Raw genomic sequence first — 72089 nt, 5'->3', positions numbered from 1 at the left:
CTGGTGTCTGTGTGAATCTTTGGTTTTCAAGCACAAACAACAGCAGAGCAATGACACGACAGCATGTTCATGACTTCATCAAAAAGATAAAGTACTCCTGAGAAAAGCTGTCTTGATGGCTCTGGGAATGTACATCTTCTCTTGTACTGATGGAGTTGGAAGGTGCTAGCAAGGTGGCTGAGGGCTGAAAGGGTGCACCTAGCAGGTGCCCTGAAGACCAAGGTGCACTATGGCTTCCTCCCAGAAACACAATGGGGTTTTCTTCCAGGCAAAACTAGTCTGTGTGGGGTGATGGTGTGACTCCAAGACTTGTCCTGATAGATGGTCGAGACATGGTCAGGCCACCTTCCCAAGATCCATACTTTGGTACATCTGCAATACCATTTAGTCACTCACCTTTAGAGCCAGACAGAAAATATATGTTTACAATCTATATCTGTGGGTGTGTTTTCCATCCATTTTCATCCATCAAGTTTTTTTTTTGTTGTTTTGTTTTGTTTTGGTTTTGGTTTTATTTTTGATTAGGCTAGCGAGCAACATTATTTAGTTCTGATAACACCATCAACCTGCAAGGTATCAGACAAACAGTTGGCCAGGCCTGGCTCCTGACTCAGAATGTTACTGTGTTTAGGAGATAAAGCTAGACATGAGATATTGGAGTCATTTACTCACCTTTGTGCACAGAGCAGTAAATAGTGAATGCAGAATGAAAGGCTATAGTGAGAAAGATGGAGGAAGAAACAGGAAGGAAAACAAGAACTTGCTTGGATCTTGCTGAGTATTTTCTTTTAGAGAGTCCAGTTATATAGAAATAACAAACTGAAATGGTTGAAATAAACATCTTTTCAAAATGCACAGGACTGCGCAGTAGAATCTGACTTTTTTGAGAGCAGTACCATGCTGTGATAAAGCTCTCTGTTGTGTGTTTAGCAGAAACACGAGACTCTAAACTCCCCTTTAACAAGTTTCTGATGCCCTTATGACCTTCAGAAACTTATGCTCCAAAGCATAAGGATGTGCTACTGTCAGTTATGAGTCTTTCTCATATATACCAGGGCTGAAGGGAATTATCTGTTGCTCAGATGTTTGTGTTTGTTATTTTGTGCTACAAGATTCCAAGTCAACCTGTAGTAATAACAAAGTTTTATCACAAGTGTGATTAACTGCTTTTAAAACTCAAAGCAATTATTGAGTGACTTTGCTTCAATGAACCATTGGACATTTCTGGACTGTGACTCTCAGCATCTATCTCCTATGAAGGCAGAAGATTCTGATTTAATATTCCACCAAAGAGAAAAGGAAACTGAAAAATAAACATACGTATGACTAGGTCTGAGGCTGGGTGGTCCACAACCTTTTTGGTCTAAGCACTTCTGTTTTATTGAAGAGAGCAAGCTAGGCAATGTTAGTGATTACCCTAAAACAAAAGGGCCCCAGTTGTTGAATCTGAGGACCTACAAGTTAGCCACTATCCAGGAGACAGCAGAAAGAAAAAAACAATTTCTAAAACAGGAGAGGAGAGGGGTCTGTGAGAAGAAGCAGCATATAGCTGAGCCTCACAGGTCATTTTGCTGGTCTTTGCATTTCTGTTTTTATTGTGGCTTTGAAATGCCACATCATATTACAGCATCTTTGAAGAAAGTAGCGATTTAGCAATCACACCTATGGATTGATTCTGATGGTAGGGGCTGAGACTCATACTACTCTTAATTCTCAGGACACAAAATGTCAGGTCTCCCATAGGGATTTATCTTCTGTCCCTTTATACTCTGCCTCTACCTACATCTCTATGTTTGTGTGTCTTCTAGTAGAAAAAAGCCTGTGGTGAGACAGTTACAAGATATTACAAGTCATTACATCCAGTTACAAGACTGGATCTTTAATTTCATTGGACAGTGAAAGAATAGCAACCGGTAAAGGCAAGACCTTTTGCCCCTAAGACTGGTAATGTGAACAGTAGGTGAAAATATTTGGGATGGGGTTTTCATAAAATACTCTCCTACTGGTTGATAAGTGGTGATCAAACAAAACACCCCTTTACATCTTTGTAAAATAATAATAATAAAAAATTAAAAAATCAAACAAAGAAACAAAAACCAACAACAACAAAAAACAGACTCCATGGAAAAAAAAAAAAAAACAAAACAAAAAACACTCAAGCTGTACTCAAGCAGAAATTTCTATCTGTCTTCCCTCCTCCATCTCTTCTTTCAACAAACTGGAATGATTCTCATAGTCTGTATTCTATACTGGACTAACTATCCCTTTTTCACATGTTTAAAAAAATTTTAACAGGCGCTTTTTACTTAAGAAAAGCAGAATAATTCTTCTCCTAAAAGTATAATTATGGAATTTTTTTTTCTCAAACATCCATCTCCCCCATTAGAATGATTAAAATCATTGTAATGTAGTGCCAATTGGGGGATTGTTGCCTTCTCTCAAAGAGCTATTGTAAACTCTTAATCTCCTTTGTTTATATTATTCCCATGTAGAAAGCTGCTTTCTGTCTCTAGACCTGCTAAACCTTTAGAGATATATCAGCTCTTTCATCTTTTTCCAGTGCTTGTTTTAGAAAAAGATTAGATCTGACCATGCTGTGCAAGTGATAAGGTTATCAGGCTTCTAGCCTTTCTCCATGCCATTGCTTACTTTCACCTTGTTAAGTCAAGTTGTTTTTAGTGTTTATTTCTGTTTTCTTTTCTTCCTCTGCAGCAGTAGTCAAAACAAAGATTTCTTGAAATCTTTACAAATGATCTCTAATAGAAAAGTACCCTTTGCCAGCTTTTGTTGGCTTTTGACAGCCAGCCTTTAGTAGTGACATGGTGGATGACTTTAACAACATCACTTCCATGCTCCCCTCCTGTCTGCTATTGCTGCCTCATTCTCTTGCTGCCATACCTCGGGCATTAAATACTCCATGGTCAGAGAGGTGAAGCAAACAGGAATCACAAAAAAAAAAAAAAGCTGGTGCCAGAAAAACACAGCACCATATCCTAACACCAGCTTCGTGACTGTGCTGGATCTTCCAGGAGAAATCCTATTTTGCCAGCTGTTGAGTATCATCTAAAGGCAGTGATTCCACTGATGTCTCATTATTCACTCATCAGCCAGGACTTGATTTAAATATGTTATAGTACTATAATAATATAAGTATTCTACAGCTTTTTTATCATCCCTGTTCATTAACCAGGATTTCTTGCCTTGTCCTGAAATTGCAAGTTTTATCTGTGGTGGGTTTATAATTTATCTAGTTAAAATATCAATATTAAATTATTTACCATCATGAAATGGTAACACTGATCATTTCTTTCATTTTTTTTTCCACAGCTATATGGTTTGGAACTGACAGTGCAACATTTTGGCTAAGTCTGTGTGTGTGAGGGAATTCATCCCACAAATAATTTGAGATTGAGAGGGAAAAACTGGCATAGGACTAGTGGGACCAATTGAACACTAAAACAGATTAATTAATGTATGATATTCAACAACCTTTGAGGGCTGTGCTGCTACAATAGCTCTCTAAAGAGTGTACAGTAGACCACTACTAGTGTATAAAATGCCTGAGGTCCCTGAAAAACTGGGTCACAGAAAGTAGGCACAGTGTACTATGTGCTTGTCCGTTATCTGGTGGGGAAATTCATCAGCAGACACAGCAGTTTGATGGTGTTTTTATGTCAATGACAGTAGAAAATAATGGGTGGAGTACAAGGTGATTTATTTATTTTTTTATTAATGTCTTTTGAAGAAGACCACCTAAATCCAGCATACCAGAAGCCATCCTTTTCTCTTTAGCCATTTCCAATTAACCCTCTTGGAGTGGAAAAATAAAAGATGACTCCAGAAGCTCTCTAAAAGGACATGCTGTTCAAAGGTGGTGCTTAAAATTTTACCAAATATTTGAATGTGATTCCATCTGAAAATTAAAAATAGACATTACCAATTTTCTTATTTGAAATCTTGTTAATATCTTCAGTGATCTCAGTACAAACAGAATTTATAAATAGATTCTCAGAACGGCATTATTAATCTTCCTTTTTCTAACCTATTTTAACTTTTACATTTGATTTATTAAACATCAACTTCTCTTTTAGTTTAAAAAGTCACATGTTAATGCATGTCCCCCCATGAAATTATCCGGGAGGAAATTTATAGGTGACAGAAGTAACTTAAGATAATCTCTTGCTGACTTTTAGGTATTTTATGTATAATGTGCTCTATTACTGGTCTCATTAAATTTATTTTTTGTGGCACAAAATAACTAATCAATTGACTCTTTTCCTGTTAAGATCAGCACATTTTTTTCCATTGAAATAGATTCTAATTGGATTGAAACTTAGTGATAAAAGCCAAATGTAAAGTTTTGTATATGTTGCCAGAGAAAATGTGATTTAGTCAGTAAATCTTCAGGTTGCATACAGATGACATCTCTGTAGTGTAGAAACCATTTAATATGTATTGAAATATATAATCCTCTACAGATGCTTTAATTTCATAAGCTAAAAATGGTTTCTAAAGCATTTTAAGGCTACAAATAAAGACTAGCTTGATGAGACAACCTGCAAGAGCAATAATAACTAAAACAAATGCTAGTGCAAGTCTGCAGTTGCAAAGTGTTTAGAAAACTATCCTGCTTCAATCAATCAAAATTTTTAAAAACATCTTTTCCTATGGAATTTCTCCCAAACCGTATTTATATATCCAGTTGTTTTACAGAATTATGTCTTGCCTCTAGGTGCTCTCCTTTCTGATCAAAGTTTAAAAGACCTCTAACACTTTTCTGTTTGCTCGACACTGGGAGTAGCTGGCGTTCACCCTGGTGTTCTAAGGTTGTACTGCCAAGGGAAAAAATATGACATGCATCCCTGTAAAATCTGTGCTGCTTTCTTTGGCATTCTCATCTCTCAGGGCCTGCATCCATGTGGTAGTTCTGCTTTGTTTTTTCTAATTACTAACAGCTGAGAGAGTCTGTGTCCAGGAGAAAGAACTTAAACCGGCCCTAACAGGTGCTCCAAGGCCAAAGCTCTTATGCAAGAACATGTGTAAAATGAGATGTTCTCTGCACCTGCCCCACAAGTGATCACATGAAACAAACACTGGACAAGAAAATACAAGACCATTTTGTCTAAATGCCTACATTTTCCAAGTCAGTGTGCTGAAAGAGGTGTAATAAAGAGTACTTACCTTTCTTTAATAACTTCATTCTGTGTTTTTTTTTTCTTTTTTTTTTTTTTCCCGCAAAGCTCCTTTGATCAAATGAGTTGAAATCTATTATCTGTCATGGGCATTTCCACCACATTGTAAACTTTTGCAGTACCCTGAAAGATATGCATACCTTTCCTGAAATGCATTCTTTAATTGGCTCTTCAGATATTGCTGGGATCATGGAAGTGGGCAGCTTCACCTAATGTTCCTGAAAACTACTTATGAACCTTTTTCATTTGGAAAATTTTACATTAATATCACCAGTTATGCAATGAAAAATGTTTGGAAACAACTGAAATGTTTATAACAGATGATAAGAACTAGAGAATACTTTATACACTTCTGTTACAGACAATAATACCTCTATGAATTTGAGATGGTTTCTTTAACAGTTTGCTACACACCGGGCCTTGACTACACTCAGGCATAATTTTCACCTTATTTATTGTAAGCTATGCACAAAGTTGAGCATGTAGGTTATAGTACCTGAAGTTAAGTACCCTCTGCAGAGTCTGAGTACCCATGCAGTGTTTCAGGCTGTGCATGTGCAATATTTTAAAGACTGGGCATATGGATCCAACCTTTCACATGATGGTGTGGATGGAGAGACCTTGTTATGACTCTTTCACCAAGACAAATTGACTTTTTTTGTCTTCTCAGCAAGCAATATCTAACTGTGTCCTGTATCCTAGCATTTACCCTGCTCTTTCCTGTGAGTGCTGGCGTGGTGCCTGCTCTGTGCCCTAGGTTTGTGGCATCCTTACTCCCTGGACCTGTCCCGGAGTACCAGCCCCATTGGACAGGGAAGCACAGAGTAGGTTGGAGCAGGCTGGGGTCTGTTTTGTCCCTTTTTATTACATCAGTGGGCAAATTGTGAGGGAGCATGGTGGAGAACAAATCAGTACAGAAGGGGGGCAATGGGTGATGGGAATAGGCAGGCTTTTCCATTTTGACATGCTTGTATGTTTGTGCATATAGTCATGTTTGTTCATGTTGATGCCTGTTCACAGCTGTGTGCTTTAGGGCTGTTCTGACTTGCTGAGACTTAAAATAGAGGCATAGTGTAAATTAGACTAAATTACAACAGTAAATAGTAAATTCACTAAAAAGAATGTGATTTTTTTGACCATTCTGGAACTTTTTGGCAATGTTTTCCCCATTCATATTAGCTCAGCTCTTAACCTACTTACCCAACACAAGAGGTTCAGGAGACTTGCCTTATAACCTTTAATACAGCTTTTCAAACCTGAATTCAGCTTTGGTGCTAGAGAATGCAGACTGTTGTCTCTGACCAGGCTCACTGCTCATTCACAAAATGTGAGAAGAAAGAGTGGTGTTGGTGGCATTCAGATCAGGGATAGTGAGACAGAAGGGAAGTGAGTTTTATTTTCTGGGAAGGGACGGGGAGAGGGGTTGAAATGATGAGGAACTGATGGAAAGAATACAACAAAAGAAGAAAGGGAAGGGAAGGGAAGGGAAGGGAAGGGAAGGGAAGGGAAGGGAAGGGAAGGGAAGGGAAGGGAAGGGAAGGGAAGGGAAGGGAAGGGAAGGGAAGGGAAGGGAAGGGAAGGGAAGGGAAGGGAAGGGAAGGGAAGGGAAGGGAAGGGAAGGGGAGGGGAGGGGAGGGGAGGGGAGGGGAGGGGAGGGGAGGGGAGGGGAGGGGAGGGGAGGGGAGGGGAGGGAGGGAAGGGAAGGGAAGGGAAGGGAAGGGAAGGGAAGGGAAGGGAAGGGAAGGGAAGGGAAGGGAAGGGAAGGGAAGGGAAGGGAAGGGAAGGGAAGGGAAGGGAAGGGAAGGGAAGGGAAGGGAAGGGAAGGGAAGGGAAGGGAAGGGAAGGGAAGGGAAGGGAAGGGAAGGGAAGGGAAGGGAAGGGAAGGGAAGGGAAGGGAAGGGAAGGGAAGGGAAGGGAAGGGAAGGGAAGGGAAGGGAAGGGAAGGGAAGGGAAGGGAAGGGAAGGGAAGGGAAGGGAAGGGAAGGGAAGGGAAGGGAAGGGAAGGGAAGGGAAGGGAAGGGAAGGGAAGGGAAGGGAAGGGAAGGGAAGGGAAGGGAAGGGAAGGGAAGGGAAGGGAAGGGAAGGGAAGGGAAGGGAAGGGAAGGGAAGGGAGATTTATTTTTAAAATTTACAGGATATTAATTTTAAGGAAGGAAGTATTATGTCAAGTATGAAATGGGTTTTAGCAAATAGCTCCGTATCTAATATATCAAGAGGTGCTAGAAAGCCTCATTTTACATCTCATATGGAAGATGTGACATAAGGAAATGTAGCATACAGATATACGGCAAATGGAGATGTAGCATATGGAGATATGGCAATTGTTTGCTTCAGGATTTGTTAGCGGTGCAGTGAGGCTGTACACTGCTCCAGTCTTTAGGACTCTCCACAATAGCTAGGATGAAGGTTTTTTCCAGCGTGTTCCTGTCTGTCCCCTAAATGATGGGACAGGCTCAGTCTTGCTAGCCCCCCTGACTCAAGCTGCAGGTGTTCAGTATTTGGCCTTGGGTGAGACTGAATAATCTACATGACTTTTTTATGATTTTGTTTTTTAAAGCTTTCAGTCATATGGCTGACTAGGAGCCTGTTCTTGTGTTGTGCATAATGATGCCCAGTCCTTGACTGAACAGTTTGCTGCCAACACAAATATTAGCCTTGCTGTCTTTGCTATTGCTATCAAATTAATAAAAGTATTCCTAATAATACATATAAATCACTGCCAGGTTTCTCTTAGCAAAAGTAATAAGTTTGTTAGCATGACAAATTAATTTGTTAGCAAGAACAGTGACTCTGCACACCAGGACAGGATACCATTGGTTTCTCTGCTGGAGGAATTTAGAGTTAACCTGAAGCAGTAGTAGGTAGACACACCATAAACTCCACCAATGTACTTTGTGATCACAGGTTTTGCTGGTCCCCCTGGGTGTTGGTAAGACTTTGAGAACAAATTGTACTGGAAAGTGAGCACTTGTATAGATGTTTTAAACAAAGATTGTCTGTCCTTCTTGGCATGTCAGGGAACTGTGGGATGATAATATATTCCTTATTTTGCTGGTAATATCTTAAGTTAGTGGTGAGGCTTAAGTGGTAGAGTCTGCCTGTACTTTGAAAGTGATGTGTGTTAGCCTTTGGAGAAGGCTGGCTGTCTATCACAGCTGGCAGATCAGAGTGGAGAGTGTGGATAGACTCAATTTTGCTCCCTCCTTATACCCTTTGTCATTCCTTTGCACCTTAAATAGCAAGAATTATTTACTCTGTTTTATTCATTACTTCTGTAGCAAGAATTCAAGTAGACATTTTAGAAAGAAGTCAAAACCATTCATGCACAAATAATTCACAGCAGGCTATGTCACATAAGTGATTGCTGAAATGAAAAATGTCTAGAAAAACAAAATGAGGAAATGAAGTAAATAAAAAGGAAAACAAATAGATATAAAACCTGATTGACAGAAACTAAATACTTTTACTTCCTATCATGCCCTAACAGCTACTAGTCTTTAGCTGTAGCAAGCAAACAAGATAAAATAACTTCCAAAGGGAGGGAATTTTACTGAAAGACTATGCAAGGGGAATACTCAAAGCAGGGTGCTATACAAACCTGTAACTTCAGCTGTGGCTGTACCACTATAGGAAAACATCTCATTGTTTGCTCCCATTTACTGTTAAGGGGACATATCTTAGCTCATTCTCATTTGCCGTTTTGCTCATCTGGGATTGGGAACCATTAGACACAAGTGTAGCTTATTAAAGACAATCCTGCAAAGAAAAGGTATCCTGAAGCTAGTTAACAGCCAGTAGCACAGGGAATTGCGAAGTGCTAGAAGGGCATGGGCCATGTCTGTGTTAGCAAGTACTTCACAGCTATAGCAGCAGATCAGTAGATCACAGCAAGATCTGTGAAGCTGAGGGCCATCCTCTACATTTGCACTGTACATAGCTCATGTTATAGATTGGATCTGATTGAGTCCATTCTCTTTGAGCTATTGTTCCCCCTATACAGATGTTTTGGAGCTGCCTAAAAGACCAATTACTGTTTTGAAGCTTTACATCTGAGTTTACAACATGTTTGCTCAAGACATGGAACAGATCTTCTAGATCAGGCCTTACCTATGTCAGCAAATACAGCGGTCCTGTAGGAGCCTATCCACAGATCAATCAGCTGGATTAATCCTATATTATCACTATCAGTGTGTGGTAGTTACTCTGTCTTAGCTCTGAGCTGGTCCTATAAACTAAATGCCTGTTAGTAGATAAAGGTATGTGATGTGTTCCTGGAGCACATCTTCCCAATTCTTTTCATCTGAAAGAAATACGATTCATGTGCTCTACAGACCCTCTGCAAATGGAACCAAAGGATGGTAACAGGTAGTATTTAGCAGATTGGCTTCAAAACAGCACTTCATGTCCAGCTACAATGTCAGCACAGAGCGTTACCCCCTTAGTTTTTCTCTGGAAGGAATGACGCACAACAAAACTGCACTGTAAGCCAAACCAGCGTGTGGTAAAAGGAGGCAATCAGGGGGGTTCTTACAGAATTGCACTGCAGATCTGAAATTACAGCTAATATAGACAAAGACAATGAGCGAAGGCTCAAAGCAAAGAAGAAGAAACCCAGAAGAACAAAATATATTGGCTTGTAGGAAGAACTGCAAGTGTTCTGGCAGAGACAAATACAAAAATGTTTCTACTGGGGAAAAAAAACAAAAAGAGAGAGAACATTTGGAAGAGAAAGTACAATAACTGAAGAAAACTGGCAACAAAAAATCAATCTTAAATTAACTGTAACCTTGCATTAAATCTTTTGTTTTGTTGATTCTCACTTCAAATTTATGCAATCACCTGAGACATTTCTTAGTTTCTAAATAAGCATAGTCTTATATTATTATAAAACTGAATAAAAGCTTACTTTGCTGTTTACTTAACAATATATATATTGTCACTTGAACTTTTTGTGTTCTGTATTTTCAGAGTGTACTGAAAAATATGTCATAACTATTAAATGCTGAAAATTTAAGCATGGTACTTTATGCTCTGCTTTATACTGTATTAAGAAAACAAGTGACTATAAATTTGCAGATAGGTTAAAGAAAAAGTTAAGTATCACAGTATCACAGTATCACAGATTTCTAGGTTGGAAGAGACCTCAAGATCATCGAGTCCAACCTCCGACCTAACACTAAGTACTCCACTAAACCATATCCCTAAGCTCTACATCTAAACGTCTTTTAAAGACCTCCAGGGATGGTGACTCCACCACCTCCCTGGGCAGCCCATTCCAATGCTTAATAACCCTTTCGGTAAAGAAGTACTTCCTAACATCCAACCTAAAACTCCCCTGTCGCAACTTTAGCCCATTCCCCCTCGTCCTGTCACCAGGCACGTCGGAGAACAGACCAACCCCCACCTCTTTACAGCCTCCTTTAAGGTAACTGTAGAGAGCGATAAGGTTGCCCCTGAGCCTCCTCTTCTCCAGGCTAAACAAGCCCAGCTCCCTCAGCCGCTCCTCGTAAGACTTGTTCTCCAGACCCCTCACCAGCTTGGTCGCCCTTCTCTGGACTCGCTCGAGCACGTCCATGTCCTTCCTGTAGTGAGGGGCCCAAAACTGAACACAGTACTCAAAGTGCAGCCTCACCAGAGCCGAGTACAGGGGCACAATCACTTCCCTAGACCTGCTGACCACGCTGCTTCTTATACAGGCCAGGATGCTGTTGGCCTTCTTGGCCACCTGGGCACACTGCTGGCTCATATTCAGCCGACTATCAACCAATACTCCCAGGTCCTTCTCGGCCAGGCAGCTTTCCAGCCACTCATCTCCCAGCCTGTAGCTCTGCTTGGGGTTGTTGCGCCCCAGGTGCAGGACCCGGCACTTGGCCTTATTGAACTTCATATAGTTGACCTCAGCCCATCTCTCCAGCCTATCCAGATCCTCCTGCAGAGCCTTCCTGCCCTCGAGCAGATCGACACACGCACTTAGCTTGGTGTCATCTGCAAACTTACTGAGGGTGCACTGGACGCCCTCATCCAGATCATCGATAAAGATATTAAAGAGGACCGGCCCCAGTACCGAGCCCTGGGGGACACCACTAGTGACCGGCCTCCAACCAGATTTGACTCCATTCACCACAACTCTCTGGGCCCGGCTATCCAGCCAGTTTCTAACCCAGCGAAGCGTACGCCAGTCCAAGCCCCGAGCAGCCAGTTTCTTGAGGAGAATGTTGTGGGGAACGGTGTCAAAAGCCTTACTGAGGTCAAGGTAAGCCACATCCACAGCCTTTCCCTCATCCACCAAGCGCGTCACTTTGTCATAGAAGGAGATCAGTAGCTAGTAAGGAGTAAAGTAATGCTTTTAGGATATTTATGTAGTAGTTTATTTGTGTGTAGCTTAAAATAAAATTAAATATGAAAGGCAAACATTACTGGGGTCAAGGTCTATGGCATTCTTTACATTTTTGAACAAAAAAGCATAGTGAGCAGTAGAAAGTACTGCTCTCACATAGGGTTTCCTACCACATTTTGTCTAATAAAAGACAAGCTAGTTAGCACTTTCCTTGAAAGTGGCATTAGTAGATCCTTTTCAAGTCACTCTCCTATTTTCCTCATTTTGAGCAGGAACATAATGTGCTTTTTAGACCTCTTTTGAGATCCTTCACACTTGGCTGAAATTAGAAAATCATGGTTAGGGGTAAGGCTCCTATACACATGAACTCACAATAATATCAACTGCATGGATTTCTTCTTACAGAAGAATCAGTTTAAAGTATTATTCTAAACTACTTCCATTTACAAGAACTTGGAAAGGCTCACATACCTTACAGGCATCCTACTTTACTGTGCCAGGCATTCTGTTTTTCTTTTGTTTTTCTGTTTGTAGTTTGTGTCAGAATAAAAATTCCTTTTGAATGTAAGAGCCTCTCTCTGAATTCTCTGCAGAATTTTATCTTTGTGTCATACCAGCTCTCTAACAGGTTGTAGAAACAGGCTGATGATAAATGTGTACTGAATTACATCCTGTACTATGGGCATTATTCTAAGCACTTTGTATTTTGGAAATCTGGTTTATCAGAGTAACACAGTCATAATGTCATCAGTGAGAAAACTTCTTTCTCCTTCTCTAACAGTAGGAGGTAATGCAGGAGCCTGGTAAGGGGGATTTGACCTGCTGCCTGCCTGATCTCTCCTGCAGGAGGGGACCCTCCCACATCTGGCAAGGGAGAACAGGAAAACCCAGAGACAGGAGACACGGTTTGCATTTTGACCATCCTTACACTAGAGAAATGATATCTGAAAACCCTCTTAACAGCTACAGACACTGCATCTTCAGAAGAGATAAATGTCAGCCTAGGAGGATCCACCCAAAAAGCATTCTGCTGTGGTTCACACTGTGGTTGCCACAGATAACAAAAGGCTCCTACTGTGCAAGGTGCCTTGTGTTGTCCTTAGATGGAGGGTGAGAAGCTGCTAAATCTTGTTAACAGAACCACATGTGGCATATTATGTTTTCGTGAACATCAGTGGCAACCAGCTACAGCTTCTGCCTTTCACTTAGAAGAATATGGTCTTGATGTAAAAGGTGATTTTCCTCCTGCCAGGTTCAGCCAACTGGTTCTTTACACAACACACAGGCTGCAGTGTTACGTCCCATGAGCCTAGCTTGCATTCCTTTGACTTTTGTTTTGTGGAACACAGAAATTGGTTACAGTAGCAGTTGCTGGGCTGCTAGAATTATCTGAAGTTTTCTGACAGTTGCTACATTTTCTTTGATGAGCCCTTTTTGCAGTGGCTTTAAGATTTGTAAAGACTTTTTGTTTAACTGATAGTTCAGTTTAAACAATGCAAGAATTACTTTTCAAAATTAAATTTCATATACCTACCTTGACAACAATAAACACATCTCAGCTAAAATGTCTTCAGCAAGAGCTCAAGCCTACCTCTCTGAATCCTCATGAAAGCTCATGCTTGCTTCCACCTAGTTTAAACTGTACCTCTTGCACAGGGAGGTTATAAAAATAGACATGCTTATCCAATTTCTTCATCTGAGTCAAGTGATAAAGGAAGTGTAATATAGGTTTTTACCAGATTGTTTCCAAATCTTATGGAAATATGTGTTCAGTTGCAGGTCACCTATGATGATCCTGTTGCAAAATATTTATTGGAGTCATGCTATTAAAAACCAAGAGTTCCACCAAGCCTGAAACCATTGCCACTGATCTCTCACCAGATAAAGGGGTATCTTCTAAGCTCTGGCTTCTCTTTTGTGAGTCTTTTTATATATTTATTTTGTCTGTCTAGACCATATGAAATATGGGAGTTTGAAGAGAAAATATGTGGAAAAAAGCAGATTTTTTTCTTTCTTTAAAGAGAGAGACCTACTGGCAAGCACATTAAATTATCCCTTTCACATAAGATGTGTTTTCTGTGGAGGCCTGCCATGTTTGTTTCATATGAAGAGAATCACACTTCTGTTGTTGTTGTTCAATCAAATTCAGGAAATGTTTGATCATACCTCCTAAACTTTCCTCCCACAGCAGTGATTAATCACTCCGTTTGAAATGCATATGTTTTTACTGCTAGAAGGAAAGTATTGATAACTGATTAAGTACTAGTTCTTGAAATGCTGTGTATGTGACAGCAATGACATACAAATAATTCCTTTGGTTTTAGTGGGATTTGTCTGTATATCATGCTAAAGTACCCAAATACTTGGAGGCTGATGTGACTTTGTGATTTTGGGGATATTTCAGTCATTAGTATGGAGGAGTTCTATATATCATATATAAAAAGTAATATATGTATATATTAAATACATATATTATTTTGAGTAAACAGAGTAAATTATTGTTTAAAATTTGAATCATGAATCATATGAATTCATTAACATAGTGATTATGATAGTGAGGGTACAGAAGCCAAGGTAATAAGCCTGGCAATAAGTAATAAGCCTGGTTTTATCCTGTAGATACAAATCCATCTCTTCTTCAGGACAACCCCCCCCAGCTTCCCTTCACAGGGAAAGAGCTTCAGTCTTTGACTATCTTGGTGGTCCTCCGTGACCTTGCTCTTTTTTTTTTTTTCTTTTTTTGTGCCTTTCTTTTGAATTCTGGTGAATCCAATAATTATTCCCTCAATCTCCTAGCTGTGGTCTTGTTGAAACAGCCTAGCTGCTAGTCTTCAACACATCCAGGACACAGAGTGTGTGCAGGACCCTCAGGTTCTTCTCAGCAGAGCTAAGCTATTCAGACATTCTATCTGCAGACTTTACTTGGCTGCACTGGCTGCACTGTCAATCCATCCCAGGTGCAGAAATTCACACTTCCTGTTGTTGAATTTCATGATGTTCCCCTTGGCCCATTCCTGGAGTGCTTCTGAGTAGCATCCCTTTCATTAGGCCTATCAGTTGCATTTTCTGGTTTGGTGTTGTCCTAGACTTGGTAAGTGTGTGCTCCATCTTCTCCTTCAGGTCACTGATAGATATATTAAATAAGGCGGATCCCAACAAAAAGTCCTGGAGGAACTCCACTGATAACTGGCCTCCAATCAGGGTTCACTGGCCTCCAGCTGTCATCCTTTGAGACTGAAAAGTCAGCCAGGTTATCACCTATGTAAAAGTCACCCATTCAGTCTGCATCATCCCAACTTGGATACATGGGTGCCATTAGAAACAATTTCAAATACAATAGAGGAGTTGAACTCAAATTCACTACTGGCATCATATGAAGATGGACTGACAACCTGATTAAGATTATGTTAAATTAAAAACAGCTGTAGACTGAATTTCTCAGGGCATTCTGAAAACTTAATTACAGTTCAGTATACTGTATAGTGTTTTATTTTGTTTTGTTTTATTCCCTCACAAAAATTCTGACAGGAACCAGAAATCAGCTGCTATTTGGAGGTCCAGTAGAAAAACCTCATATGATTAATTTCCCACTTGTCATTAAGTAGTTTATATCCTACACTCTGGATTTGTGCAAAATATGATTATGTATAATAATAAATAACAATGATATTTAATGAAGAAATACTCCCAACTTTTCCCAAATGCTGAGATCTGTGTACCTCCAACAAAATTTAGTGGATTTTCCAAGCTTCAAATACTGGTATTACTCAGAACAGCATTTGCCCCGTTTCTTCCTCAGTATCTATTTCTTGAGACCTGGCTTTTATCATTTGGGTGATTTTTTTCTCTGTTATTCTTCTTAATTAGTAGAAAACTCTTAGACTCTGTATCCTGTAGAGTATGAGTTAGAAGTGTCCCATACTCTGTAATAAATGGTTAATACAGGACGGATAATGTCTCGTGATCAATATGGAAGGGAATGTTTCACTTTCCAGCTTCTCTCATTAGCGTTTTGGAATTTTAAGTTGCCAAATTAAAATGATGACAGGAATTCACAATTTCTTTATGAGAGTTCAGGTATGAAAATTAATTTCTCTAGTACTCTCTCTTAACATCCTCGCTGGAATTAAAGTCTTCAGAGACCAATTATTGATCTCATTGTATATTGTTAGTCTTCTGTCCTTAGCATCATGTAGACCAGAATTTTTCTGTGGCATTTCATCTATTGGATAGTTAAAGAGCGTACAACATGACATTCCTCCATATAATTTACAAATGTTTATGTATATTGCTTGAAATACTATGCAAATAAAAAATAACTCCACAGAATTGTCATGATTTATAAAACATATATTGGGATCTGGAAGCCTATTTTGCAGGTCAGCTATGCAGAGCAATACATACCAGGACTAAAATTGAGTTTGACTTGTGTTAGTGCTAATTAGCTACAGGCTAACAGCTATGCAAGAAAATCCAGAAGCTCTCATGTACTCAGAGTAATGAAACAGCTCAGAGTCCAAATATTGCTATTAAGGAGCTGAACTTAATGCTTCCCTTTTCAGCCCCACTACTCCACATTAGGAGGCAGTGTAACAGAAGATAGATATTACTATTTTAGCTTCTTGTTCTCTTAGGCCAAGCTTCCAGAGAGAGATATCAGTAAAAGTGAGACACAGCTAAGCTATCAAATCACATACATTGCTTCCTGAAGGATTCTGGCTTTTTTCTTGGTGGTCTCCTGTTCTAGCTCAAACCAGGCTGCAGATGAACCCTTTAGTAGATTTGATTATGTCCTGTTACTGCTCACATAACCAATATAAACACTTCTAGTATTTTGAATGAGATTTAAAGAAATGTGATTATAGAGATTAGTTCATAGAGACCAGGAATAAGTGACTCAGAAAGGATGGGTGAAAGGTAAACAGATGTTTACTGGATAACGGTTCATTGAGTGCATGCAGTTCTGTACAGCACAGGGATATGTTTCCTTCAAACATGTTCTTTGGCACCCTGATGTTAATGTCCCCTATGGCCAGATCTAAAGACTTCATCTGATTGGCGATGAAAAAAGATGGGCCACACAGGAACCTGTGAATTATCCTTATTTAGGTTCCTTTAGAATGATTGGGCTCAAAAATGTGCTGCAAGTCTTTACAGTGTGACCTCACGCACAGCCTAGATTTGTCCAGATCAAACACTCGTGTTGAATTTCAGTCTGAAGAGTACTTTGATTTGATGCTCTGAAAACTTAAATGTTTATTTTTTCCTCCCTCTTGTCAAATCACATGGAGTAAGTTCTTGAATTTCTCCGTGGTTGTGAGAGAATAAAAGTATTCTAAGGGCCAGATATGTTAGGAACTGGCAGAGCTCCATTGACTTGCTAAGGTTATGCTGTCCCAGCATTCATAAAGGTCAGATGGTTACAGACTAGTGAGAGCAACATGACATTTAGGTCTTTGGCCATATTCCAAATTCATGTGGTCAGCATTGCGTGTTTTGTTTTTTTTTTTTTTTTTCTTCCAGAAATTGGAGTTTATTCACTTATATCTAGATGCCCTTTGTAAATATTCAAGATAATCTTTTAAAATGTGGCCTACTTAGATAGCAAGCCGGAACACTTGGCTTGCCAAAATGTGTCTGTGCTTTAGACTTATAACACAATAGCTTTGTATGAAGTCTTTCTTCCTTAGTAATTTTGCCCATGTAGCTTTTAAAGTGAGAATACTTGAGAATACCAGCCTCAAAAGTATGTGAGCAAAACGGAACGTGTGCCACTGAAATCGGTAGTTGTCATGACAGTGGATAACAGGGGATGCTTGTGAGCCATCATGCAGGTTAACTAACTCTGGATACAAAGGAAATAAGAAAAGTATTCACTGAAAGATTGTTACAGCTTCTCAATGACATTTCTGAGGATGCAGGTGAAGTTTTTCTCTAACTTCACCTGAAATTACAGACTGAGAGAGCTGGGATGTTGGGACCTATCCTATAGAACAGCAACACCTCTCTTAGAGGCCTCATTTTCTTGAAGATGACCATAATTATTTACATGAAATTTGGTTTGTCAAAAGAAAGTGTGAAAGAGGCTCATTATTCCAGGATTTCCTGGATAAAACAGCTTTTGGATTCAACTGCTGATAGGAAAAAAAACTAATGATGAGTATTTGTACAATGTAAGAGCACTTTCTCCTCCTTTCATTTGGGAACTCTTCTCCTTTCACTTTGGAACTTCCTTCACTTGGGAACAACTCTCTCTCTCTCTCTCTCTGTCTCTCTGTCTCTCTCTCTCTGTTTCTCTCTCTCTCTCTGTCCCCGAGTTCAGCTGAACAGCAGCCAAACTCCATCACTCACTTATCTCATTAGTCTTTTATAAAGGGCAAGACAAACAAGTGAGCAATGCTGAAGGTTTTCATTTCAGGGGAAAAAAAAAAATAATAATTCCCTGTGTTCTGAGATGCAGTTGGAAAGACTGAACTTTACGTCAATCTAAGCAACACAAGAAAATAGAATATTTAGTATTTCAGAACATAATGAGAATAGGAACAGGAGAAGAAACTGGTTTGGTTTACCTCTTCAGAGACATTTTAGTAGTGTAGCAGAAAATAATGGCTGGAATTTTTAAAGCTTATGAATAAATTTGAAGCATATTTTTCTGGAAAAGAGTATCTCTGACTCCTTCCATAAGGAAAACCTGAGGAACTTTCTCTATAACTCCTACATCCAAGCCCATAACATCTGACTCTTCGTTCCTAGGCTCTGTAAGACATAAATAGGCAGTGACATTTAAAAACAAACAAACAAACAAACAAACAAACAAAACACCTAAATATAAATCTACCTCCATCTTTCAACATTTAATACAAATGCAACTCTTGGTATTTCAGGAGTTTTCTTTTATGAACCCTGTTAAAAACACTCTAGCAAAACTGATACGACTTTTTTCTGTGTACCTTTTCTCAACAATCTTTCCTTACTTATATAGAAATACCACATAAATAACCCAAACACCATCCAATATCATTCTCATTGAAATAATAATAAATCCACCTTCCTTTTAGAATCTTTTTGGCAAAATTATACTGCTGCATCTTTGGTTGATTTCAAATATTTTAGCTGTGGTAGAGATTTTGTTGCAAAGTTTTGCACAAAACTTTACACCTCAGTTTTGTACACGGTCTCAACAAAGCTGCTAAAAGTCTACCACTTGTAGTTAGATGAAAGCATGTAGATCCTTTAAGCACAAAAGAATAACACAGTGAAGGATGTAGAAGGATGATGGTCACTATCTCCTGCTCTGTTAAAGGAAGTCTTTATGTCTAGTAGTTGCACACTGAATATAAATTCACTTATGTGTTTTGAAGAATACATAATTTATTCTAAAAGTTCCCAGTCCTTAGATGATGTGTGCCTGCTTCAAATGGAGATGGGCAAGTGATGAATTATAGCAGTCTCAAATGCCTGAAAGCAAAACCTGATGCTGTTTTTGATCTTTTAGTTCAGTAAAACAGTCACTAATGGGAAGCAGGCCTTAGTATACATTGCTTTATTATAGAAAACTACAACAGGAGTCCTGAGTCCTAAAATATATCAAATGTTAAAGCAAGAGCATAAACGGTAAATCAAGTTGCATTAAACTTTCATAATTTATGTACTATGCTATCAGTCCTCTGTTTAGTCTTTTCTTCATGTATGTATATTGTAGTTTGGCTAGAGAAGCAGGAAGAGAAATCTCAGCAGAGATTTGCCATATGAATCTGTGTTTGACGTAATTAGAAGTGGTGCCACTTCCATTTCTGATGCAATAGAAAGTTTTTGGAATCCACAATGTTCCCTATTTGGAGTTCAAGCCAAAACTGACTTATGTGATCTTTATTCTGGAAAGATACACAAAGGATAAGTTTATATAACATACTGTGTTAGTAACAGAGCAATGTGGTTGCTATATTTGCATTATAACTTTGCCTTCTTGTTTCTTCATGTAACAGGCACCATAAAATCAACATTTAAAAGGATAGTCTGAAGACAAAACACTTCAAGTGCAAAGTGGTTTTGCTGGTCTACCATTTCATTTAAAAAAATAGGAGAACTGACTTTTGTCAGTTGATTCACGTATTGCTGTATCTGTGTGCTGGTTCCCAGCCTGCTGGCAGCTTGACTGAGTGATTGCCAAGTTCACATCTGCTGCAGATGTTGTCACCTCTACTTTCTGATGCCTCTTGCTCTTGCTGTCTTGAGGAACTGTGACAGGGTATTGTCACACTGGCACAAGGCTTGTCAGTAACAGAGGCAAAAATAAATGTTGTTATACAAAGACAAAAATTCAGAATCGTGCTTCTCATGGAATAGGAAGCAGTGGGGAAGGGGAAAACAGGAAGAAAATGAGACCTGGAAAGTTAGGCTCACAGGTCCTGTCGCTGTTGGAGGAGTATAAGAAGCAGCCATCACTGCTACTAAATGAAGCTGACCTTGATTCCTAAACTGACTTGTCACACGTAACTGCCCTGAATGGCAGGGACAGCAGCCAGCTCTGTTCCCAGGGTCCTGTGGAGGTACCTCATCCCCATGTACCTGCCTACTTTTCCTGTCCCGTCCTGTTGATAGTAACATCCAGTGGCAATAATGGAACTGAAAGCATGAGGAATGACATAAAAGAGGGGGGCTAGCCATAGCCCCTTGCAAAGTGTGCTAAGTGATTAAGCAACTGCTTTTGCAATTTCAAGCTGAAGTTAAACATAAGAGTTTAACGGTAGTGGGGACCAAAGCTCTGTTTTTACAACAGGAATTGATAATAGTTTATTGTTGTCTTTTTGTTTGTTTGTTGGTTTTGTTTATTTATTTAGCTCTACTGTTCTTCAGTATCATTCTGTGTGTCTGTACCCATCATTCATTGGGTCTCTGTACTGACAGGAGTCTATCTTTGTTATCTTTTCACCAGACAGTTTCATCAAAGGTGCATTTCAGAGGCTTTGGCATCAGTCTGACACCCCACACTTTTTTGTTGCCTACTGGCCAGAGCTGTCAATAGATAAGATGACGTGTTGCTGATGTTACATCTCTGCACAGAACATACAGTTAACATTGTGCTTGACTGTGTTTGCTTGGGGGAGCTCTCTGTTTTGTGTAGTAGCACCCTCCTTCAGAGATTTCAGGGAGGAAGGGATGCTCTTGCTCTCTCTCCTTTCTCCTCCATCAAGCTGGTTGCCCGTCACCAGCTGCGTGATGGCACCTGGGGATGGACCAACCTACCCAGTGCTGGCCCTGTGAGGAAAGCCACAGCTGAGGGAGAGGGAGTCTGAGGAACGTTTGAGGCCGATTGTTTAGCAGGAGCTCAGGGATGAGCTGGGGGGTCAGAATAACTCACATTTGTTGGTGTGTTAATGTCCAGCTCTGTTTAATATCAGAGGCAGCTGTAATGTTTGCACAAGACAGAATCTGAGCTGATCAGCGCTATCGTACTTTATCATGCAGGAAAAGGCCAGCAATGGCATTCTTGAATGGAAGTGTGGTTCTGCAGTATATAAACAAAAGCTAGTCAGAAATCTTGAACAATAATCACACTCTAAGTTGTTTCTTTTTTCTGTTTTTGTTTCAGGGTTTTCTGTATCCTTTTTAGTGGAGGGTTGTTAATTCCTGGTAGTGCGGGCCAAGAAAAAAGGAGCGAGCCTGGAAAAACCACATCCTCTCCTAGGACTAGAGTCTTCCCCTGGTTATGTGTGTAATTCCTACTACTCCACCAGCTATTGTGCAAGTGGAGCTAAGCACAGAACTTGACCTGCTGATTTTGCAAGCATAACTTAAAGTTTCATATGTACTCTTATCCTGTTAAGCAAACAACTGTTTGTACAGCAAAATAAATGCTCTCCGCTGAGCTGTCTTGAGCCTGTGATTGTTCACTGCAGCGTTTCTTCTGCTTCCCACAAAAACCTCTGTGTTTGACCACTGGGTGTCAGTGAAAGACTGTGAAGTGTTTTTTCTGTAATTTTTAAATGTACATGAGTTACTCCCGGTTCTGTGGGTGTTCTTTATTTAAGGTGGCCTGGGCAATTTTAAGCTGATTGACATATACACCAGGAGTGTATGATTATTGGGAAAACCATCTCAGACCAGTAAATTGTTCCTGAATTGCTTCATTAATCTATACAAAATAAACCATACTACCATGGGCAGTTAAAAAAAAATAAAATCGTATTTATTTATTTATTTATTTATTTATTTTCTATTTCAAGTAAAACCACTACTCCCAACATACTACAATCAGAGGGTAGAAGGCTGTTGTATTTTACTATATTCATATTCCTTGTGCATTAGGCACCAAGCACAACTAGAAGGTTCAGTCCTGAAAGGTGCTGGCATTAAGAACAATGTATCAGTAGGATAATACTCATGTAGGTGTATGAGAACTAAGGATGCTCCTCACCATAGAGTCAAACATATTTTTAAAGCTTTGCCCACTTTCACCAAGGCTGGTGTTAATTCTCTGGCAGACTGATGAGAACTAAGGCAATGTGTAATATAAGATAAGGTGCAAGCTGAAAAGAAAATGCCAGCTTTATTTAAATGGGGAAAAATAGCTTAATTGAATGGAATGGCAATGGTATGAATCCATGTAGCAGCACCTGCATTTGAGCCATTGATTCCACCTATAAATATTTCAGTGGTGTAACAGCATTTTACAAATTGTTGGAAGGAACCCCAAGAGTTTTGGAAACCCGGCAGAAAACAAATGGCCTTTCGGTGCTGGGCAGGTATCACAAGCGTTTAGGGCAATGTAGTAAGCACATTAATTGTATCCTGCTGCTGAAATGATCTGCTGTCAAAAAACTGAGACTTTCAGTGTCAGGTTTGTCCTCTCTAGCCTTCAAAGTTCTATAGCCACTAAGTAAGCTGAATAATCAAATTCCTGTGATCTACTGCTACACACTGCTAGCATGTTTAGGAGGGTAGCACTGTCTTTGCTCAAATTCCATTCACATTTTTTAAGGTAAATTTGTAAAAAATAAAGCATAAAAAGGTTTATTTTAAAATTACCCATTGTGATGGTTGTTCCTTAGGGAAAAAAAAAATAAAAAAAATCTTCAGCAAACTCTTTGTCCATACTAATAAAAAATATACTGGACTTCTGTTTAGGGTATAACTGTAAAAGAACACAGCAAGATTTGAACAAAAAGTTTTCTTTTGCACACTGTGAAATGGAATTTCCCTGAATGGCTCTTCTAGGTATTTTTACTGTTTATGCAGTGAATATTAAAAGGCGCAGGAATTTGAGATCTCAATTGATATGTAATTGTAGTATGGGAGAGCTGCCCTTGGAGCAAAGATTTATCTAGACCGAATCTAGCATAAAAAACAGCTCAATTTCCTGCGCTGCAGGTATGCACAAGCTGTGCATCTAAACGAGGGAAATGTATATCCAAGCACTGCCGAATTTCTCGCTTTTTCTCTGCGCCACCGAACAGTGGCACCTCCGCCTCCCCGGGGTTAGGACTTGGCCGCTAGAGGCCCTTCTGCGCCCGCAGGAGGCAACGCAGCCATTTCACGGCGGCTGCGGCTGCCGCTGCTGCTGCTGCGAGGGGTTCTAGCGGAAACGAGGGGCAAAGTTTCCGTTTTCACTGATGTAATATCAGGTCTGCAGGTCAAAGGGAAGGTTTCTAGGCAACCAAAGACAATGTTATTTTGCTTATATTGACGATAATGAAGTTTTACTGAAACAATAATAATAATAAAAGAGCATTTTTGCTTTACTTAGAGTGAAGCTTAAGCTTTAGAAGCCAAAGTGTTCAGCCTGTACCTTTTTTAGGTGCTCCAGTGTATGAAAGCAATTAATTACATGCTTATGTTATAAAAATATTAGTCATATTTAAAAGTTAAAATGATGCTTGAAAAGTCAGGCTGTTCTGACAGGAGTCCTAGCATTTAATAATAATAATAGTAATAATAATAATAACAGCAACAATAACAACAACACTACTACTATGACTGCTACTACTACTGCTACTACTATTCCTACCACTACTACTAATTTTGTTTTGACAGTGAAATGTAAAGAGTCTTTACTGTTCCGTTATCATTTACAGCAGTTAGAACATTAAATACTTTTTTATTAAGATATAGGATTGAGAATGTTCTGTGTGTAACAAGCTCTCAAAAGTTTCAGATCATAGTCTATATATTTAATATCTTTCAACATTAAGGATTACAGATACACTGGAGCCACTGTGCATTTACCCACATGATTTTATTAGACCCAATCAGATCACATCACAAATTAGATTTGTATAGTGTCAGAGTACTAGCACTTTCAGAAAGATGCATCTTAAATTTGCAGACTAGAAAACTGATGTATATATTTTGAATTAGGTATTTCTTCATGCATATAAAATATGAGTTTTCAATAACAATGTCACAATGTATTATTGTTGTGCATTACCTCAACACTGTACTTCCATAATGACTTTAGAGATGAGTTTCCAATTCTAAGTGATATAAATTAAGGTCTAATTGTATCAGAGTTACATTTATTGTGAAATTTGAGTAGGCATCTCATCTCTGAAGTGGTACAGTACTCCCTTACCAGTCTGCCATGATTTATTTGTTTTCAATAAAAGATACCAATACAAAGGATAGGACAACCTGTGGACTAACGGGCTAATTCTCTAGTTTGAACTCATCCTGTGGTGGCGCTCAGCTTTAACATGGTGCTAATGAGAAAGCCAGTCTGAAGGACTGATTGCACTTACCACTGGTAATTGAGATAGGGTGGGCAGCAGCAGAGGCTGCCCCTAGAAGCACACATCCTCCTTCCGTCACCCCACATGCTGTCTCCAGCAGGCAGGGACAGAAGCAGGGTGGCTGCAGGGCAGCACCTATGGGTGATGCATTGCTGCATGGCTTTTTTGCTTCTGTTACAGAGGAGATGTGGCTCTGGGGTCATGGTTCCTTCTTGCTGGAAAGAGGACTATATGAATGGGGACATCAGGGTTACTCGAAGCTACTGTGTACGCCTGCAGGTATGTCTTACAGGGACATCTAAGGTTGCATCCGTGGCTTTGAGACAGCAAATGCAGTGTGTTAAGCATAACTGTGGTAAAGCTGTTGACCACATGTAAAAAGAGCACTTACAAAGCAGAACAAAAAAACTTAGTCTCCAAATTCACATCTTTTTGCACATTTTAGTAGAATACTTTAAAATTATGTCAGATTCTGCAGGATGAAGCAGTGTATATCAGTTATTTCCACAAAAAGCAATCACCTCTTGCTTTTTTTAGATGTCTGTGACTAAAGATTTTTATTTTACATTTTATGCTGAGGTCAACCATAGATAAAATCGGTGCAGAAATGAGTCATGGGTTTTCACAGTGAAGGCAATTAATCACTGGACCACCCTGACATGTGTTGTGGTGAATTTTTCATCACTAGAATTTTGTATAAAAATATTATACTTTAATATTTATTCCAACTAGATTTAATTTAGGAATGCCCCTTGAGCTGTGTCATACAGGAGACCAATCAAAGTCACTACAGTGGTCTCTTCTTGCCTTATGAGTTATGAATCATATGTTTCATTTTATTTTGTTTTTGCTACAGTAGTTATTTGAATTGTTTAATGTTTATATATTTATATTTATTTATATATATATTTATTTATATGTATTTAGTTTTTTGTTTTTTTTTTTCCCCCATAAAATTAAACGTTCTGTGGCGGTGGCATAAGTCATGTTTCCCTAATGCAAACAGCATAGAAACAATTATTGTCTTTGGCTACTTTAAGGCTAAATAAATACATCTTTTAATTAAATCTAAAGGATTAGTGAATGAAAAAGGAAATAAGAACACACATACAAGTAATTTTAAAAGATCAGAGATAGAGCCGGCTAACTTCAAAACATAATAATTAGGAGGGCCAAAGAAGTGGCTTAAGTTTAAAAATACAAGTTAAACAAAACAAAACAATACAACTCCATTTTCTAGTGTCATGTTAATTATAAAATAATAATTACGCCATGAAACTTGAGTAATACTAAAATCTGACACAGGCTGCAGTCTGATTCATACAATACTTTACTGTTTAATATAGGCAGTTTTGATTTAAAAGCATTTTAATATAAAGATATATGTGTGTATATACATATGTATGCATATATACATAAAAAATCACCTTAGAAAAAAGAATATTTCCAAAGAAATGATCCAATATTTTTTGAGGCAATCTTAATGTTTATTTTAATATAGTTATGTATATGAAGTATATACATATAATATTTACAAAGCAGAAAACATGTGAAGACAGTGTGTGGGTGTTTTCAGTGCTTTCCTCCAAGGGAAGAGAGGCCATAGCAAAGAGAGGCTGGAACTACACCATAAACAGCTTTTGGGTTATATGACCCATCCCCTGAGGCAGGAAGGGGCAACACTTCTATCTTGTTGACTAATGGGTTGATTGCAAACTAGACAGAGAGGAGGCTGGTCTGGATAAAGCAGGCTTCCTCTGGGAAGTGCCACATGTATTCAAAGCACATGGCACGGTGTCCTGACCTCTGAATCCCATATGTGCTTGGCAGAAGCACTCCATGGAAGGACATAAGGTGGCAGTGGCTCTTTCCTTCTAGTGCCCTGGGCTCTGGCAGAGACCCAAGAGCACCGTGCAACTGTCACTTGCCACGAGCAGCTACCCACCAGACGTAGAAGATGCTCGGCTCTTGTAAAATGGAAAATGGCATTGACAGGTGACGTTATTTTCTGCCTGCACTCGGGAGCAATCAATGCCTTCCTGAGGCACTTATCAACCCCCCTCACCCTTTAAGTGAAGAAAGTTTTGGGGGATAGGGTACAAGTCAAGAATTCAACCCTCTCTTCAAGGGCTCAGTATTCCATATAAATGGAATTTATAAATGTAATTAATACTGCTGAATTTACTGATGATGTGTGGATTGATAGGTACTGTGTAGGGACATAAGGAAGCTGTGTTTTTTTCAGTTTTTCTTGCTCATTTGCTATCTTTCCGTCATTTACTTTCAATTAAAAGATTTGTGGTAGTTTAGTTCAACTGCTATGGTATGAAGTTCCTGCTTCTCTAATTACAGTTGAGGAGGCAGCAGGGATAAAGAAGTAATCTTGTTGGTTTTGGGAAGGAATAACTATCTTATAGCAATCAATCTTTACTCTGAACTCTGTCATGGCCATTGAAGATTACTGTCAATGTGCCAAAAAGAAAAGAAAAAGAAAAAAAGAAAAAAAATGAAACAGTAAATTAATATTTGTATTTCAGTGTAACCTACTGAAATAATATTCACTTTTAAGAGTTTCCTTCAAGATCATTTGTTGCTAATGTATATACTTCTTTGTCTCAGTGGAAATAACATCTTCGTGAAGTGAATGGTTGGCTAGTAATACAGACCCGCCTCTGAGCGCAAATGCTCTGAAGGAGCTATAGGTCACAGCACTCAGGCAAGTAGTTGCACACAGAAGGGTTATTTTCTTGGGCTTTCATTTACCTTTTAATCCTCTTATTCTTTCCTTTGATGACTTTTTTTTTTTTTTTTTTTTTTTTTTTTTTTTTTTTACTGCTACAAAATGGTCCTTTCTTTGAAGAAGGATGTCATGCCTGCATGTCGTCCAGGTCATTTTATAAATAGTATAGGTAATGTGTGTTTAAAGCCTCATATTTGATTTGGTAAAGTTACCTCTTAAGCACACCACCTGAAATTAGGCTAGTTAATTGGCCGAACAGATTCCTTAGTGTTGTTTAAGACAGTGGGGCTGCTGCTGCTTCTCTGGCTATATAGTGGTTATATGGAATATAACCACTCTGGTCTCTGGAACATAGTGGTTAGCTGTACTTTTTTGTAAGAAGTGCAGGTGTAGATACAATGGGAAATTCTTTCATTGATTTTCTCGAACTGCTGGATAGGAAATCTACTCACATTACTTAAATTTAATGTCTTTGTGGTTCTAATTTGTTCAATGGCATGCACTTGAAATATTTATTTCAGCGTCTGTCTTTAAGATTCTGAAAACGCTTATTTCCTTGATTTATCTTACCCATACAACTGTGTCCATTGTTTTCTTTAAGGATGCTCATGTTGTTTTCATGGTCATATGCCGAGAAACTAAATTCTCCGTGACAACGTGTGCTATTCAACTACCTGAACTACCTGACCTTGGGTGTTCACTTGTGACACCAGAACACTTCACCCCAAGTAATTCAGACACTTGCCAGGAAAAAAAAAAAAAAAAAATATATATATATATATATATATTTAGAAGCTAATATTTGTCATAAAAATGCACATTTCAGATGGAAAAAACAAATCAAAACAAAACAAAAAACAGCTATATCATTAATATAGCCTCATCTCAATATAACTGTAAAATAGAAAAACATCATAGCATTGAGGTTCTTATGCTGAGAAATGACACAGAAGCTATCAGGAAATCTTAAATGAATGATGTCCAGCTGAAAAATGTCTTTTCTTAGACAGCACTTAGAGAATATCTCATCAGGCTGGAATACAATGAAATAAGAAGGCAAGATGATAGCCAAAATTTTCAGCTGTGGGACAGTTCGTAGAACATGTTGAATTCACATTTTACCATTTTTGATTCCTGTCTTTATACATTAACCTCTTTGTGTAGAGGTTTGTGCAGTCATTTGTACATATTTGTAGAATGAATAACAGTGTCTGTATGTTTCCTGATTTAGAAGCAGTCCATATAATCTCATTCAAATAGGTATTTTCATCACAGATTAGTAATTAGCTACTTCACTTTAAAATGAATTTGAATTTATTTGAGTAGTGTTTGAATCTATAGCAGTGATAGCATGAAACTAAAGATTATAGTCTGAATGGTTCATTGCATATGCTCTTTCTTCTTTCACAAGCATAGGAGCCTATGTTATTTTGAAGTATCCCCTGGTCTCTGTTGGTCTTTCTGTTGAGAGTGCACTGGCCTCTCTCCCTTTAAGCCAGTAGACCTAAGTCCTCTTTCAGTTAAAGGACAGATTAATCAGCATAAAGTCATAACTCCTTTGTGTCAGTCCATCAAAAATAGCTACCATTAACACAAACAGAGCATCATCTATATCAAGATTCCTTTGCCTTTCCTACAACAAAGATGCAGTTGGGAGAGATAGACTACAGTTAGGATTCTCCATCAGGAAGTGGAAAATACGCATTGCTGAATAAAACAAAAAGAACACACCTAGAGCAGGTTTTTTCCTACTCAGTCATGGCTAATACTCATCAAAACCAGTGTTATGAAAAATGTAAATAGAGTTTAAGGTGGAGAATAGCTCACTTAAAAAAGTCAGCAAATGCCTCACAGAGCTGCAGATGAAACCCTAACCTATCCTGCAGGTGAGATTGCCAATGCAGATGCATAAGCAGATGCTCTCCAATATAGTTTGCTTGTTCAGAAGAAAATATGGATATGGATATTTAAACCAAAATTATAATAATAATAAAAATCTTGCTCTGAAAACCCCATAAGTGTATGTCTGACTTGTAAAATGTGAGTCTAAGTGATGGTTTTCCATTTGAGAGTAGAGGAGTAGAGGTGCCAGTAGATACTGGCCTTAGAAGTGGTGGCTCCTGGTCTGTTTTCAGTCAGTGATTTAATCTGAAATAACCTTTGTGCTACCAGTGACATCTGCACAACAGTTGCTCTATTCTTTTCTGTGAATATTGTGCAAATATTTATTAAGATCTTCTGGAGAGAGTACATAAAGACTGTACAGTCAGAGAAAAGAGGAAGGAAGCCCCTTTATACAGTGACAAGACATTTGCTGTACCACCTAGAAATTTAACTGACTAAGAAGAGTTAATTTTGTCTTTCAGCCTGGGAACAGACTTACATACCTCAGACAAAACTAAGATGTGCAGGGGGTGACCCATTTTTTCTTTATGGAAAACTGAGCTGGTTTTTTGGTCCAAAATGACAACGCTTCCATGCTGGGAGGCAGCTTGCAAACATCTTGCTTCTTTCCACAGTGGCCTGCAACCCAGCTAAGAACAGCTGTTTCTGTAGGGGTTGAAATGCACCAGCAAAGTTCATCCCTTCTGCTTCTGTCTCACATTTCAAGTACCATCTCTACCCCTGAAATCTGTATGGCACCACTCAAGCCTGAAAACCTGGGCTTTCTTGTGCACCAGTCTCCATCTGCAATCACTGTCGCAGCACAGGATGATGCTGCGGAGGGACAAACTCAGAGACCCTTCACATTTTCCCAGTGTAAGTCAGGTTTTCTATACAACACAGTGTTGTGCTGTGCACAGCTATTGACTTGGGCCTGAGGTCAAAATAGTCGAATTCAAGCTTTGGTGGGTTAATGTAATTCTTCCTTCTCACACAGCATGGGTGTGCTGCTGTCCCAATACAGCCATCCCACTGTGGGTTTGGGACCTAATGCAGTCAGTATTATCTTGTATATCTCTACTTAATGCTTCATTTCACTAATATTTCAGCATTTTTTGGATCAAAAGCTCTTTAATATTAAAAACAAAAAAAGAAGATTTCTAAGCAATTTCTATTAGTTTTGCTCTCAGTAATCACTATGGGTTAATTTCTTCATTAGCAAAATGGAGTAATGCCATTTAGTCATGCTGCCAAACTGCTTTATAGTCTGGAAGTATGAAACATTAAACACGCATGAAACAGTATTAACCTTGTAAGCTCATCTGGGCAAGAATTGCATCCAGCTTTGTTTGTTCTAAAAATAACGTTTTTCTTAAAAGGGATTAAAGTTCCTTGAGTGCCATCCTCCCCTGCCAAAGCAAACCCATAAAAGAAAAGAGATGCCAAGCAATGGAACCCTTCTTACTGATATCCTCTCACAGCATATTTTCCTTGATGAAAAGATTACATCTTTTCCAGGAATTTTTGCCTTCTTCAGATAAAGAAACACAGCACACTGAACATGTTAATCACTTTTGCTGGCTATTGCGAATCCTGCCTTAAAACCTCAGAAATGCTGGAGTACTGAGCCCTGACAGATGGTCACAGGCGGTGTGCAGTGTGTTTATCTGAGGATGAAGTATGAAGTCATATGTATGTGTGTACGTCTGTGTTGCATCTTCACTGTGCGCCTCTTGCTCACCCTTGAAATATCAGCTGACTGAGTCATAAGCAAAGTACAATAAGGAATTTACCATGCTGTTTTCATTAAAAATAGTGTCCCATTCTCAATTATTACACCCAGTTTTTCTCTTTTCGGGTAGCTGTGCTCTGAACTCAGGGTGGATTGTGTGAGCACAGGCATTTTCAAATGCAAAAAGGAGGCCTCAAACAACATCTAAGCCTTCAGACTGCTGGACAAACTGTTAGAAATTTGTGCATCCACTAAAGCAGTTAGGTCTTGATTCTGTTCATGTCTTCTAAAAGTCCGTATGCCTGCTCTGTCAAAAAGGGGAATACTGAGGGAATCCACAACTGCATTTAAAATATGTATTTTGTTAATAATATACTACAAGCTATCATTATCAGGGCATAAACAGAGTATTAAATGGGATTGCCAGAAGGAGAGGCTGCTTTTTATTAACCACTAACAGGATGATTGCCAAAAACAGAAGTCATAATCATATGAGAGAACTCCAGTTCCTCTTTCATAAGTTGATAGTGGTATTCTTTTTCTTTTTAGCCTTTTGTTCCTGTATGTCTGGAGCACAAATTATTGCACTTCTATGGTGCAGTATGCCATACAATGAATCTTCTTGAACAAGAAATGAGAAGAAACTCCACTTTTTACTGAAAGAGAAGTTGGAATGCTCTGGCCTGTCCACATCCCTTGTCTTGTAAATGATTGATATTACTGTGGTTTCATGCAGTAAAATAATCACTCATGGAGGAAAACAGGCTCTGTCTAAAGAAACACAGTCTGAACAAATCATGGTGTAAATAATACTGTGTTTGTCGTCAAGTGTGGCTGGGAAAAGGTCAAGTGATGCCAAACTTTACTGTAAACTGTTAGGGAACAGGATGAGTTTGGATGAGCAGTTGGCAAGCTGGACAAGGCTTGTAAAAGTGAGAGTGGGAAGCTACCTTGGCAGCATGCAGGTGAGGGGAGGCACAGAATTCTGATAAAGGCTTTCTCTAGATCAGAAACATTTCTGCATTAGCAAAATTTTGTTCTCTTGAGGAAAGAAGTGTATTATGTTCTCATGTTAATTAACAGTTAAGTTACTTTTATGAGGCAAACCCTTAAACTGTACAGTAATGCAATTACTGAAAGATTTCCCTGTGGAAGGAGGACAAGTCTTGCAGTGGTGAGTTTTACTATTCTTCAAGTACTGTATTGGCTTCATTTTGCTTTATGCTTCTAATTGCATAATCTCTGAATGGTGACACTTAACTTTGCAGATCTGTTCTTATTCTGAGGAGCAAAGCCTTAATCACAGTATTAAAAGCCTTTTCATTAATTCAGAAGCTTCTCAAAACACACTGGGAACAATTTTACAGGACACAACTGCATGTTGCAATCACTGGCTCACTTTTCTAAACGTGAGGGTGAGTGCAATTACACTCTAACAGTAAAGTCTCAAATTGTATTTAAACACTTTACATTTTAAGAAATATATATATTAAAACCTATTGCATGACAGTGTAAGAAAAATATCAGTAAGATTTATTTGAAAACAAGCAAAAGACTGTGGTTGTTTTGTTGTTGTTGCTATTTCTTCTTGTTTTTATTCGTTTATTTATTTTAATTGAAGGGTAACAGGATAATTGCCAGATAACTACCTTGAAATACCTTGAAAGTCACACTTCAAGCTGCTTTATCACCTAAGTACTTCTGAAGTTATCAAATATTGTGTAATTCTGGTTTGTAGAACAGTTTTAATACTGTCTCATGAAAACAGGCTGTGCACAGTGAAAATTGCCTGCATCTATATATAGAAATGTGTCCCTTAATAGAGACCTGCAGTAAACTGAGAATTTGGCTCATTAGAAATACAACACTAAAAATGGAAGTCATTAGAGAAGTCATTCAAGAGCTCTTGAAAATTAGAGGTCTCTGGCCTGTAGTTCAGAAGTTAGTGCTACATTCAGATTAAACCATAAAGGAATATATTAGACAGATTATATCAAAACATTAGTGATCCCAATGGTTTTAGGAAGATCTATGAAATACTGTCTCTGGGTTGTTTACCCTGCATAGGAGAGGGATTTAAACTAGAAAAGTGAGCCTGACATTTTAACCAAAGTCTACAAGAGTCAATTAAAAGATTTACATCATCTTCAGCAGGTGTGTTGTCAGCCATTAAGACAGAGTAAGATTTGACTGTTTAATTAGTATAATACAAGAAAAAAAATAGTTGTTACGCAAGTTTAACACTAAAGCTATAAATTAGAGTTATACAGTCACTATTTGATGACAACCATTATTTCAACTTTGTCAGTGTTTGTTACATATGACCATTTAAACCCTTCTATTACAGAACATTTGTTTTGAGAATGTTTGATCTCCAATTTTGGTTTTTAATCTATGTATTGCCTGTACAAAGCTACAAAATTGCATGTTAAAAATCAATTTGAACTTTTCGGATACAATGTGCAAATGCTATTCTCCTTATGAAATCTGTAAACAAACCACAGTGGTACCTGTCAAAACATTAAAATAGTGAGTGTCCAAGACTTGTGTAAGCACCATACAGCTAGCCTAAGTTTTGTCCAGGTGTGAGTTCAAGGGCAGCGTTGTACAAAGTGCAGCAGACCAGTCCTTGTGCTGCTGGCTGTGAACAAGCTGTTACAGCACAGGAGACATGCAGCAGAGCTGGTGACACTGAACTTTTTTTTTTTTTTTTTTTTTTTTTTTGGTCAGAGGAACGGAGCGGGCACTTCTAGAGGATTGATCTGACCTATTTTAAGCGTATATTCAAGTGAGATGAATCATGTTCCTTTCTACAGAAACTCTATAGGCTCTCCACTGACTAGTTTAGGTGCAGGATATTGTTGTAAAACTCTAAAGATGTTATTGCAGTAGTGTATTTCTACATTTAAAGCCCTAGGGTACAGACTGCCAAAGTGTGGATCTTGAGCTGTTTTCATTTTACCTTCAAGCCTGGCTTACCTGTATGGCCAACACAATTCAGCTAGAAAGGGACCTGTGCAGCCAGTCTCACAAAATTGCTTCTGGGTTATCACCATTCCTTAATTTGAAAGGAAATTCACAAATGTCTCCACCTGTACTATGAGCTGTATGCATTTCAAAGTGCATTCCACAGATCTGGTTCCCTCATTGTCCTCATCAGAGGACTCCTACATTTGGCTCCTTCTTTGCCTGTGTTCTCCCCTCCAAAAGACAGAGAAAGAAATAGGGAGAAAAAAAAGAAGCCAAGAAGCAAGCAAGGAAGGAAGGAAAGAATGAAAGTGGCCTCACGGCATGATGGCGCACACACAGATTCACTGACTTAACAGTGTAGACACGGTTTCTGGAACTAGCTGAATGATGAACCTTAGCTTGCTTCGGAGCTAAAGAACAATAGCCATAGCCAAATTATGGACCATTCCCAGACAGAAGCCTTCACTTGCTTCCTTGAATGAAATGGTAAATATTTTGTGACTGCAGGCTGTATGAAGATTTTTCCATGCAGCTCAGAGGGGCAGAGAAATTGGCCACTCCTCTTGTTCTAATGCGTTGAAATCAATGGAAGTTTTGCTTGGAAGCTAAATGCAGAACTTGAGCCAATCTAAGGTTGTGAATGAAAATGTCTTCCAAAGTATTTTAGCCACTCTGCTAATGGAAAATGCAAATTTGTTTCTTAAATACAATCCTCATGTGCATACTGCTATTTTCTAAATATTCAACTAAAGAGTTTCCCATGCATCTTTTAAATAACTCTATCATAGCTTATTTTAACTCTCCCTTTTTAGCATTTTTTTTCTAAGGATTCAGCTTGAGCGAAAATATCTTCTGCTGGAGAATCCCAACCTCAAGGACCATGGGGTGTGAGGAACCCAGTCTAGACTGTATGTAAGGCCTCTTAATGGTATTTCCAAAGTAACAAGCCTTTGCTCTTGAGAGCATCTGACGTATTCAGGTTTTACTCTGAAGCATCACTTTTACTCAGAGAAGTCAGGCTCTTTTTTCAATATTTTTTCCCTAGGGTTAGTTCTTCTCAGGAAAATTTTGGTCAGCCAAGACTTTGGTGGAAAAGACTTTCTATTTAAAAAACTCAGACTTTTTTTTTCAGCACAGTCAGGCTCACTAATATATATATATATATTTAATTATGACATGAATTTTCAATATTTTATATTCATCTGTAGCACTTAGACAAAATTGTATTTATTTCCATGCTTTCAGTTTTCATGGAATCACTTGTTTGGCCTAGCATACCTTTAAAACTTTCCAACTTCCATGGATAGAGAGATCATTACAAGCTCTTTTCCATTGATTTGGAAAACATTTTATTAATCCTATAATAATAATCATAATAATCATCATCATCATCATAATTAAAGACTTCATGTTTTTGTTCATTTTGTTTGTTTGTTTTTCAACTCTGAGATCTTTCCCTCTCTATTCAGTTTTATTCTCCTTGCCTTTGCAAGCTTTCTGTATTTGGCACGGAAAATTAGGCCACCTGTTCAACTACATAGTAATTTATTGTACTGATGCATTTTACAGAATCACAGAATTGTAGGGGTTGGAAAGGACCTCCAGAGATCATTGGGTCCAACCCCCCTGCCAAAGCAGGTTCCCTAGAGCAGGTTGCCCAGGTAGGCGTCCAGGCAGGCCTTGAATATCTCCAGAGAAGGAGACTCCACAACCTCCCTGGGCAGCCTGTTCCAGTGCTCCGTCACCCTCACTGTGAAGAAGTTCTTTCACATGTTGGTGCGGAACTTCCTGTGCTCCATCTTGTGGCCATTGCCCCTTGTCCTGTCCCCACAAACCACTGAAAAGAGGTTGGTCAAATCCCTCTGTCTCCCACACTTCAGGTATTTGTCAACATTGATAAGATCCCCTCTCAGTCTCCTTTTGTCAAGACTGAGCAGACCCAGGTCTCTCAGCCTTTCATCATAGGGGAGATGCTCGAGGCCCCGTATCATCTTTGTGGCCCTCCACTGGACTCTTTCCAGGAGATCCCTGTCTTTTTTGTACCAGGGAGCCCAGAACTGGACACAGTGCTCCAGGTGAGGCCTGACCAGGGCAGAGTAGAGATGGAGGATCACCTCCCTTGACCTGCTGGCCACGCTCCTTTTAATGCACGCCAGGATCCCATTGGCCTTCTTGGCCACCAGGGCACACTGCTAGCTCATGGCCAACCTGTCGTCCACCAGGACCCCCAGGTCCTTCTCCTCAGAGCTCCTCTCCAGCAGGTCGTCTCCCAGCCTGTACTGATACATGCAGTTATTCCTTCCCAGGTGCAGGACTCTACACTTGCTTTTGTTAAACCTCATCTGGTTTCTTCCTGCCCATCTCTCCAGCCTGTCCAGGTCTTGCTGAATGGCAGCACAGCCTTCTGGCATGTCAGCTACTCCTCCCAGCTTTGTATCATTGGTGTACTTGCTGAGGGTGGACACAATTCCCTCATCAAGGTCGTCATATATTTGTTCATACATATGTGAACAAAACAATATTCAAATTAATACAATTGTTCAAATATGATACAAATGCTCTTACCCCTTTGAAACCCTAGCTTCCACACAGTTCCTGGTTCAAATCTTCCCGGTTTGCAAAATCTAGTCCACTTCTACTCAACAACAACACACTTTTTTTTTTTTTCCCCAGCAGAAATGTAAGTCACAATTCTCACTCAAAATGACAGTGCATATAAAAGCAGATCAGTGATGCTACTTCATTAGGCTGTACTCCTTCTCCCTCTCAAAAGGTGACTTCACCATACCTCAAACCCTCTCTGGCCAAGGGGCATGGGCAGATTTGAAGACTACAACTTCCTTTTCATTAAGTGTGCAGTTTTTGCCCATTTCTTTTTAGAGAATATTCTATGTTAGAGCTCAGTCAAAAGGAGCTTATGAAATTGAATGGATTTTTTTCCATAGACTTTTCTAGGTTTTGGACTTGTATCCTAAAATCCACAGAAAGCCATCTAATAAATTACAGAATACTTGATAGTCGATGACAAGAGTTTCAAATGCAAGCTCACCACATTGCTGCCAGCACTGCCTTGAAGAGATAGAAGTTATATAAATCTAGGAATAATGAAATCATCCATTTTTCCAGAGACAAATGTAATCCAGAATTGAAGCCGTGAAACCACATCTGATGCTAGACAAAGGGAATATTAACATAGTCATGTTTCCAACTGTAGGGGTATTTCTTGAATTGTGTGTTTTTATTCTTGCCTTTCAGCTAGCTTTTTTCAAATCCATTTTTTCCAAGCAATGGTCCTGAGAACTTCTGCTCTGCAGAAAGTCAGAGAAGGTGGGTTCTGTTATGTGGTCTTGCCGTTACACATAGATGTGTATTTCATTATTCAGTAGGTGAAAAAAGGAATAAAAAGTCCAGAGGATAAATACGAATGATTAAAAAACATTTAATTTTCATTCAGTTTTTCTGTAGATATTTTTGTTTCTTGAGAATAGAATGTTTACTGAAAACAAATTAAGATGTTCTTCCACAAGCAAAAGACAGGACTTGATTTATAACTTCCTTTTTTCCCACCTAAATAGTTGTTTTTTTACCCATTACGATGAAACAATCCCAAATTCTATGTAGAATAACAACAAAAAAAGAGATGATCAAATCTTCCCCTGCTAAGTATATTGATCTCACAGAGTTACGGTCCTTAGGTCTCACAACAAGAAAAGGGCAATAGTCTTTGAAGTAACAATGAACGGTGAGGGTGGCTAAAGGAATAACTGAATAAAGCATACAGACACTGGATGGTGCACAATTAGAAACAATTTTAAAATTACTACTTTATCATCATAAGGGTAGAATCAGAATACTGTGATATTGAGAAATTCATGATGGTGTTAGGGCACCTGAGCTCCTTCAGTTTCCATGGGACTGCTACTTAATAATCTTAAAGAAGGGAAAAAAAATCATCTTCAGAAGTCCCTGTAATTAAAAGTGCATTGAACAATGTTATCTTGAATTAACCTCCTGTGAGTGGAAATACTGGGTATCTAAGTTACATCCTATTTGCTTATTTGCTTGCTTTTTTTTTTTTCTTTTTTTTTTTCTTTTTTTTTTTCTTTTAACATTAAATACAGCATGAATACCCTGAAGGCCTTCAAATGGAGATTAAGCCTGTGCTTAACTGTAAGTGCTTTTGTGGATTTCAGTCAGACCCTATAATACATGTGATTGTAAGTTATTTTATGTACTATATGATTATTATAGATTGCTAAAAGAGACCCATCTTTAAGAAAATTAAAAATAAATGAAAAGGTTATTTTCTTAGTTGGTGGCAGACATTCAAAATCTGCTTGTAAATGAGTGTATTTTTAAAACCAAATACAAAGGATCCCTTTAAGTATATGTTTTCTTACCTCGAGGCTTAGACTGAAGTTTTTGTGTATGATTTGTTGATACAAAGGTTAGATCTGGCTTCAAAAATGGCAAAATATCTTTACGTAAAGTCCAAATACGTCAGTGTTCATACACTACCCCTTTCTAAGTCCTTGCAGAGCCCAAATCAAAACGTTTATTTAAACCTGTTCCCTCACTTCAGAAAGCCAAAAAAAGAAATACAACAAAATTGAAACTGCAACACCTCAGTTGGATCTTTTTCCATGGTGGTCAGGCAAAAAAGCTGTTTCCAACATTTTTACAAGAAACCAGAACTCTTAGCTTATCTTGGTAACATGGTATATTTCCATGAAAAACTGCAGCATCTGTAAGTTTTGTTTTATATGTGTGCTCTCTGTTTGTATATGTATACATTAAGCTTCACACAAACTCTGTGAAAAGATATTGCAGGTATGTTGTAAGGGAGGTGTGTGTGAATACATGATTTATGACCAAATGGTCACCATGCCATGGTTAAGGTTGTTTTCTCTTTGTAAGAAAAACTGTTTAGCTGATCATTTTTTTTCTGGCATACATTATTTAAGTTTTTAAAGCAATGGCAAAAAAAAAAAAAGTAAAGCAATTAAAAATTATCTTGACTGACATGAGTGTTCAGTGCAAGCTGTGGATGCACTGAAAGATCTCTTTTCACAAAGAGTTTTCTTTCAGAAAAAAAGAACTATATTTGTATAATACCCCTAAAAGAAACAAACAAACAGACAAACAAACAAAAGAGATAACAAAAACATGCAGTTATGGAACAGTTAAATTTGTTCTATCTATATCAGACTAAACTCAAGACCCAATAAATAAATAAATAAATATTAATTTAAAAATTATCCTATATTCATCTACTTAAGAAAAGCCTCTCACTAATAATAACCTTCATATCCCACCTCAGATCTGTGTCAGGAGTCTGCTTCAATCTAGAGCTGTGCACACAGTGTGACACAGTCAAAGACAAGGGATGCTGTAAGCGGCTGCATTTGTTATGCATTTAGATATGATTGAACTATATTTTTTTCATTCCCATTAGAGGAAATTGCATCCCAGTTTTGTCTATCCTTTCAAAAGATTTGGCTGTTATTATTATTATTATTTATTATTATTATATTTTGTTTGATTTTCAAGGAGGTGTTTGTTGTTTTTCTGAAGGATTGCAGGGATGCATTATTTATATTGCTTTTGTATGCAGACTGTTTTTTTTTTTTTTTCTGAAGAAAAAATAGCCATCGTCTAGATCTAGATCTCAAGTCTAGATCTCAAAGTGCAGAACATTGGTATAATCTATTTTGGGTTGTACCTGACGTGTTTAATTTCAGAGACTGAAATTTTTTATTTATTTATTTATTTTTCTTTTAGGTACTTGCTAACTCCTTCTGGAGTTGGTTTATGTAAATGACTTAGGTCCTTCTCACTTCCCTGTCTGCCTCTGTTCTGTTGCTGTTTTCATTCAGAGTGTAAACTCTTCTGTCCAGGGACTGTTCCTTGCTGGGTGTTGGTTGAGTGCCTAATCAACACAAGCATGCTCATACTGAGCCCCCTGGCACTCCTGTAATTCAGTGATAAATGGCAAGAGGGTACTAATCTTGAACCTCAGAATACTTAACTTGCTAATGTATACCTTGTAGATACAACATCATGAAAGTAGCTAGTCTTATATGGGCTTGTTTTATCCATCATCTCCTTGAACTCTGAGCTCATGAGCATGCATTCTCTTGGTTGGTGGAAGTTAAGGGGATTGAGCATCATCTTGCAAGAGGTCACCATCTCTTTGAAACAGTCAGCTAAGATGCTGAAGTGTGCATTAACTCTTCTCAGTAAAAATCAATCCATTTGACCTTAAACAGTTGAGGTATTTGGTCCTTCCAATTTGAGCTATTGAGCAAAATCTGTCAATAACTGCAAAGTGATCAATAATTACTACAGCTAGTTGCCACTGCAGTGAGCTGTGGGAATGCTGGGGGTTCTCATGTCTTCTGGTGGGACATCAACGGCCAAAAGAGACAGTGTGTTCATATTCATGTCAAAAGCCTTATGATACTTTATGGATAGCTTCTCTTCTGATATAAGAGGATAAATGTCTGTCAAAGTCAAGACGCTTCCGTCCATTAAAACATTGTAAAATTTGGGCTGAAATTTTCCACAAATTGCTGATCTACCAGAGGATGTTGTCCTCACACTGGATTTTTACTAGTATGCCTTTGAGCCCATGTGCCTTAAGTTTTAAAGTAGGTGAAGACTATTTTATAGAAAGGAATGCCTAGGATGTACAGTGAAAGCATTTGGCTTCTGACTTCTGGCTCTCATTCCACCACTTCAATCATGAAGTGGTTAAATGTTATTTATAGCTCTTGGACATTCTTTAAGGATGAATCTACTGAAAAAACAGTCTTGGTGCTAGTGGGTAATTTATAGCAATTTTAAAGTTAGGAGAAAACTGTGATCTCATACTATAGCCTAAAAACCTGTCCATTCATTACTACATGGCAATGGTATTTGGTTGAGAGGTTGACATAATCTGAGGAAACTGACATTCATAGCATTCAGATGCAACCTGAGGAGGGAAAGGCTCAGTTACATGTCCTAAGAAATTACATCACTTTTCTTTCCCCCACTTTTTAAATACTAGATTCAGACAGAGGTTCAAAAAAGATCCTATCTATTTTTCAGTGCAACCCATAGATTCTTTAATTTCATTTATAAAATTCATTGCAACAGTGTTGGAATATGCCAATTTACAAAAAACAGAAACTCAGGGTTTCATTTCAGTAAGTTGTTTGAATATATTAAATCACAGACTGTAGGATTGAAGCTTATATTTATTTATTTATTTATTTATTTATTTATTTATTTATTTATTTATTTTATACCACAATTCATTAAGTTTCACTTAAGTATGCCGTTACATCACGTTGAGTGCCTGATGAAATCTAGTCTTGGTCTGATGTCATTAAAAAACAGAGAAACTGCCATCTCTTTATTTGAAGTTTTCTCACTACTGAGATTTTTTCTTGCCTCAGTTTCAATGTCTGGCTTCAGCACACAGCTACTGGTTTTAATTAGACCTTTCCTCACTGGATTAAAGAGCTTTTCAGAACATGTAGTAATTTTTTCACATGCTCATACACTGCAAGTCCTCTTCCTGTTTATACTATAGTGAATTTCTAACTTTTTCATTGCAAGATATCTTCTCCAACCCTCAATTTCCATTTGTGGGTTTCAGGCTGTTGCTTTAATTTACTTATTTACTTTATTGTTATCCAACATAAATTTAAAATTTGGGCACAAGACAACAGAATTTGTCTAGCCTTCGTCATATGCTGAGGTAAAATCATTCTTCATTTCTATTTCTTTCTCTTCTTAAAATATTTATTTTAAAAGAAGAAATTCCAAAGGAAAAGCTCATAAGCATTCTGATCTAGGCACAGATCCAGAAAAACACCCAAGCACATGAACAACATTTAAAAAGACAGTAATTTTATTGGTTCCAGTAGGTTGCATAAGTTTAAGCTAAACATAGTTTTTCATGCTTTCCTCTGAAATCTTATGTTGATTAACTTTGCATTTTAACCTGGACTGCAGTAAACTTTTTCCAAAATCGTTATTGAATAATAACTACTGTTATTCAGTTATTCATCTCAGTTATTCAATTGTTAAGCGTTCAATAACTATTACAGGATCTTTGTAATTACTTTCAGCTTATGATGATTGTATGAGTCTAGTATAAAGCTGCAAAGTAATATACGACAAGAGTTTTCTTCCTTAAAAAAAAAGTTTGTGATTTTGATATATATATATATATATACATATATATATACATATACAAAATTCAAGCAGTGCACTGTGATCTGGCAGTGCCCTGTTAATAAAAAAAATAATTATAAAGGAAAAAATAATGAAGATTTTCATTCTGTAATGAACACTGTGGTTATGATTGGGTCTATAAACTATACACCATTTAACTTCAGCTTGATTTCTGACTTTGCATGTAGATTTCTTAGCACAATGAAGTCTTGTTCTAGATAGGGTCCCTAAGTACTATTTCAATGAAAATAGTAATAAAATATGTTCTCAGATAATTAAATAATCGTTTCATAAACCAAAAAGGTGTACTTAGGTACATCCAGAATTCTCATTATACAATTTTAGCATATTGATTATTGTTGCTTATTTGGTGGTAAAATAATACCAGAATAAGAAACAACAAAAAATATAACAAAGACACTCTGCTGGGTAAAAGTGTGGTGGCATAAATACCTGCTATGGCTGAGATTGTAAGTCATTAAAGGAAGACATGAGTCCACATAAAGAGTATATAGAATTTATATGTCATACTTCCAATGACATAGCTTATCAATCAGACTCATCCTGTAAGGTACAGCATATAATCAATTTGGGTGGGAATTGATAAGAAATGATGTTGCTCATCATTTTCCATGAATGACATGTCAATATGATCAGTCGTTCTGGTTTCAGCTAGGATTTCTGATTCTCTTTGAAATTTCATACAGGTCCCTTATTCCCTAAGGCTTTGATTCTTTGAGTTTTCCAGTCTTAAATTTTATCTTATTGACTAACACATAAACAAAATAATTACATATCTCACTATGAATGGAATACTACGTATGCCTTGTTTCTGCTTTTGCATCTCTGATAAAGAAATAAATATTGATGTTTTGATATACTGTTTAATGTTTAAATTAAGATTTGACCTTTTAGACCCATTGCTTACAATGGTGCTTATTGTAATTCCTGCTTAAAGCATGTTTTGATTTGTCTTGAACAAACACTGGGGAGTATTCAGTTTTATTTAGAAATAATAAAGTATTGCTTTTCAAATTCTATCACTCAGAAAGGCTCCTCAAAGGATACATTTTACCAGTGATCATAGAATCATGGAATCATTAAGGCTGGAAAAGACCTCCAAGATAAGGTTGGAAAAGACTCCCTACCACCAATATCACACACTAAACCATGTCCCTAAGCACCACGTCCAACCTTTCCTTAAACCTTTTGTTATTGGAGTACAACTAAATCTGTGAAAAGAGAAGAAACAATCTCCTGTTCTGAAAAGCAGTATTGAACATTTCTTTTAAATCCTCCTTTTAGTTACTTCCATTGAAGGTATTTGTTTTGATTACGTTGGAACATTAGGGTTTATCTAAGGTAAATAAAATAACCTGTTTTACTGCTACTTGTATTTTTTTTTCTTTTAAAATGTCTGAGGCAACTTTAATTACCCTTCGCATTAATGTACAGAAATTCCATTTACAAAAGAAAGTACAAATTTATTTGTTTATATTACACAACCATGAACATATTGTATGTTATCTAGCTATTATGAGCTCAAAGGAGGGCATTAGGATTCACTTCAGTAGTTCAGGATCCTTTTATAATCTCTCTGGGCTGTACAACATGTTTGGTGTTAGTAGACAGACTGTGAGATTTCTGTGCTCACTCTAAGTTGCATCTTGAGTTGTTGATAGATCTAATTATCATTTTGGAAAAGGAGTCACCAACTATTTTATGAAAGAGATTGTCCCTTTCATGTGATTTGCTGAGACTTAAATTCTGGTCATTCATGAATTAATTTATTGAGAAATCTTTTGAACAGCATAGCCAATACTGAGAAGTAGTTTAAAACCTTTGCAGTCAGGAAGTGTTTGTAGCCTTGATAGACATTTGTGGTGAACAAGAGAGCTTGATGTCCACTAGACCAAAAACAAAGTTGCTAAGTTCCTACGCTACAGTATGTTTATGAGATTCTCATCTGTGCAACGCACCTGCCAGTTGGAGAAGTTCCCTTGCACACATGATCAGAGAGTTAGGAGTAGTGTTCAGACCAGAGATGAAGTCTTTTGGTGTATTGATTGCATGTCCAGTGAACAGTGACTTCAGTAGGGTAGCATCTCGGTTGCTGAGTGATGTTCTGAAATACCTAATAAATGCAGATTGCAGCCAATTGCATTGTAAAAGCACTGGTCAGGCTTGGCTAGGCATGGGTTGCCTCAGCTAGAATGCACTTAGCAGGATAACAATCCATTATTTAGAAAATAGCTAATCACAGTTTATTTCAGAATAATATGGTGAACTATATGAAAGGTTCTGAGGAAATGATTTGTGCAAAATCATGTGAGGAGAACATCAGTTAGAAATTATGTATGACAGTGATGGCTTTCTTGGCTGATAACTGTAAGTAAGAATATAAAGTAAGAATGCACATGCTGGAACAACTCAGTGATCCATGTAAATTGGTTTATTGCTTCTGGTAGTGTTGCATACCTAAGTATTTACAGAAAGATGATACAGAGATATAATTATAATAACTACCCGTGTATGACTGAGTTCTGCCACTGTAGGTTATATCACCATACTGTAGGTAAATATCACCATACCTCTGTAAGTGGTCTGTCTGGTTCTAAATATGTAGTGCTATTCAATGCAAGAGCGATAGTTCTGCAGGGGAGGGAAAGGAAATACCTTTATGACCTCATGCTATCCATTTATACTCTGAGTCATTAAAATGGCTGCTTCTTATAAAAGTTATCTTTGCCAGTAAAGGAATATGTGGGCAAATACTCCTGACAATCAGTGTGCTTTGGAGCAGACTCAAAACATACATGTTATTCAGACTTAACTTTCCTTGATTCCTTCTGAATGACTTGCCCCCAAAAGAAAACATCTGACTCTTCATAAAACTGCAGTCAATGGTGAAATTCCTGTCAAGCACTGCAGGTGCAGTGTGTTCCTCAATTTAATTGTAAATTACATGGTAATGTGTTATGCAAAAATAAGATTCTGTACCAGAATTAGTAGTTTTAAACCTGTGGCCCACCCCTGAATAAGGAACAAGAGTCTATTGTCAGTAGATTAAATTTGTTATACTGTGTCCCTTCCTTCAATGGAAAAAAAAAAAAAAGATACATAAATCAGAAAAGATTCAACAACACTTCACTGTCTCCAAATGTGTAACATCTAAAAACACTGCATTTCTGTTTATCAGTTTTAATTGCAGATTAGTTTAATTGTTGACCATGTAAGCTTTAAGTTTTAAGGGATACACTTAATAGAAAATACACTAAGAGAAAATGAAGAGGAATTATAGAATCAGAATGGTTTGGGTTGGAAGGGACCTAAAGGATCATCTAATTCTGTGGAAGATAAATGTGAAGAACAGATGAATTTCATAACTTTGGGGCTCACTTTGTGCCCATATGTCTAGGTTTTCTTCCTATGGTAATGCAGTTTGCAGGGGACATCTCATTACAGGGTCTGATGTGGCAATACTCCTCCGATGTGCAGTAAGTAAGTGGCAGGACTGTATTCCCTTTCAAGGAAGCAGTAGCTGCTCACAGGTCCTGCAATTTAGATTTAGAAGAAAATACATATTGCTACAACAGTTAAGGCAGTAAACTCTATCAGTTCATCCAGTTTAATCCACTTTTGCTCAAATACTTTGGTGGCTAATCTGATTCAGACAGTGTGTCATTCTATTTCTCAATAGTTGTATTTCAGTTAACCACATTTCATTGGTTGGTATTTGTTTTTGCAACCATAGTGATGAAATATATTTCTTGGCAACAGATACAGGAATTCTAAGCAGGTGTCTAGTTTTGTCAAATTTCAATAAATCAGAACATCTCCCATCCATGTAACTAATAACTGAAATTTAAAACTACGTAACCTTGTGTTTGTCTGATATCAAAACACAAATCTCTCAATTTAGAATTGGCCAAGAGATAGGAAAATATTTATCAGCAGTTCAATATGTCTTGCGGAGTTTTGCTATTAATTTTGTCTGATTTTTCAGAAGGTTGTTGTCAGATAGTAACTAACTGTAGTTTTCCTCTGTTGCTCATATCTCCATTGGCTTTGGTGTCTTTTGGCACAGGATGATGCCAGTGCAATCTGTTATGATAGTATTGTGGCAGTGACATCTGATACTTAGTGACAGTGAAAATTGGCACATAGGAAATATTTATTGGATAATTTTTAAGTTTGATGCTGTTGAAAATATTCTTATAACCAAAGTATTCTCAGTTCCAAAGAAGGTACTTTCATTACAAAAATCAATTATCAGTTATAATCAATTATCAATTGTCTTGTGCGACTGCAAAGATCTAAAAGGGAAACCAGTTTGGCTTTTAGTTTTGGTTTTGAAAACATTGTCTCTGTCTTTCTTTGATTAGACCTCTTTTTACTTCCCTCTATTTTTTCCAAGTAGTCATAGGTTCATGCAAATTGTCTTTTACACTTGTATTAGCTATTTTTGTATTACAAAATGTTGTATAAAGCACACTTTTAAATACTATGGTAAAAAATTGTAATAGCTTTAAACTGTGTTGCAGAGAAGAGAATATTTTGCTCCACCCCTAAACATATACATGATCCAACCACCCACAATGCATTTAGACAGAGAGAGTATTCAAAACCCCCCAACAATGATCCCACCTGATTGCTTTTTATTCCTATTGTGCACACTGGAGGTGTTCAAGACAAATTATTTTAAGGAAAAAGAGAAACAAGCAAACAAACAAACAAAAGACAACAAATATCAGTAGAGCATTTGATAATTTCCTTCTTTATTTTTATTTTTCACACAAAAATTAGTATCTTGCTTTTACTCCCAGTTCTTATGGAGAAAGCTGGTTGTTTTACTTTGGTCCCCCCTGGTGTTTTAGACTATTTTCTAACTGAAACATTAAATGCATTTCATTAATATTTAAAAAGTTTAAACTTTTCACAAGGTTCACCGTATCACCCAGTTAGTAGTATTTATTGCCATTTCTTAGACTCCTCTTTAAGCTAATCTGTGTGGTTTTATTAGTAAGTATTTTCATGATGTTGTTCATGTATTTTTTTATTTATTTTTTTTTCTCAATCCATGTTAGCATACCAAATGACATTTGTTCCTGTACTTAAGCTTGGAACACTTCCATTCTAAACTCCTTCCATTCTGAAAACTGGATACTTATTTGTACTCTGTTTTTCATATGACTTAATCAGCTTTTAATCTATAACAGCATTCCACCCCATGGCTACAAATATTTTGAACCATCTCAAGTGGAAATGTCCATATAATCAAAGCTCTAGATATTTAATATCTCTCTTGCCTTCAGCAGCTTTTCTCAATAGCATTCCCGATGACAGAAATTTGGCTTAGAACCAGAAACAGGTACTGAATTCTCAGAAGGAAATCTGTATTAAAAAAGGAGAGATCATTTTACTGATATGTTTATATCTTATAATGCTTCTTTATTTTGCTTTGACTCTCCTACTTCATAGGAGAACTATAAAAGGTTCAGAACAGAGAGTAATGTCTTTGCAATTTTCAGCAAAATTCTTCAAAATGATTATGAAATGTGTCTATTAGGAAACTAATTTATAGCTGGTATGAAGTAGTAAGTGAATACATGGTGGTCTGGCTATGCAAAATGCTATAGATATCTTTTCTTGAAAGGAAACTCTCAGTCCTGAAATGAAACCCGTCTACTCTAAGTACATATTATCAAGGAATTGTTTTATTTAATATACTCATCGATTACAGTCATCTAACCCATGTCCCTTTCCTGGATGAGATGGTGAGACATCAATTACAAATTTTCTTGAAGTTTCTCACAACACAGTTTTTATTGGTTACATGACTGAACTGTTCATCCTTATGGGACATGGAATATTGGGTTAATACAGGAATATTTTTTATGTCATAGATTAAATTTACAAATTTATCCTGGCTAATGGGTTTTTCCCTTGTTAGTATTCAATATATTTATTAACAAATCCAGCAGACACTTGGCTCTTGCTGTTTGGAGGCAAGAAGATCTCTAAATGACAAAATACTAACAACACATTTGAAAACAGGCATCCATGTTTGAACTTGAGTGTTTCTTTATGAACACTGACTAGTCTTCAGCATATATAATGTTAATGGAGGTTGTTTAGTTTGTTTTAACTTAGCTCCATTGTGCATAAGGAAAATTAGAAAAAAATATATATTGGGAGTAAAAATATCTTCATGATCAATTATTTGTTATGACTAACTACCACCTGTATAAATGACACAGTGGAACTTGAGATGGAATGGAAGGTAGGAGTGTCATATGTGGCAGTGACAAAAGTAAGATCCTGTAACCAGTATGACTGTAGAATAAACTTCAAAAATATTTCAGAAATGTTATTGTATTGGTAACATTTTTGCACTTCTAACTGCTCAGTTATCATCAATGTTTATATAACTGTTTCATCACAGCATCAAATGAGCATTTCAGAAAATACTGACTACTTTTTAACCAGGTAGAAGTGAGAGAAGTCTCTAATTTATGTCTAAATATTCTTACGGTTGGTATCCATGGTTGGCAGTCTTGCTCTTAATCCTTCATCTTAGTCATCTCAGCTCTGTTTTTAGTTGTTTTATTTATCTTTTCTTAAGGCGACATTGAAATGGAGCTAGACTTGGAACAGTGGCTGATTATAATTTCAGCTTGGCTTCAATTTTTGGCAGCTAAATCTGAAGATTTTTGGAAACCTAGAAAAAAATATATACAAGGGAGGCTACTAAAAAAAATCAGTCAATTGGGAAGTATTCCCTTTTCCCAACCACATAGAATGGAATAATAAATAACACAGATGCAAATATCAGCTGATGTAAATTGTTGTCATTGCATCAAAGTTGATGATGAGACAATAATTTAAATATACAATCTGAACTGTTCTTCCTCTCTGTTTCCCATATATTTTTAAATGTAACTACTAGTTATATTTAAAATCTCATTAAAACACACTTGCATACAAAATAAAAATGAGGTGTCCTTGGAATTGTCTGGAGCATATAGAAGGAACTACATTTGTTATTAAAATTTCACTGGAAAGATAAGATGCCAGTGAAACGTCTGGAAGAATGAAATTTTCTTTCTCCCCAGTAATATTATGAAATACTTATAGTGAAACAGTCCACTTGGTAGATCCCAAAAGGGTAATTTCCTTTCTCTGTCTCTCTATAGTCCCTTCCATTCCAAGTATTGCATGCTTCTTTTATTTATTTTCCTTTTATACCATAAAATTCAACTGTCACTAGTTATATTTTGTTAGGATACAAAATAGCCCATTCAGCAATTGTTTTGCATTCACACCTTGCATTTAAAAAGAGGAAAAAATGTTGAAGAAGAAAGTGCAGCTGAGGACAGGCAATATAATCTGTCTTACTTGTATTGTATTTGACTCTATGGAAACTAACTGGCACTATTAATGAAGTAAGCTGCACTTTATCCTAAGTAAAGATGGCAGAATTTGTGTACTTTTAAGAGAGAGAGAAACTAAACTGGATAGAGTTTACTTATGAACACTGCATTTTGAAAAGAGAGGCTACAGTAGATTTTCCTCTAGTTTTGAAAAAATATTTAGCCTGGAAAATACAACAGACATACAATTTCCCAGCTCAGAGAGTGCCACTCTTTAGGCATACTGAAAACTTTCTCCAAAGCTAATCTCCCCAAATCATGAAGGATATAGCTATTACACATAAGAAGGCATCAGCTTAGACATCAAAACTTGGTCAGTATGTTTCCTATTCATTTATATTTAAAATGTATATTTTCCTTTATTTAGAAGACTTTCTTATATACTTTTTTTTTTTTAATTTCCTGCTGAGTAGTTATCAATAAAGTCTTTATTTATTGCACTGATTTAAAGTAATAACATACAGCTCTTTATCAAAATGTTCCTGTTAAGTGCTGGCAGTTTCCAGAAACCCCTGACTTTTAAAAGTGAAAATACAGAATATAAACATGCAGGTAGATGGGGGAATACAGGATACTGATTCTTGTCAACTGTATTTGTACAACCCACAGAACTCCAAGCAAGTCACTGGAGACAGATTGAATTTGTTCTAAGGTGACACACCGAAGTCCAACCAGCATTCAGTGTAGAAGCCCAGAAGTGTGGACATCTCATGTAATAATCCTCTTTCTGATAGTGACTCATGACATGAATGCAGACAAGTCATTTTATCTTTTAAACTTTGTTTGTATTCACAGAAAATAAGGGAAATATGTGTGTGCACATATATATATACTCACAAACATATGGATGAAGTGATGTGGAAAACTTTGGTTCTTGGATTTTTTGCTTTCTTAGGGGAGGGTTGAACTTCAGATATCTTTTGTGATCAGGCTTACATTCATCAAAAGAATTAATACTGATTTCCATGCTGTTCCAGCCTCCCATGAGCAATTTCCTAGTAATGCAGCTGTAGTGTCTATAGTGGGTACAACTGTCTTTCTTAAGGCAAAGCTCCAATATTTTTTTCCTTCAAAGGAAAACTGCTGTTATTTGTGTTAGCTACAGTAAAATCCTGCCACTGCTGTTATTTTTTTCTCCTTTTTTTTTTTTTTTTAATGAAATAACTTGAACTGAAGTTGAAAGATTTAACTAATAAGCTAACATCTTATACTGGATGTGTACTACTATATATGACTATTAAGACCAGCCTATGGCAACAATGCTGATCCAAGGATTCTTAACACATGGTTTAAAATGTTAGGTTCAAATTGTAGGATTGACAATGGTGGTGCAAGTCAGATGAATTCCTGAAGACTCTTCACAGTATAAATGAGCTCTATATACGATCCTTATGAAACTTATCTTTTCACTTATTGTAGAGAGAGAGAATGTTGGACCACCAATCTAAGTATTTTTATTTTTATTTAGATGAACAATACAATTAGTTTTTGTGGGATGTTATCAAGTAGGAAATTTTTTAGTTCATATTTTTTGTTCTTAAAAAATACTGACTAAGGAGTGGTAGAGACAAAATGCTACAGACTGACCACAACCCCCATTCCCTATTCCCTTGCGCTGCTCAGGAGGGGAAGGTGGAAGAAGGTGGATGGGGAGAAGATGTTTTTGTTCTTTCCTTTGTTTTTCACTTCTCTAGCTTGTTAGTAATAGGCTACTAATCTTTCTACTCTGAGTCTGTTTTGCCCGTCACAATAATTGTTATGCGATCTCCCCATCCTTATCTCAAACCTTGAGCCCTTTGCATTGTATTTTCTCCCCCTTTCCCTTTGAGGAGCGGGAGTGAGAGAGTGGCTGTGGTGGAGCTTGGCTGCCTACCCAAGTAAAACCACTACAACATCTCATAGGATGAAATGACCCTGAGGTGGAAGTCATATACTTGTCCTCAAATACATCAACACCAACCAGCAGGGGGCAATTGGTCTCTCTTCATGTCAGATGCGTGTCAGAAGCTGAGGGATGGTGCTGGGAATGGATGCTTATACCAACACCTCCGATGGAGCCATGGCATGCATGCAACGTGGGTTGTCAGTGAGGTGCAAATGAGTGAAGCTGCCCACGATGCTGAGGTGTAAACCAATGGCATGGACCTTATGTTGTGTCACACTCCTTCTGTTGTCCACTGTCAGTCCACTGCCTCATCTAGGACACCGTTCTGGGGCAACTATCCACAGAAGATAATATGAGATCAAAAGTGTACTTGTTCCTACTCTGAAACTGGCTCCTGAAAACATTAGTTCTTGCCATATGCACAGATGTCATCTATCACATGAGAATCACTTAATCTACTTAGTTCCAGTCTCAATTTCCAGTCTGTATTTCTCTACAGCAGCAGCATGTGGAGGACACAGAATCCATTAAGTAATTGTGTTTATATCCTCTGGTGGTATGTGTATAGGTAGAACCTTTATGTCTGCAAGTTTTTCAATGTTACATGTGTATAAGGAGCCTTACTTACTCATAATTTCTGATGAGACTCTGAGAGATACCACACAGAATAAACTTTAGGAGACTGTTCTCTGCTTTCTGTCAACATTTAACTCTTCCTCTTTACTTCACCTTTGAACAAAGAATGCTATTAAAACCCATTGTTTATGGCAAATCTCTACCTTTTCAACACCTGCCATTCATCTTACTCTGAACTGCAACTATGTCTTGACATTGTTTAATATGACAGCAAACTACTTTTTGATCCTTGGCAGGAGCAGCTGTTCTTTATTATATGGAGAAGAACAGCAGTTCAAAGGGTTACTCTATCACTGATTTGTAACTTTTTTTTTTAGAGGCATTTCATTCACCTCACCAGTTCACTTGCTGCTAATTAATCCATCTATTAGATTCATCAACAAAGGATTTCCCTTATGAATGCATCTCATACACATGATTTATGGCCCATATTAGGTCTATCACAGTCACAGAGGTGAAGGATTATATCTGCCTTCTATGGACATTTAGTTCATCTCATCCATTTTACCAGCAGCTTTTATCTTACTCTCAGCTGCTCTGTAAGCGTGACAACGTGATGTAATAGCTAACTGTACACATTGCCAGTGTTCAGGTCTCTTCTTCCAATCCTTTCTCATTGGGCTAACCAGGTATCTTGTAGTTGAGCAGAACTCAGAACTTCAGCTTGCTTTGTTTAAGCAAATTCTGTAATGATAAGTTGATATAAAATGAAACTTGAGAATGTCTTCTTGTATGGATTTTGGATTTAATTGAGTTCCATGATAGAAGAGTGCAGCAGTACCATAGTCAGACTCTCAGCAGTGGATAAATGCCATAGGTAAGTCTACTAAATAAAGATGAATTTGTACTCATTATGCATAAGCATCTGATAATACTTAGATAACAAATAACATATTTATTGTACTTTACCTATTTTTTTTTAAATTCTTGTTCACTGGGAGAAAAGAATGAAAACATTTTGTCTTCTACTTCCACACAGAGCCCCTTACTAGTGCTAGGATTGAGACCCTTACAGTTAAAATTACAGATATAGAAGCCTCTATTAATATCAACAATGTTGTATTTCTATAGAAATATATATACATTATAATATAAATTAAGTATGAGTTCTTATGCATGATTATTCTTAAAAACAAACAAATGAACAAACCTTCCATTAAAATTCATATAGGTAGATCATAAAAGATCTATTAAAGAGATTCTTTGACTGCTTTGGCCAGTTATGGCTGTGAGTGTATGGAACAAATACACTATGCATGTCAGAGCAAAACTTTTTAAAACAGGTTGAGTTTTCTTAATCCTCTTTAAAGTATTATTGTCAGAATGTGGACTGACCATGTCCAGTTATGGAAGAGAAAGAAGCATCCATGCACTATTTGACTAGTCAAGAAGACAGCAAATTCTAAAGAATTAGAAGTAATGTAAATATCAATAATTTTTTTACAGTATTTTTTGTTTCTCATACTTTATTATACTTTATTATTATATAATGTCAGCGTTTACAATGAAACATATTGGAATAAGCCAACAGAAATATATTTAACCAACAGAGTCTCCAAATTTCAAAATTAAATACTCCATTAAAATACATAATAAAACGAAATTGGGGCAGAAGGAAGGGTAGAATTAGAGGTGGAAATTAATAGTTGACATATTCTTTTGTCAGTCTCAACAGGTCTATAGCACATGGAAGGTTCTACATTTCAAGCTTCAAGTTTGTTTTATGCATTGTGATTGAGATCTTACTTACACTGGAGTGGAAAAATAGTATATGCAAATTTTTAAAACTATAAGTAAAATAGCAGCTTCAATCCCAGATTAGAATTTATAAAGACCAACTTGTGTTTGGTCTGTTTCCCACTGACATCACTTGGCCTGTGTAGAAGTAAATGAGGTGGTGCAAGACTGGAGCTTAACTGGGAAACTAGAGCTTACTCAGCCATACTTTATGAATTCTCATACTAAAAAATATAAATAAATAAATAATAAAAAAGAAGTGGGAATTTTCCAATTTTTAAATATTGTTTATAGCAGAATAATCTTTGGGAGTTCACTGGCAAAGGGTAATATTTTCTTTTTCAACAATATTATAAAGCATTACAAATGAGAATGCTTGGTTAATGGATGATGATAGAACTGTAGTTTCATCTTTTCTGTGGTAGGAAATATTAGGTGAATGGTAGGTACTGAACTGAGAGAGTTTGTTAATGTGAATAAAAGCACAACTTTTATCAAGGTTCAGAAACTTAAGCAGAAACTTCTTTATAACCATGTAGAAGTATTGTAATTTGGGAGGCGATTACTTTACAGAAAAATGTGTTAAAAGCATCTGCCATATGTTAACATAGCAGCTTGACAACTTAGAATAATCTGATCATAAAAAGCAAAAGCAGCAGAAGAAAGCTAAGTCATATTTTTTTCTATAATTTCCAGACTTACCATGCAGTCTAACTGCTTGAGTGTGCAGTGATTATTTGTCATTCAAATTAAGACAGAAGAGGAAAGCATTTAGGAGATTTAAATTTTATTCACTACAGTATCTGATGTGCATACGTAATGACTGCCACTGGCCTTTAATGGATTAAAGGTGGGGAATAGGAAATTCAGTGCAGAAACGTATTTATTGCACACCAATATGTAAGAATTCTTGTGAGAAGTTACAGCTTAAAAAGATATATGTAGTTCGCTCATAAACATCGGACACTTGAATTCCACAGCAATATACTTGTTCAGACCCACCAATCAAACATGGATTAGCAGCTCCAGAAGTGTGTATTATGTTAATTCACATAAACTGTGGGGAAAGGAAAAAAAAAAAAAAAAAAAAGGCTCATTACACCTGGGGAAAAAAAACACTGACTTTCTCAAGTTGTGTATTATATTTACTATTATATTTACTGGAACGTAGCTTCTTTGTCAAATGCATTGAAATTAAAGCTGCTCTGATTTTACAAATTTAAAAAAAAAAAATTATACCCTCCCTCATCCTTTCCACCCTAAAATCTTTTGTTAAAAAAAAAAAAAGTCTATCAAAAGATTCAAGAAACAGGGTGGGGAAAAATACTATAACATGCAGGCATCTGTTCAGAGTAGATGTTTTGACCAAACATGGGATCCCTAAGGGCAGAACGATAGGTCACAAAGTCTTCCTCAGGCACGTAGTTTGTTCTCCAAGGCAAGATTTATGATTTTGTCCTGCTCCTCTAACAAGATAATTCCTGTTAACATATCAAGTTTGTGGATGAGGCAAGATCACAGTTCAAATAATCTTCCCTACTCTGCTCTTGTGCCAGGTGAGAGTTGATCTTAGAGACACAGCTTCTCTGCAAGAGGTATGCACATACATCACATACATGCTGCTTCAGTCAAATTAGCATCAGACCAAACTATGATCAATAGGGCTATTGCAGCATTCTTTGTTTTGTATAAATTTATACATTTGATAACACTAAGTTGATCAAAAAACTCCTCAAAAAAAAACTCCTTATAGAATCAGAGCTTCTCCTAACTCAGTTTTAGGAAGGCAACTGCTGAGATGGAGAAAATGTCCTGAGTGCTTCTGTAACTGCATAGTTCAGTTACTCCAGACAGATTCTTCTTGTGTTTATTTAAGGCACTTCTACCCTCTAAGCTATTCTGCTGGAGAATGCTTCATTTACACCACGGATGAGGATGGGTTCGCACTGACACATGAGGATGTAAAAGTGTCAGATAGGAGGTAAAATGTAGATGGTGGAATCCCACATGTGATTTGAACAAGTTGGATTAGAGCTGTTTTCCAGGTGAACATACAGCATAAACCCAAAGAAAACCTGGCCTTGCCTGGCTGGACACAAATGGTCAGGACAGTGTTCTGTGCCAATACAACCAGACCTGGCGCGGCAGAACTCATCACATCCCTGTCTGGATCTTGACAGGCCTGCTAAGTCTTGAGGAGGCAATGATACCTTATGCTATCAGCAGCTCTGTCTTAGGAGACTGTGAGTCAGAGCCATGCTTTAAAGCATTCCTTCTCTGCAAGAATTTAGAATAGAAAGCTTTTACTAATGTGAAGATATTTTTGAGGTAAAAGTCAATGAATTCCAGATCTTAATATATATATACATGTACAATAGACATACAATATGTACAACATGTACAATATTATATACAATATATAAGCATGTGTCTACACATTATCCATCTTTGGAACCCTTTTTGCATGCTATCCATACTGTCTGTGACTAGCAAGTAGCAATGAAACCTAATTCTGCTCAGACCGGATTTAATTATTTTCTGTCTTTATGCATAAAAATTTATACTCCCCTGACAATGTGAGACCTTGGTCACCTTTGTATATGAGGAAAAGGTGGGAGAAGACAGTGCAGAGATTCAAATATTTGTACAATATTCTGTCTTATTACAACTTTTACAGCCAAGGAGGAATGCAACATGCATATAGACTCAGGTAAGTACAATGCATAGACTTAATAGCATATTCATCAGTTCCTCTTTTGCCCTATGTTTACATGCATTTCAAATTCTGGAAAAGAACTGTTAAACCACTGTGATCTGAACATGTTCAGACAAGTATTTTAGCCTCACATGCCTGCCTTGTCATTCCACTTCTTCACACAAACACAATTCCCATACCCATTTCTTTGAAATATTACTTTAAACCCAATAATCATCTTTTGTAATGAGCAAGAGGTAAGATCACTACAAAGTTTCAAGAGAAAAGATATTTCCATTAACTTTCATTTTCACTTTACCTGTTATATTATGCTGTAGAAAGTTAATTAAAACCTTTTAAAGGTGAAGTGGCATTGTCTTGTTCTGTTTATATCTTCCAACTATTCAGATCATTCTAATGGACTCCAAATCATTACTTACATAGTAAATAATGCTAAGTACCTAAAATGATGCTTGATAGCATTAATTTCACTACTGATTATAACAAAATAAACTCCCTTTACAATAGGCTTGCCAATAAATCTAAGAAGATTGAGAAAAGAAAAGCACGTACACTCTCCTTAACATTTTTTTTTAGCTAATACATATTTATTTATATTTTTTACCTACACTGTGACCTCTCCGTTAATATCTAATTGTGGCTCTACACCTGAGATAACAATTATCTACCTCTTATGTGATATTTCATATCAATCCATCATCATATTTTGCCAAAATAAAATCAGTTCAATAGATTTTTTTTTTCATATAGGGGTTTCAACAAGACAGTAAATGGCAGATGTAAAGATATACTTAGTGGCATCTGACATTGCAGAAACGAACCCTGAAGTGCTTAACACTAGTACTGAATTCGGAAAACTTGTTGGTTTCCCAAGCCCTTTACCATTGCAAGAGGGGCATTAGATGCCACAGAATGGAAAGAAATGGCACAGAAACAGAAAGAAAACCTGTGTGGAACTTACCCCTGTGAAGTGCTGAGTCCATCAGAGATAGCTCACCTCTCTCCAGAAACTAGGTATTTATTTTGCATCATAGGGAGTATGGGATTGTGCCTGTAGAATAGATTTATAGGTTGTGTTCTGGATATAAACTAGTTTCAAGGTGCAGTGCCTATAAGAATACTGAATAGGAAGGGGGAAGACAGGGAAAATTAGATTAAATTGAGATATGAATTAATACAAAACAACAGGGAAGGTTACAAAGGAATTTTAAGTGAAATCCTCTAGTTTCCCTAGATGACTGAGGAAAAGTCATCAGCTCTACAAAATGAGATGACAACGACAACAAAAACCCCATAATTTGGGCATATGTAGTGACTTTAAGTAAGATTTGCATTTTAGAAAAAATGGTATAATTGCACAACTGTTTTAGGCAGTTGTATCAAATGCACTTTAATTACTGTTCCTGGATGAACCAATTTTCGCTGAGGTTTGGAGGTCAGCTGATTCTTCCTCATGTGATTAGGTGAGTTTAGTCATTTGCTAAGGGCTCAGTGCAACCATCTCTCTCAGCACCTCAACTTCCATTTCCTCCCAACTCTCCAACCCAAAACAAAACAAAAGAAACCCAGTGGTGAACTTCAGTCAAAATGGGAAAGAGATAACAACTTAGGGAAAAAAAAAAAAAAGGTTTTATGACAGGGTGGATGGCCTAACATACAAAGACAAGGTGTGAGGAAGCTTTCCACAGTGGTAGAAAAAAGCTTTCAAAATTGCTGGTCAGAAAGGAGAGTGTGCTTAGGTTCCTTCTGCGCTGTTGCCTTGTGAAGCTGAGAGGCTAATGGTAATGACTTTTTAAAATGAAGGAAGCTATAATTGAATCTGCTAAGAGTTAGTATGAGAGTGAGACTGAGGGGAAAAGAGATATATCAAGGTAAAAGGTAATATCTAGTTTTGAATTCCTCTTTGTGTCTGGTCACTGGTGGCCTGTGATATTGTTATATGTAACCTACTCAAAAAATTATCTTCAGGTGAAGCATATTGAGCAGAGGACTGGCTGTAGATCTCTTCCATAGTCCTCTTCATAGCTTCACATTTTGTGGTAGAGAAAAGTTACTGTTTCCTCTGTTCTTTTATTGTAAAACTATTTTTTATCTTAATAGCTGTGAATATTGTAGACCAAGAGAATAGGTCCAAGGAAACTAAGGTAGAAAGTGATGTTCATTTCAGGAAGGTGGAATACTATTGTTAGTGACAACTAAGTTTCTCAAAATATGTGCATGACTGATTATTCAACTTTTTGTTTTTATAGAGTGGTAAATCAGGCTACCCCCTAACTGTAGGGATAATGAGGCTCATCCTGATTAATCTGTGACAGAGGTCAAAATGGGAACAAGGGTTTCTATTTTATGGTTTCTATTTTTCTCTTCTCCCATAAACATTTAATCAGCAGAAAGTTTAATGAAACCATAACCTTAATCTCTCTAATCCATCTCTCAGAAAAAGGAAAGATCAATTTCACAAGGTAAACTGGTAGGGTGTATTTTAGCAAGTGATATAGAAAGCTGAAACTGACCACATCTTAAGCAGAAGGAAAAACTGGCTGAATGACAGCTTGTCTTCCAATGTACTTATGCTCTTTTGTTGTAAGTTCGTAAACCATGAACTACAATTAAAAGTTATAAGGCAGATCAAATAATTTTAAAGTCACAAAAAGTATTTTTTTTTTCTTAGATTTAAAAATATAGCTTAAAATTCTTTTGAAATATGCTGATTGACAAATTGAGCTTAAGTAACAATCACAGGTAAAAGAAGGGTCTAACAGGTATTTTCTGCTCCTGAATAATATCCCTAGATTAATTTGTGTGAGGAGTTTTTTTGGTGGCATATTTTTAAAGTGTCTGTGTTAAAGCTGATCTTGTCAAATTAATTCTCCAAAAAGAAAAACATGGACATCACATTTTTGATATCAATTTAATATCTTTGCAATTTAGTTGCGCTTTACTGTTCTTACTGTGAACTGGAACCTGAGTAAATTAGGAGGCATACAATTAATCCACTGACTTTAAGAGACAGAGAGAGGGTTATTCATATCCTTATTCCTACTATAAGTTCCTTTTGTGTTTTGATTATCTAATCCCTATTAAAATATGAGTTCTTAAGAATAGCAAGATTCCTAACAGCAACAAGTCCAGTACCTACAAAAAAATAAAAATAAAATAAAAATTGGCTGATTTGAATAAGTGTGGTGTACTTTAAAAGAAGATATTGAGGACTTCAGACTTGCTTATGTTCTTGTACATTAGTTTCACAGAACAAACAGAAACAAAACAACTGGAAGTAAAGCATCCTGATTGTACAGGATAGCTTCAAAGGATATCTTGGCCATTTTCCCCTCTCCAGTGCAGTGACATCAAGGAAATAGCATTGCTCTTGGAGAGTCTGTTTTCTCTGAAGAGTTTGTGGCCTGGAACAGAATTGTGCACTCAAGTGATAACTAATAGCAGTGAGTGGTGAAAACATTTTACATAACTCAAAAACAAATGGAATTACAAAAGGATATGAACTAATAATGCAGAGGAGAAGAGGGTGGAGAAAAGGAAATTGTGTAGACAAAAATTGAAGCTTACATAAGAGCTCAGTCCTGGGCCAGATTAAAGGTCTGTCTAGTTCAGTGTCATATCTTCAGCACTGGTTACTACCAAATGCCTAAGAAAGTGTATGTGTAAACCAGGTGCACAGAGAGTATTTCATGTCTGGAATTGTTAAACAGCTCCATGTTAAACAGCTAATAGTGTAAGACCTTTATGCATCAGAAATTGCATTTAGCAAAATACTCACTAGCTACTGATGGACCCATCCTCTACAAATCTAAACCTTTGAATCTTTAACACTGTTTGCTACAGCATGTTGTGAAGGCCACAGATTCCCCAAACTAATTATATGCTTATGGTAGATGATTCTCTCAAAGCTTTTAATGAAAGGCCATGGTGGGGACTGCGTGACAATTCAGGTCTGCCTTCACCTGTTCAAGCCTGTGCTAGATGACTGCTTCAAAAGATTTAATAGACATGTGAGACACATCCAGTATTACTGCTAGAGTTATTTTCTTAGTATTCTTGGATTATTCACCATGCACTAAAAATGTTATGTATCAGTATAACATTCTGTCCCACACTTTTATTTTTTTTTCCTGGCTATTTCATTTGGGAAAACCTGTAACATCCCTTATTTTATTTTTAAATTTCAAAATGCTTGGTCATGGTATAAGTAAGTTGCAATGCAGTCAGGCATTTGAAAATGTTTTTATTATACTTAACATTGAACCCCACTACAGAAGCTACAGCTGATGTCACCTTACCATAAAAAATACTTCCATTGACACCTTGTGATCTTTCTCGTCTACCTCACAGAGCTGGATCTGCAGTCTGCAGTATTAGGGAAGTACACTGGTATAATAAGGTTGCTTGAAGAGTACTACAGAGGTTTACAGATAGGATTTATCTAACAGTTTTCCCATGAGAATTATGAGTAGAAGAGCCAACTGTGTAATACTGACCACAGGCTGCTCTGCACTGGACTTCAAGCAGAAAATTTACTTTTTGCATTGGTCCATGATGGGTGACATTTGGTAAAACTGTTAGCTGCTTGCTTGCTTACAGAAACACATTTCAGCAAAATGCATTTAACAATTATGTTATACACATCTTACATAGTGACATGCTTAAAAGCCATATTCAACCAAAAGTTTTGAATGGGGTCTTTTTCTATACCTGCTAGTACAGTAAAGATTTCTGAATTAGCCTATTTCAGGACAAAGAATTGTAGCCCTAAAAATTGTGATAATGAATACTATGAGATATATCAGACATATGACAGAACTTTTTTTTTTTTTTTTTTTAATTTGAAGGTATTCATTTGCTATAAAGAATTGTGAGTGGTTAAGTAAATGAGAATAACTTTGCAATAGTCTTATGAAACTTTTTAATGAACCATTTATTCCATTAAATTATTTTGAATAGCTACATACTCTGTAACAGGTTGTCTTTGTGGACTGCTTCCCATATAGACTCACAAGTAAAGTATACACATGGTCTATGTCTGACTATTGTTGAACTCAGGGGAAGAGCAAATCTAGATGAAAGAAGTAAAAACTATTAAAAAATATCATTAAATAATAAAGTCTCAGCCACATATGTGTGCACTTTAGAGCATTAGTAGTGGCCTGTGTAGGTCACTGTTTCACATTTGCTGGCAGATAGAAAAAAGACATAATGTAACAGATCATCCCTACACTTTCAACACTTTTTAAAATTCAAAATGCCTTTGAAAACTTTCTGATAGTGTTTTCCCTGTAATGTTCCCTGCTTTAAATGGTGTTATCAGGACTGTGTTCATTCAATAGTCTGTTCTCAGATACTCTTAATGAAAGGATTAAATATACCGTTGAATTCAAAGGCTGCTTTCATACAATAAAAGCTTTAGCTCATTTGCCTGAAGATATTAATTATCTTTCCCTATTGGCAGAATGTAGTACAGCGAGGATGATGACTGCTGGGCATTGTATAAGGTGATGTTGGGGCTGCCCCATGCCGGCCTCAGCCGGCCCCAGCCGGCTCCAACGGCCCCACTCCAAGGCAGAGCCGGGCCCCACAGCCAAGATGGTGGCACCTCGGAGGCAGCCTGGAGAAGAGAGGACACTGCACAGCAGAGAGCAGTGAGGGTGAGGGAAGATGCTGTTTTAATTTGTCTTTATTTCTGACTATTGATAAATATTTGATTAATAAATTTGAGTCTGTCTTGCCTGTGACAGTAATTGGTAAGCAATATCCGTGTCTTTATGTCAACCTATGAGATGATAATCCATCACCATTTTGAACTTCAAGTGTGGTGGCTTTGGAGGTGATTAGAAGTGTTAAGATACTTCAAAAACATGTGTGCATGAAAACAGTATTTCCAATTCTGTCCTAAACAATGTGATTGAAAACCTTATCAGAAAGACATTTCAATATCTCCAGACCTGCTTTGTGGACCAACAATATGCTTATATGCTTTACTTTGGATAAAAGTCAGATAAGAACCCATTTTGAGATATTTTTTATAACAGAGCTGATGTGTTTTGCAATTTGACTGTTGCTGAAATGCTTCATATGAAGATCAAAAAAGCTAATGTTTCTGTATGAATGCTTGTGGCTTTTTTCTGATTTAAAATGATTTTTAATGGAATTTCTAGAACTCTCTTCTGAATGAAAAAAAAAAAACCTTATTTATTTATTTCTAATATGAAGGGCAAGCAGGGCTCTTACACTGGTTCAACATTTGCACTCTGTTTATAAACAGGGTTGAGGATAATCCATCATCGTCCTGAACTTCAAAATGACGACATCTGGACTACATCCTCACAATGGTGTAGCACTGACACTTCAAACAAACTCTGAAAATGGTTAAAAAAAGAAGCACTACTTACAACCATCTCACGAGGATGATCATCTGTGGGCAAACAAAAGACTAAAAGACTCATTTTTGCTGGAAACATTTGAAGTTCCTTTATTTTTTTTTTTCTTTCTTCCCTTTTCCTGGCTTTAACTTATTGAACTTTTTAGTTAAGGCAGCCTGAAGGCACTAAATTACAGATGGTGCTCACTCATTCTAAAATTGAAACCTTCCTCTTTCAAAAGGTAATTGTTTCCAGTTGATACATGCAACATGAATTGGATAAGTCAATCATTTCTTGAATGAAAATAGCTCTTATATTCTTGCAAAGTCAAACTCTGTCAAAGGATCTCTCTGTCCTAAGAAAAGAGATTGCATGCTATTTCCTTCCCTTATGATCTAACTTTCTCAACCCCCCTCTATAGTACCTTTGGCAGAAACAAGTAAAAGTAACAAATGTTCCTTTTTATTTATAGTCTATGAATGTAAAAATAAAATTGGAAAAAAGTAGATTATATATTTGAAAACAAAAATGTAGCCTCAATATTAAATTATCCTTTTTTTGTTTTTGGTTTTGTTTTGTTAATGACTGCTCATAGAGGATTAGAGGTAGTAGCCTTTTTTGAAACCTGCAGTATTTTGAACTGCAAGTCACATAGTAACTACAAGAATATGTAAACAGTATCATACGTATCATACCATTATTATACAATGCACTTGGTTATATATTTAACCTACATAAATAAATAAATATTTGAAGAAACGCAATTACAGTTGGAAAAAAAAAAAGAAGAAGAAGAAGAAGGGTTCACTCTGTAACTGTTGATAAGCTTCTTGAAAGTATGCACATTTATGGGGGTCTTCTAATTATTTTGCAGCTTCAGATCTCGAATAGGAAACTGTGCTTTTTATCTTTACTGTTTAAAACAGATGTGAACATAGACCTTAAAGGGAAATAATGAACTGTGCCTTTTCTTAGAGAGTTTCATTAATATATGCTGATAATAAAGGCATGCTGAGGTTCAGGAGTCCTGCATCTTATTTCAGCTCTAAGAAAAATATACATCAGGGTTACAAATTCTTCTATGTCTGAATAACCCCTCGATCAGTTTCCTGCTCTCATTGGCTGCTTCTCCCTTCTCTGTCCCATATCCTGGACTCCTAATTTTTTGTCCCTGTTTGCCCTTTTGAAAACAATAACCACAACAAAATAGGATTAACAAATTTTATTTGAACTTTTATTTGTGTCTTTAAATTCACATTTTTGAGCTATTTTAGAGCATTTTTCTTTCAAGTAGAAAAGCTGCTGTGAATACATACTTGCAAGTAATGAAGTAGCATTGCACACAAGCTCTCAGAATAGTTTCTGCCTGTGTTTCTGTAACTGAGATATGAACATCAAGGCCTGAATACCTGGTGATTAATTTGAATCATCCAAGTGAGCTGTACTCAGTCAATAGCCATGTTTGCTTTATTCAGGAACAAACATACTTCATCTTATTCCTGCTCCAATGAAAATAAACTTATTTCCTACTGTCCATTTGCACCGTTGTTTACTTTAGCTGAATCAGATAACAGTTACAGTTTAAGACACATGAAATTAGCAGCAGCTCCCTAAAAAATCTGCTCCTTATGGTTAGCTTGCCAGTTTCAGGGGAGCCATGTTGGCCTAATGCTCAGTCATTAGTGAAGTCAGTGAAGACTCATGCTTGTTTTTCAAGGGGAGGCAAGGAGGGAAGACTATTTTATGCACATCAATTGGCCCTATGTACATCTTTTTAAAATTATTATAAAATGTTCAAAATAAAACATAAAATCTAGCTTTCCAGTAGAATGGGGGAAAAAAAACACCTTGTCACCTTTAAAAAAAAAAAAAAGAGGAAAGAATGGGCTATGTGCAGAGACTGGCATGCTTTAAGAAAGCTTAGCCTCTGGGCTGCACAAGGAAGGCCTTGGTGCTACACTTTTTTTTTCCTTTTTTTTTCTTTTTTTTTCTATTTCTTTCTTTTTTTTTTTTTTTTTTTTTTTTTTCTGACCTCCCTGATTTTTTCTTAAAATAAACTCAACACTATGGAAAATTAAGGCAATAGAGGGCACTTAAAAAAAAAAAAAAGGAAAGAAAGAAAAAGCACAGCATGTGCCTAAGTATTTTGCTGACTACGATGAAATTAAGCATATGCTTAAATGAAAAAGTGCAATAACATCCTCTTTCACCCTGCTGGAAGGACCCCATTCTTGGGGTTGGGGATGCTGGGGAATGGCTTTTAAACAAAGCCATGTTAAGTGAGTAATACCAGTTCCCAGGCACAATCTGTTTATCAGGCAGGGAGCCTGGCCCATTCTAGCCGTCCTGCAGATGAACTCTTCTGAATTCTTTTGTACTTCTATTGCCAACTTTTTGAAGAATATCAATTAAAACCATAAGTGTTAAGAAATTACACGTAGCTGTCATTGTTAATCTTCATAAGATAATTACAAATGTTCTTATACCTAAATTAAGGCTTCTTGCTCTTGATAATAAAAGCATAATTATTTGCCTAATTTAAATTAAAGCTGAAAACAACAATAAAACCAAAGAGTACTTAACTAAGTATTTTGACCTAGGCAATGATGGTCAGTAAGCCTAGGGTTATGGTTTGCTGTAATCACGGATGTGTCCTGTGGTGTTTTATAGACTTTCTGCCTTCTAAAGAACATCCTTTTAAAAAAAAGCAGTCACTGAAAATTTGCTTTCTCTGCTCAGTCTGTAGCTAAAGAAAGAGTAAGGTAATCTGTATTAACTGAACAAGTATTGTTTCTACTTTGTGGAAAGTGCTGGTTTCAAATGAATACAGGTAGTATGTATGTAGTATAATTAGCCTGTATATAGAAAATTTGCCCCATGATTTATAAAATATTTGTAGAGATTAAAAATCAGTTTCAAATAAGCCAATAGAAAGAACTGTAGTAATCCACTTTGTACCTATCCACTTTGTTTGTCGTTCCCCCCCCCCCCCCCCCCCTTTTGTTTTTGTGCTTGCAGGAAAGTAAAAGAGCAACCATGCCCTCTTTTCTCCTTCTGCCATTTTTTCTTTTTTTTTAACTCCCAGGCATATCCAAAAAAAACCCTAATAATTCAGGAAGATACTAAATATTAACCTTTAAAAAAATGTAGCTCTACTTAGTCATTAGTTTACATGCTAAGAAAGAGTCCTAAGAAATTATAAAATGGCAATACAGATCTCCCTGGTAACGTAAAAAAGCAGTCTGATTCAAGGCATGGGGGTGGTGGTGAAGGGGAAGAAGAGAAGGTGATCTCATTAATAAAACAAAGCATGAAGTGTCCATAAAAGAAGCATTTAGTATGTTGGAAATCAAGCGAAGGATGCCCTTGAAGGGAAAGAGTCCAGCCTGAATATTTGACCATAGTTCTTTGAGAGAAAGCTTGATTAAAAAATTGAAAGAACAGTCAATCCTCAATAAATATATAATATTGCTGCTTCCCATACAATGGTTCTTTTATGAGCTGTCTCCTGTTCTCTGCTCTGAGCTAAGCTCCAGTTCTGACAATATAGATATGCCTTGCAGTCTTGAAAATTTTGAATGTAGGCTTTTTTGTGCCTACAGACAAAAGCCTAGACAAAGGCTTAGCTTGTTCTGAACCTAGTTATTTTTTTCCCCTTGAATATAAATAAGAAAAAATAGTATTTTACTACCTGAAATAGAAATATTCTTTGATTAAAATTACTGAACTCTAGCAAATATTATTTTAAGCTGGGTAAACTGATGTGAGTTCCATGTTAAACAGCACTCAAGTCCTACAGTAGTAATGTAGAAACTCATTGGCTGAAGGTGGGTGGTGGTTTTGGTGGAGAATTACTACTCATGATAAAAGCAGAGGAATCTAGCCAAGCAGTAAAAGTATGAAATCAGTGGATTTCCCCTGCTATTTTAATGAAACCTATAAATTGTGGAAGAATAAAGCACTTCAAATTAGGAAATCTCATTTCTGTATTGGAAGGAACATCCACCACACCCACCAGCTTTTCCCAGAGTATATCATTAGTATGTAAAGGAAAGATATATAGTTTTCCTTTTGCTTGAATTCTTCTCTTCTACTACTAAGGAACTGCTGTCTTAAGTGAAAAAAATAGTAAAATATTTCAATGGTAGGAAGAAAAAGTTTGCCTAGAGAAGTTTTACCTTTAGTGTGAATTAGTAGCTGTGGTGTCTGCCAGAAAGCTGAGGAATCTAACTGGTGTACTTGCAGTGCAGCTGTCCTAGTCTGCCCCTGCAGAGAGCTGGTGGAGGTCCCTCATCAGGTGAAGTCACCAGCTTTCCTTACTTTCCAAGAAGGAACATCTTTTCTTATGGAACATGAGCAATGCTTGGTTTGCATCTGATAAAGATTGCCTTTTCTGTGCATTTTATAGAAGCAGTCAGGTCAGCTCCAAATAAGTCAAGTCATCTCCAAGTGTACAGTATTTGTTGATTTTCTCATCCAACATTAGATCTCCCTCAATGAATAATGAATCATGGGTGTGTTGTGTTTCCATCCTTTTTCACCTTTACCGCTTACTAATTTTGGAATTTTACATTTATAATGAGGGCACTGAGCCAGGGCTCTTGGCTTAGGGAATGAGACTATTTCAAAGGGAGGCTTCGTAGCTATATCTTGGTTAAATATACTATTAAGAGTTTAATCTGACCTACATTAAAAATTTAGAAAGCTTTTAGAAAGCTAATGAATAGAGCACCCAAACATTGAGAAAACAAAACAAAACAAAGCAAAAAAAACAACAAAAAAAACCACATTAATTTCTCTCTGAAACAGTGGGATACACAGATATGGAAAACGAAAAAGTCAATGTGGTACTTGCTGTTATGTGTTTCATAATGTTGTTGTGTGACAGTGCAGTTTGTCAATGTTTGTTTTAGTGCCTGGTACAGTAACCTTCTGTAGACTGGGCTAAGCAGACAATTTGTCATAGCATGTCTCTTGGATCCCACTAAATTAACAATGGCTTCTAGAGTGTATGTTACATTAGTTGCTACATAATACAGGTAAAAGAACAGCTGATTCAATTATTTATAGAATTTGTCAAGAGATCTTTCCTGTGCTGCATATAATAGTAATATCCTTTAAGCAGGATCCTTTTATAGGACTTGCTGTTACAGTCTGGATAAACTGTAAGGAAGTGTATATAGATTGCTGATGAGTGTGTAAAATGCACATATGTGACTTTTTAATTACTGTTATTAACTATGGCTTTGTTCTCTGAAATAATTGAGTAAAAATTAAAAAGGATATTGTCATCTAAGACTGTCATTATAGTACAATGTCCAAATTTCTTGTCTTTTTTTTTCCCATTCTAAGACGGAGGTCAGGAATTCAGAGAAAAAAAAATTGCCTGTCATGTATAATTTGCCTATTACAAAAATCTTAGGCCTGGGCTGTCATTGATTTTATTTATGAAAGAATTTTTACACACACACATGGCTTTCCTTCTCTGCTGTAAAGCATATAGGGGAATAATCTCACTTAAGTGGACTTAATTTTATATTTTATGATCTGATTTTTATAAGTCCCATAAAGCCTGTTTGCTTATTCAAATTACATCACTAGTGCACTGACAGCAGTCAAACAGACTTCGGATTGCTGTCCTGCAGCTGCATGCTGTGTCTCAGAAGTTATTCATGTGAAAGATGGATTTCAAAGGGAGAAGCTGGAGTGCTTGGAGGCTGCAAAACTGTTAGTTTGCAAGGTGCATTGCTAACAGTAGTTTCAAAAGGGCTCAGCCCATGCTGCTGAAGCCAGTACAATATCTGACTGTCTACGTTTTCTTCCTGACCATATTTGGCTTCAGGTAATGAAGAGATTTATAATCTTATGATACAGGAGATAATAAAGAGATACCATTTTGATCAATGAGTATGATTTTTCATCAAGAACTGTCATTTCCAGCAGATTTTAAGCCTTTATTTTCTTTCATTAGCATGATAATTTTTCTGCTGCAGCTATTAATGCAACAAGTGGCAATACTAATGACATGAACTGGGAAAGGTCAATCAAGGGATTGCACATATCTAAGAAGAAGAAGAAGAAAAAAAAAAAAAGAGTTTAATATGATTTTCAACTAACTGAAAATCCTTGTGCTGAAAATTGGTATTCTGTAAAAACAATGGGGGGTTAATTATTCATTCAGATCAGGGGGTTTTGTTTTTGCTTGTTTGTTTTGGTGAGGGCTTTGAAGCTGAGCTGAGAATACAGCACTCTAGCAAAAACAAACAAGCTGACAAACAGGAATTCTCTGACATGATGATCTTTCCTGGTATTAATATTAAAGGGTCACAACAGGTTTTACAGTCACGATGTCCGGATTTGGAGGAATATATTCATGAGCAAGAGAAAGGATGACGTTGCTGCCAGGAAATGTATAAGATTTCCCAGTTTCTAAGTACACATTTTGAACAAGAAAGTCCAGTTTCCAAATGCACAGTAATGAAGTCTCAGGCAGTTTAAATTCACTGCAGGCATACTTCTACTTATACTTTTGTAAGCCCTTCCTCAAAGCCTGCATCAGGACATTGACTTCTTCCTCTGCATTACAAAGCCTGAGAAGTACCAGTGTGTTATGCTTTTTCTGTTTCATTACTATCTAGTATCCATGTGATCAAATTCCTGGGTACTAGTGCTGTTGACTTTAAACCAGGAGTCTTCTCCTGCTATCTGCCAGAGTGTTTATTTTTCTGGTTATGTTACAGATTATCAGCTCAAAATTCAGCAGACCTTTTTTCAGTAGGTTGAAGTCTGAGAGATGAAGGTCTGAGTTTCCAAGGCCAAACACTGAAACTGTGTGCTGAGCTCTCCTCCTCTCATTGGCATGGTGCCCTGTATTGTATATTAGTATTAAAGATGAGGAATAGAGACACTGTAAAAGCAAATGCACTGAGGTTTTGAAGGCTGGATCAAAGTTAAGCTGTTTAAAACCAGGCAAGTGCACTCTGATCCAAACAAAAAAGCTTTCCCCTCCCTTCCTCTCTAACCCTTTTGAGATAAATTTCCTTTCTTTATGGCAGCTCTGTCTGGAAGGGTGCAGCACTGATTGAACACTTTTTTTTTTTTTTTTTTTTTTTTTTTTGTAACAGAAGTTCTTTGATACCGTTTCAAACCCAGGTCAATTAAGGCAGAATAAGGTAAGCTCAGTTCCTTAAACAATGCAAGTCTTTGTACCTAATTAAAAAGGGCTACATCTAAATCCCTATATTTTATATTTGATCCACTTCTATATCTTTGGCATGATACGAAGGGTTTACTGCACATAACCTCAATGCTGCATCATATAGATAAAAATGTTTTTCATATCTATCAGTAAGAAAACTCTGTGTGATACGCTTACAGCAGGCCACAGTAAATAAAGCAAGGTGGCTTTTCTAATGTGCACACACATGCAAGAAGCTTAGGAGATGCACCTTGGAATAGGCACAGGTCTTCTTTCCCCTGATTTTGCACCTATAGTTGAATCACCAAGCCACTGACATTTTTGGTTTATAGTGTCCTAGGGAACAGTATGACTGGGAAAATGAATTATTAGACTGTTAGACTACAATTAGATCTGAGCAGACATAACTTTATGCTTCACTGAGTTCTAGCCAGGCTTGTGGGAGAGGGGTTGTCTTTGTGGATATCAAAACAGCATGTAGATTGTAGCCATCCTCCGTAAAGAAGACTTGGCAAACTGAACCTACCCACTCAGAGTGTGATGTCATATGACAACCTTAAGTTTTAGAGAAAGGATGGATGATGTATTTGGCTTATATTTAGAACAATAAAGCAGACTTGATTCTATGTTTTCTAAATGAATTATTCAAAGATGAACACTAAATTAATCATATCAGACTAGATGTCATTTTACAGCCATGCAATTGATGTTTAATGGAATGTATTAAGAACTGCCCATTAATTTTCTCAAGAGTAGAGATCTGTTTGGAAAGCTTCCTTTCAAAACTTTGAGGTATTTGCTCACAAAATGTGTTTAGTCTGAGATAGTATAGTACATATAAATAAAAACTCTTAGGCTGTAGTGACAAGTATGCACACAGTGACAGAAACATAATAAAAAAATAGTAAACCACAGAACATTTACATATGTTAAATGTCACTTTGAAACAAGGAGAATTTGGTAATGATTTGTGAGTTCGTTATGAAAATAATCTTATCACTGCAGTAAATTCCGTTCTGTTCAGGAATCACTATATTTTCACTGTGTTTTAGTAGATGCAGCGCAAACAACAGGAAGCATCAATGTAACGCCAGCAGGCACTATGTATATATATCATAGAATCATAGAATATCCCGAGTTGGAAGGGACCCATAAGGATCATCAAGTCCAACTCTTCTCATATATCTGTATATATGTTGCCATATATAAGCATATTCCATAACATACCCAGGCTGTTTTTCTTAAAACTACATCTTCATCCTAGAGATTAGTAGTTGAAGGGAATGACCAAATTAAAAACAAACAAACAAACAAACAAAAAAAGAAGGAAAAAAAACACCCACTTGTGAACTCTCTGTACTGATATTTAGAGTTGTAATTGGTGTTTATGCCATATCACAAGGGACATAAGGAATGCCATTACTGATATATAAAAAAATTATTTTAAAATCAGGTTTGGATTTGTTGGAACTCATCTGAGAAGCTGTGGGCTGCAACCAGCTGATGAAAAAAGAATTTGGGCAGGTCCGGTTGAATTCCACATGGTACAAAATTTGGATGGGAGGACAAAACTGATGGAACACTACCTTCATCATCCTGGCATACTCTGCCACCAGCATACTTTGGTATAGGCTCAGGCCTGTTTGAATTTACATCCAGCTGCATGAGTCCTGTAGGCCATTTTAGTAACTGAATCACTAGAACAGTATTCAAAATACATTTTTTTTCACTTAGCTGTACCTTAAAAACAGCTTGTGAGCTGCAAATACAGGGGTAAAGCTGGAGAGACACTTCTTTGTACAGGGTATCCATAGCCAAAGTCTCCTGAAAAATGAGGGAAATTTCTGGCACTACCAAAAGGTTCTTTGCAATTTCTTTGTACTAGCAGTCTGTCATGGAGCAGCCTCTGTGAAGGAAGCCAAGGTTTGGGCCTTTTCTCTGGCGTAAATGTACATTAGAAATAGGAGCAAACTGTTTACTTCAATCATCTGCTGATGCCCTTAGGGAGAATTAAATAAGGAAAGCCCGGGAGCTAGTAAGTTCCACATAAAACAGCAGGGAAAGGATGGGAGGTTGCAGAGGAAGTGCCAATCGGAAGTGGGATGGCCCAGACCAGCCAAGATAATGCTTCCTGAGGTGTAATCACTGAGTGATATGCAACAGCATGAGCACTCCACCTTTTATTTCCTTGACAAGAATACTTTTTTTTTTTTTTTTTCAGTGATGGGCTAGTAAATCCCATTAACTCTTTCTAGCTTAAAATATAGAATGTCTTGCTTTTAAGCCTTCTAAAATCTGTCC

At 37.0% G+C, this 72089-nt stretch overlaps 2 long non-coding RNA genes across 5 annotated transcripts; both read left to right on the top strand.

Moving 5' to 3' along the window:
* The first annotated feature begins 21793 nt into the window (after nucleotides 1–21793).
* On the top strand, nucleotides 21794–31306 carry LOC308181719. The gene is made up of 3 exons (XR_013941560.1): nucleotides 21794–23153; nucleotides 24438–24536; nucleotides 31163–31306. It is a non-coding gene; the product is annotated as an uncharacterized lncRNA (long non-coding RNA).
* Nucleotides 31307–31588: 282 nt separating this feature from the next.
* LOC308181699 lies at nucleotides 31589–69975 on the top strand. 4 transcript variants are annotated; one of them, XR_013941551.1, is made up of 5 exons: nucleotides 31589–31787; nucleotides 36839–36910; nucleotides 37705–37753; nucleotides 61681–61876; nucleotides 62494–69975. It is a non-coding gene; the product is annotated as an uncharacterized lncRNA (long non-coding RNA). The 4 variants fall into 4 exon arrangements; XR_013941550.1 differs by lacking the exons at nucleotides 36839–36910; nucleotides 37705–37753; XR_013941552.1 differs by lacking the exons at nucleotides 31589–31787; nucleotides 36839–36910; nucleotides 37705–37753 and adding an exon at nucleotides 49961–57679.
* Nucleotides 69976–72089: the final 2114 nt, after the last annotated feature.

Source organism: Anser brachyrhynchus, assembly GCF_964034855.1.
Source record: "Anser brachyrhynchus genome assembly, chromosome: 1".
Taxonomy (NCBI): domain Eukaryota; kingdom Metazoa; phylum Chordata; class Aves; order Anseriformes; family Anatidae; genus Anser; species Anser brachyrhynchus.
The sequence above is the reverse complement of the archived record's forward strand: the minus strand, read 5'-3'. Positions and strand labels throughout refer to the sequence as shown.